Raw genomic sequence first — 64478 nt, 5'->3', positions numbered from 1 at the left:
TTATAATGAAATTCTTTGTTCATGAGACCTTTGAGAAACAGCGGAAAATGAAGCTAAGCTAAGAAAGAGAGGAATCATTAGGAAATATTCAATGAACCTCTGTTTAACCAGGTTTGGTTTAGGGTTGTCTTGACCACAGAAATCTTATTTCTGCAATGGCTTATTTATCCTGTAACCAGATGGCTGGATTCACCAAACAGTACTCATAATTACTGGTGCTCTGAAAGTTTCACTAGCTAATAATATTTCTGGTGAAAGGCATGGAAAGTGATTTTCTATAAATCTGCAGTTTTAGGAAAGCAAGTTTTCTAAATTGTTTTTCTGGTTGTTTCTGTAATTTTGCTGAGGCCCTTGCATGAGTTTCAGATCAGTTCCAGATCAAGCTGTCTCATTTTTGGAAAACTGTAGAAACTAATAAAGCCTCTCTTTTTTTGGTACAACAGAGAATTCTTCCTCTGAATCCTTACAACATGTGGTTCAGTGGCTGACTCAGAGAGTTGGCTCATGTTTAGCTTTTATCTAATTTGCTTTCCTTCTGTCATACCACAGGGAGTGCAAGAGATAGGGACATAGATGGGAAAGTGACAGTGCTCAGAATTTTATTTAAGATAAGTGGTTGGGTGTTTTTAGTTTGGAATTGTTGATATCATCCAACTAATTTAAAAGTTATGAGAGGACATTGACACAACCCACTTCCCACCTACAATCCTTACAGGCTACCAAAAATTCTCACATCAAACAGTCTGCAAGATGGGAAATTAAATTGTTCAAAATTGATGCCGTCGGAGAGAAGGAATCCTGATACTGCTTTCTCACTTTTACATCCATATGCACATGTGGGCCTCAGCAAGGAAATCTGCATCTCAATCTTGAACCAAAGCCATCTGCTCTTTCAGGGACCTGGTTCTTCCATATGAACTGCTCTGTAAGGGTCAGCTTGACCACTTTCTGGACTTCCACAACACTTCCACAGCACTTCAGATATTGATTTTTCAGGTCTGAAGGTGAATCTGCAGGATTGCAGAGGGTCCCTCACAGAACAGAAGAGATAGCGCTCAGTTGTGTGCATTTCATTATTGAATAAGAGTTGAACAAAGGGTGGTGTAAATGCACTGTACATGAGTGAGTGCCACAGACCCTACAGAGATTTGGAAGAACAGCAGTATTCCTAAATTAGACAGAAGTTGTGGTTTTCTGTTTCCTTTTTCAGTGCCATACTTAAATGCTAAAGTCAATCCTACCTGCAGTACACACAATCAATACAGCTGGCTACAGCTCCCATTGACATCCACACAGCAGGTGGGCATGCAAAATTTTGATGTAAATGTGATGTACTTGCCTAATGACTCACAGATTTACAAATGAGGACTAACAATTTTCATGGAAAATATTAACAGAGCTAGCAAGACTTAACAGTCTTAAAAGACTAAAAACCTGATGTGCCCATTTAGTACTGCCTGTACTGGCACATCTTCAAAGAAATATAGCTGGCAAGAACATCCACGTGATTGTGCATGTAATAGATATTGGCTAAGCTAGCAGTTCTCCCAAAGGCTCATGAGAAATTCTTCTTGCTTGAATTGTCAGTCATCAAGGAGCTCCAGATTTACTAAAAATAATGCATGCCAAGTGGGGTGGTAGTGCCTGGTTCTCTAACCAAGGAAGTCAAGGGCATTGGCCTTCTCCACAGTCTTGTGGAATTCCTTTAATGCACAGACCTGAGATCCCCAGATGCATTTCCTTCCTTGCAAGGCAGTTGCAAAAGTGATACTTCAGTAAACTGGAAGGCATTTTTAATTTTTTAATATATGATTTTATGTTAGCCAAGGGCAAATTGTGGTGATTTTCCTTCAGACTTTTTCTGATTTGGTGGTATTTATGGTTCTTATATCAATACGTGCATTTCAGACAAATCAAGACAGTTCACAATAACTTTATAACTTTGAAGTGCAATATGTTACTTTTCAAATATGACAGCTTGCTGCCTACAACATTCCCTATTGCTTCTCAAAAGCCTTAATTTTGCTGAATGTCAGGTCAGACTGTTCAGAAATACAAAACAAAAGCACTGCTTGGATAATCTCCATCTCCACTTAGGGATAATTGTGGGGGGTTTTAGGTCAGAAGTCCTGTGACTTCAGCTACAGTACTGCTCTCTCTAAACACTTCAGAAATGCATTTTTTCTCAAGTAGGGCGTTGACACCAAAAAACATCAGAGACAGATAACTAATGAAGGCACAGAGAGACCTGTCTGTGCCAAATGAAGGTCAAACATTGCAAAGTCAATGCAGTCTAATTTTACCCCTCATTGTGCATCCTGTATGCCCAATGTTCCAGTATGCTAGGGGTAGATGCTGCTTTTTTAGTTAACAAGGGAAGTCGTCAAATATCAAAATGCATATCCTTGAGATTTTAACCTACAGTTACCTGTAGGTGCTATGCTGGTGGAGGCTGAGGTGAGGCTAGTTATCCCTGTTAACAACAGGCCACAACACGTGGGCAGCCCACTCCATGTGCTGGCACCACATTTTCTCTCCCTTGGGTCAGTGTGTCTGGGGGCATTGGTATGTTGAAATGTGGCCAAAGGTTCCTTGTACTCTTCAGAGAGATTTTACTCTCCCACTTCTCTTCCCATGTTGCTCCTGAAAACGTGAAGTTTCTCAGTCTGCTGGAGTTATCTTGGCTCAGGGTGATATGTTTTCCTCTTGGTAGCATTTCAGTTTAAGCTAGAGCTGATTCAGGAAATCTACAGCTGGGCCAATGTGCTGCCTTTGGTTTTAAGGCAGAATTTCTGAACATCTGTAAAGCTTTCACTTTTTCTGGTAATTCATCATGTTCTTGCTATATTCCCCCTAGCTCCATCATGGAACTGAAATAACTGAGCAAATCAGCTCAACCCTCCTGTTCTCTTCCAACTCTTTAAGCTCCTTTCCAAAATCCATCTAAGTTTCCAACAAAGTCTTTGAACTTAAGTGCTTATTTGAGAAATCACTGGTCTGCCTTTTAAAATTTTTTTTTAATTGTTCTTATTTGCAGTTGCAGGGAAGTTACAAAAGCATAGCTTGGAACTATCCTCTCAGCTGAAATAATTTTTCCACCCTCAAAAAAATGCATTTAACCTATTAGACACCAAGTGATCTTGCACTGTTTTCCATAAGAAAATCTCACAGTTCTAATAAGAGGATAATTAAGGATTTTTAGAAATGTTTTTATTTCTTTTATCTAGTATTTACTAGTAAACAATAAAATTGGGGTTGTTCCTGGGTTTCATTTTGCAGAATTGGGCAGAGGGGAAGGGAAGAAATGAGGCAATATGAACAGTTTCCTGTTTATTTTCTTTCTTGCCATCCCTTTAACGTGTCTTAAGTAGCACACAGTTAACTGCTGCCTAAAACCTCACTGCTCCCAAAGCAGGGGAGCAATGACTGAGCAAGTTGTATTAGTAGCTGTGGATGAAGAGACTTGTAGCTTGGCAGCCCTGTGCAAAGCTAAAATCCTTGGCTTGTCTCCAGCAGCAGACGTTTACCCCTTCAAGCAATGCTGAAATGATTTTATTTTTTTATTTTCCTGAGAGAGAAAATGCCTTAGACAGGTACGGCTGACTCAGATTTTCCATGGAGTATTGCTAGTTTTCTTTCTTTAAAATCTGGAAATGGGGGATATAAGGGGATGATTATAGAGAAAATATTTTGCATTAAGCAAGTCTAGGTCTGTGTGAATAGGTTGGCTAGAGGTTGGGGTTTTTTTTTCCCACAGAACTGTGGAAAGGTCTGTGCTTGCTCACATAAAAGGCTTTATTATCTCTGACTGCAAAAATGCACACTATGGTTTTGTCTCCGCCACATGACCTGCCAGGGCTCTCCCAAACTCAACCACATTGGGAGAAGCATTTAGCAGCTCTGACCCAGCCTAGCCAGAAGCTAAAGCCCTCCAGCAGTGTCAGGGAGACCCAGGCCCCTTCAGTGGACTCTGATTCCTGCTCCTCCTAAGGAGGAGGGCAGAGCTGAGGCTGGAGAAGTGCCCTCCAGCTGTTGATGCTTAGGGGACACTGTGAAGGAGCTCCTGGCAGTTCAATAGCACCATCAAAGTGTTCTACCCATTCATTAGATGTCATTACCTGTTGTGAACCCCAGCTGAGGACTGGGTTCTGTGTACCTGGTGGTTGTGCAGAGGTGCTGGCAGAGAGGGCTATAGGGCAGCCTCTGTGGGGAGAGGTCAGGGCTGTCCTGTGTTGGACATGACCAGTTCCAGCCCATGCCAGAGGACTCCAACAGACCCACCACACAACACAGCTGAGCTCTGCAGCCAAGATGGTGGCACCTCTGGGGAATGCATTTGAGGAAAAGGAATACACATTGTGCAGCAGCTGTGAGAGGGAGGACTAAACAAGTGAGAGAAGCAGCCCCGCAGACATCCAGATCAATGCAGGAGAAGGGGCAGGAGGTGCTCCAGACTCTACAGCAGAGATTTCCCTGCAGCCCCTGGAGAAGCCCCTGGTGAGGCAGCTGTGCCCCTAGGGCAGCCCATGGAGGACTGGAGGTGGAGCAGAAGCCCATGCTGCCTAAGGACTCCATGCCAGAGCAAGTGGATGTGGCCGAGAAGAAGTTGCAGCTTGTGGAGAGCCTGCCCTGGAGCAGGGTCCTGGCAGGACCTGCAACCCCATGGAGAGAAGATGACACTGTCAGACATAAAGTTTAAGGAATTTAGAGGTTTTAGAGGAGCTAAGATTTTAATTAGAGATAAGCTTTATAGGGGTTAATTAAAATAAATGGGTAGGCCTTTGTGACGGTGTTCACAGGGGTTCTTGGAGTGGGGAAGAGGCGAACATCTGACTCCATGTTTCAGAAGGCTTGATTTATTATTTTATGATATACATTACATTAAAACTAGAAGAATAACTGGAATAATAAAAGAACAGAAGAAAAGGTTCTCATCAGAAGGCTAGCTAAGAATAGAAAGGAATGATAACAAAAGCTTGTCTCAGACAGAGTTTAAGCTAGTTGACTGTGATTGGCCATTAACTAGAAACAACTCTATGACACCAATCACAGATGCACCTGCTGCATTCTACAGCAGCAGATAACCATTGTTTACATTTTGTTCTTGAGGCCCCTCAGCTTCTCAGGAGGAAAAATTCTAAGGAAAGGATTTTTCATAAAAGTTGTCTGTGACAGGCCTTGATGAAGTTAAGAGTTAGTAGTTAACTAATAATTGATTGCTTGTCAGCACAATGTTTGGTTAGCTGGGTTTATAATGAAGAATATAGAAACTGATAAATAGCTTTTAGGAACATAAGACAATTGCAGGCTCCTCTGTTTTGAAACCAGCTGAAGACAAGGAATGGGAGTTCTACCAAGGGTTCATTTGTCATATTTGCATTGAAAAGGTACAAAGGTCAGAACGAGGAAGACTTCATTTACTTCCTCATTTTGGGACCCCTCTCCATAAAAGGGACCACTGACCCATTTCAAGGAATAAACTAGGCATGCTCAATAGCTTTTGAACTATTTACCATACAGGAATGGGACATACCAAAGCTATGAATATGTGTTTGTATTTTGGGTATTCAATACTTGTAGAGATAAAAGGGCTCTGTAATCACCTGTAAATTGCAGTGTGTATTTGGGAGCTATCCCACACGCTCCCCAGTGTCGCAATAAACATACACTTTCGAGCTTTAAACTGTTAGAGAGTTTTTGTCCATCACAGCTGGATATCAGTACTAAATCAATATCCATATGTTTTTTAATAAATCATCCTGTGCTGGACATGACCAGTTCCAGCCCATTCCAACAGACCCACCACACAACACAGCTGAGCCCTGCAGCCAAGATGGTGGCACCTCTGGGGAATGCATTTGAGAAAAAGGAAAACACATTAAAATAACAAGTGAGAGAAGCAGCCCCACAGATATTCAGATCAATGCAGGAAGAGGTGCTCCAGACTCTGGAGCAGAGATTTCCCTGCAGCGCCTGGAGGAGCCCCTGGTGAGGCAGCTGTGCCCCTAGGGCAGCCCATGGAGGACTGGAGGTGGAGCAGAAGCCCATGCTGCCTAAGGACTCCATGCCAGAGCAAGTGGATGTGGCCAAGAAGAAGTTGCAGCTTGTGGAGAGCCTGCCCTGGAGCAGGGTCCTGGCAGGACCTGCAACCCCATGGAGGAAAGACCACAGTGGAGCAGTCTGTTCCTGATGGATTGGATCCTGCAGGAAAGACCCATGCCAGAGCAGTTCCTGAAGCACTGTCAACTGTCATCATGCTGGAGCAGAGGAGGATCAGGAATAGGAAGGAGTGGCAGAGATGAAGCATTATAAACTGACCTCAACTCCTCTGGCCCTGTGTCTGCTCTCCTGCACTCAGAGAGAGGGGTAGAGGAGTTAGGAGTGAAATTGAGCCTGGGAGAAGGAAAGGGTTGGGGGGAAGCTGTTTTCAACTCGGTCTTTACTACTATCCTACTCTATTTTTAATTGCCAGTTAATGAAATTAACCTGCTACAGCACGACTTTCCCTTCACATGGTGCTGTTGGTCATGTTGGCTTCTGCCTACTCAGTACTCAGGAAGGTGCCCAAGTCACCTTTCTGCAGCCTGAACATCAGCTTAATGGAGAGAATTCTCTTGGAGGCACTCAGCAGCCTGAGCTTGCTGAAGCAAGTAAAGCTCAATTTGATCAACTGGCATGTGGAAAACAGAGACATGACTCCAGATGCAGTCACCAGTTTCTGGAACCAGAGGATAGGTTTTGCCACATCTGGTTCTCCTAGGGATCCCATGCTTTACTGTGCATGCACAAGACCATTAAAAATGATAATTTTTGCAATGATGTGCAGCTTTCACTGACACAAAAGCTAAATTCTTGCCTTACCAGAAATGTTGGGCCCCTTATTCTGGAGCAAGCAGTGAGAAGTTCAGAAGGGAGCAAGGTTTGAACCTGGCAGAAGGCAGCTGTCAAGCTAGAAGGAAAAGGATTATTCTTCACCAAGGAGCATCCACCATCTAGTAGAGGAAAGGTATAAAAGCTCTATGTCTGTGTTTCCATTCCATGGAAGGACTTCAAAGAGGAAGGAGACTTCTCCTGGGATTCATGGTGGAATGAGAGGGAGAGAAAGAAGTGTTCCCCAGCTGAAAGGGATAGAGGTTTGTGAGGCACGGATAGGAAATGGAAGACACAGGAAGTTTCTCAGCCAACAGCAGGAAGTTGTATCTGCATACAAAAAACCCTGACACCATGATAACTACACAGAAAATGTGTATCTTTCAAGATCCCATGGCTGCCTACTTGGGCTGAGTAATTTTGTAAAAATAATGTTCACACCCAAATGTCTGTTCTAAAGTAAACAAGAACTTGACAGAAGATTTATTTATTTATTTGTTAATTATGCATCAGATCAGGTCTAGTTCTACTTTGCAAAGAAATTCCTGGGATGTGCACAAGCTCTCCTCTCTGCACCGGAGAGTTTAAGTGCTCTGGCCTAGTCTTCCTTAGCTGTTGGGTTGACAATTTTTCCCAGGAAGAGCAGGCCATCAGTGGTTTTGTCAATAATCATCATCAGGAAGGGGCTGTTGAAGGTGATGTGAGGAGGAGGAGGAAATGGTAGACTCAGTGGTACTATTTCCATCATAGTCACTGCAGCAGCCTCTGTGCCATTCTCTCTGACATCCACCATGGCCTTGTGAATTGCCTGCAAGGAAACAGAGATTATAATCTCGGCACAGAAGACAGAGAAGCAGCTGGGGGAAAATTTGCTTGCTTTAACATTGTGAGAAGGTAATTCTTAAAACACAGAATGAATGTAGAACTTGTGTGAAAAAAATACTAGTGTCCAGCCTTTCCAAGACAAGCAAAGTTTCAGGAAAAGTTTTCTTCAACAGTCAGCGTCATACATGCCTGCTTGCAGAGACTGAGCAACATAGAGGATATTTATTATTCTGTTGTTTCTCTCAGAGTAAGATTTTGTCCTTAGTACTGAACACAAAAGAAGAAATTTTTCATTTTGCATCAATTTCTGTGTAAGCAAAATAGTTCTCTCTGCAAAAACAATAGTGTCAAGCTTTATAGTGTCCTTCTGCAACACAGCCCACGGATAAGATTTTTCAGGACTTTCTGTGGTAGGTGTAGCAAATTCATATTTAGGAATTCACATGCGCTATTTCACTGGTTTTGGATAGCCCTCTGTTTTCTTCCTTCATTGTCTGCAATGCATCTATAATTTTCTCTCATGAGTCTCTGCTTACCCTTCACCAATATACTTGGCTTTCCAGGCATCAATCTCATATCTACAATCCAGGTATTTCCACATGACATAGGGAGGAATGTGAGGAATCACAAATAATATATGATGGAAGGACCTCTAGAGGCTGTTGAATGCCACCAACCCTCCTGCACTGTGTGACTTCTGACACCAGATGAGGTTACTTAGGATTTAATCCAATCAGGATTTGAATATTTCAAAGGACAGAAATTTCATAAGTAACTCATACTAGTTTTTGATCACCCTCATGGTGAATTTTTTTACATAAAACCCAGTCAGAATATCCCATTTTCTATGTTTTGTGAGTTGTCCCTTGATGTATCACAGTTCATCTGCAGAAAGAGTCTGTGTCCATCTTGTCTCTCCCTTTCTAATAAATATCTGTAGGCAGTGCTAAGAACCCCTGTTCACCCTCCCTTCTGACTGGCAGCTCTGGCTCTCCCAGCATCTCCTCATCCATCCAGTGCTCCAGCCACACAGCCATCCTGCTCACCCTCCTCTGGACTCACTCTGCTCCAGGGTGTCCATGTGTCCCTTGGATTTGGAAGCCCCAAACTAGATGTGTTGAACTCCAGAGGTAGTCTCACAAGTGAAGGATGGAGGGAAGGCTCACCCCCCTCATGACACAAGGCATATACTCCTTGGGACTCTAGAGAAATCATTCTGTTTGTCTGTTTTCTCATTTCTTGCTTGTGAAATGGGGCTATCCCTGTCCCGCAAGTCCATTGTCCATATAAATTCTGAAGTGCTCAGACAATGTAATAATGAAAGGTTTATACATAGTATAAGAATGATTATTCCCAGACTCATGTCATAACTATGATTCTTGCCATGCATTACTTCTTTAGCACCGGCTTTTTGTGAAATTATTTCTACTGTGCTTTCTAGTTGTTTTCTTCTTCAGATACTATCAGCTAAGTTTGTAGGATCACTGTGCACTAAACAATTTAATATTAAACTGTATGAATAACAGCCATTTGAGGCCTAACCTTTGAGGCCTAACCTTTTCCTTCCTTTATTACCATCCTTAAACAAAGACTACACTCCAGAGGTAGGATCAGCCTATTTGTAGGATTAAACCTGCATACAAACAAAGCAGAAAAATCTCTTGATTACCTTCCCTGCTTGCATACTTACTTTGGAAACCTTCAGAAGATGATCTTTTGCCATTCCAGAGAGATCAGCCTGATCACTGAACACCTCTGTCACACCCATTTTCTTAAACAGGCTCTTAACATCATAGGAGCCGGAGATAGAAAATTTTGGAAGATCCAAGTAGATTTTTCTTTTCAAAAAAAAAAAAAAAAAAAAAGAGTTTGTTATTGCAAGATCCCTTGAAGCAGTATCTATTGCAGGTATATATCCATCCCAAATACCCATGGAGCTAAGGCTTGGCTTTCTAAGACAATGATAAATCTCATGTTAGAGAAGCAGAAACTGAGGTACCTGTCCCACCAGCCACAGGCTGATCCATGGTGCAGGGGTAGTGATGGTTTATGAAAGTGACTGACTGGAAAGTATCATCCAGACTGGAGAAAAATAAACAGTATTTTCTTTTTAACTGGATTCTTCCTACTGAAGGCAGGTTCCAGAGGGCAATCTACCCATGTGCAGGATCCTCACAGCTGGGAGCTGTGACTGGGGGAGCTGAGAGGGTTCCCCTTTGGTGTGAAATCACATGATAGCTTGTCTGAGTTAAAGAAGCTGAGTAGTGCTTGTTCCTCAGAGCTGTACTTAGCAACTCATCATGGTATCCTAAGCTTTACCTTTCCTGGATGGGTAGTTTTAGCCTATTCAATGTTTAAACAAAGCCACAATTAAAATATTACCTTTTTTCAAGTGCTCTCAACCAATTAGACACTGTTTCTTTTAGCAGAGCATCTTCCACCTGTTTCATTGTCTCTTTATCGGGGAGAACAAACAATGCAGTAACATTTCCTTTGTATGGGATTTCTACTACCCAGCAAGACAACTTCTCATCCCTGTGGACATTAAAGACCTTGTTTTGATGCATCATTTTGACCTTAACAGAATTCTTGGCATCCAAAAAGAAGTCATCATCTCTCGTGTTTAAACTGTTGAAAGGTCTTTCCCAGGAGCCTTTGAAAAAAGAATGAGTATAGAATTGAAAAAAAAGGGGACTAATAAAGGTATGTCACATTAATTGATGCTTAAAACAGTATGCTTGAACTGTAGAGACAGCAACAAGCCTATCTCAATTTAAGGATGCTTGTTGCCTGGCCATGGAAAGAAGCTTCACCTCTTTTCAACTGGTTTAATAAAAATCCCACAAGAAAAGTATAGGTTGAAGCTTGCAGTGGAAAAGAGATGCATCTTTGCCTGATCAGATAGTGGTAAATCTTTCATGGACTCCAACTATACAAGCTTCAGGCTTATTCCTTTCATGCTAGTGTCATCTGTGTTTGACCATGTCCTGCACAGCAAATACCTGTGCCTTTCAACAAAGGATGATAAGTTCTGAATATCTTCAGCTCTGAACCTGGTTTAAAATTTATATGACATTGATCAGTACTTCTGCTGGTTCTGTTGTTTTTTCATTTTTAAAAAATTTCTCATATAGAAAATGATTCTTCATGCCCGTCTTTCAAATATTTTCCTGTGTAATTTACAAACCGAAAGATGCATTTTAAATTAGATTGTAAGATGTGTTCACAATGTGAAAAAGTTTTGTTTCATAGAACTTCCAGAGCTTATTTGTATAGCTGCTACCCATGTCTGTGACTCACCTCTAAAGAAAATGTAGTTAATGAGAACCATCACGGTTTCTGAATCAAGACTCTTGACTAAATCAACAATTTTGTGATGTGTTTTTGCTTTCACATACATATTGATTTCCTTTATAGACTGTGGAAGATTCTGGAAGTTATTATAAACAGGTTCAACATAATAAAAATTTCTGACACGATCGAAAAAGGTTTGAAGCAATTCCACTCGTTTATCTATGAACAGGGCGTTGCCCATGTTCAATTGGTCTTCTCGGTGACGGTCGTTCAGCAGCTGGAGGATGCCCTGAAATGCCTCATGAATCTCCTGCTCCTCCATCTGTGTCAGGTTGAAGCTGAGGCCTTTCTGCAGCTCTCTGAGTGTGTTTGATCTGGCCCCCAGGGTGAGCATTGCAAAGGCAGTGGAGATACTCAAAGGAGAGAAGAAAATGTTCCCGTTGCCCGACTCATTTCTGATCTGCTTGTAAAGCTTAAATGCAAAGTCAGCATTGCTGGGGGCTAGCTTGACATGAGGCAAGTTTTCATAATCAGCCTGGGACTGGTCTTCTGGAACTGGTACTTTTTGTACCTGCTGTTGACCCTGGACTTGAAGTCCAAGAAGCAGCAAACACAAATACAGTGCAGACTTCATTGTCCTGAACAGTTCTGTTAAGAAAGAACAGAGCAACTTTTAGATCTAAAGAAGTTTTTCTTTATTGGATGAAAAAGATTTTGTATTCTAGATACTGATTTTTAGATGTCAGTCATTAGAACTACTATTCTTTTTGGAAATACTCTTGTACTTGGCCTACAGTTTATTTCTAGTCAGTTCTCAGTTTGTGACCAAGGAGCAAAGGAAATAAGACAATAATGTGGTATTACCAGGGAAGAATCAGCTTTCCTGAGTTATTATGTATGAAATAGTTCTTATTTCTGACCAGCATGGCCTCAGTGGATTCCTAAGTGCCTTGGGATACATGGCTGAGTTCATGTATTTGCACCCATCTATCTGGTGAGTACTTTGGCAGAGGGACCAACTTTTGCTGATGTGTTTCTGTGGTACCCATGGTCTTGTTATGACTTTGGTTTTCAAGCATTGAAGAGATAGTTATAGCAGTGCATAAAATCCACCTAAATGCTCAGCCCTTAAACTGTTTATATATTTCTGCCTCTTATATAACAGCTCTGACTCAAGACTTATATCATTTCAAGATTTTACCTTAAGTGTTTCAGCAAATTGAGGCTAAATTGAGAAAGTTTTTTGGCACTCTATATTGCACATAAGCTATCCATAAAGTTGCAAAGCTCAAGACTCAAGAGCTTAGGAAAAGCTACAGTGGAATCTGCCTTGTTTTACATTGTATATGTAATTTGACAAACTTTCCTTTTCCTTCAACTGACATAAGCAAATTCTTCATAAATCCCACAATCTCTCTTCTGTCCTTTTGGGGGAAGAATCCTGTGACATATTGGAGAAGAATGCTGTCCATATAGTGGCTCATCTAAATTATCTCAAATGACAGAAACTCAAACCCATGAAGCAAGCAGTGGCCCCCAGGGAAAGAGAGATGGTCTGAATACTGTTCATAGCAGCTGTGTACTTATCCTGGAGAATGAGATTCTGCCCAGAATCTGCCTCAGGCTCTATGTCTAATGCCAGGTTCAGGTCTTGCACCAGAATTATTACGGGGAATTGTTATTTCCAGGTTCCCCATTTTCTGGATGTCCATTATGGAAAAGTGGAGATATAAGTTGAAGTGCTGAGTGTGGGAGCTATGCTCAGCATGTCTAAAATGCTGGGCATAAACACTGACTCAGGAAAAAAAAAAAAAGCATTCTAGCTCTTGATAATTCATTTTGTTCTGGTAACAATTCATTTCATAATTCCCCAAATCTGCCTTTAAGAGAGACTGATTTCTCTTCCAGGCCTCCTGACTGCAAGTAGCCTGGTCTTTAAGCACATTAGACAGAAATGAAGCTACTCACATTAGCGTCTGGCTGGAATAGTTGGGACATTGAGATTTCAACTAAATTTATTCCTCTGGGGGCAGAGACAAGGTTTTGTTCTTTGTCTTGGTACTGATTGTTGGATATTAATTTTGGACTTCAAATCCCTGTCATTCTGTCACTATAGCTAGGAGCTGGATCACGGAATGAATTTTGTTTCAAACATTTAGAAAATGCTTCCAGAAGCTAAAGTAATTTCCAATTATTGTACAAAACAAATTAATCTCAGCAGTAAATAGCAGGGATCACACACAGCATAAATTCAAAAAATTCTAAGAAAGTATAGTATGGTACTTACTGTGCTGGACTTTTCTTTCACAGTGCTTCCTTCTTCCCTCATTCATTTGCTTTCTAGTATTAAGTTAATGTCCACTGGTAAAGATTAAATAGGGAAAATAAGAGTTATTTGCAAAGCAAAGATTAAGTAAACAACTTTTTTTTTGGATATCAAATATTTAAAGTCTTTTTCCCATCACACAGCCGGAATGATGCCAGCACTTAGTGCTCTAAAGGGACAGAAAGACCAGACTTTGCTACTCTTGGCTCAAGCTAAACTGTATGTAAAAAACTTTACCAGTAACTGTGGTAAATCAGTTCCTGGAAACAGAATATGAGAAGAACTGGAAAGCTAAGAAAATGCCAAGAACATGGATGCCCTGTCCCACTGAACTTTCTGCACAGGATACTCTGATGCAACAATGCCATCTAATTGAGTACCCAAGGCAGCAGCAAGTTTGTTCAGGTACAGCTCTGCCCTGCACTAAATGGCATTATTTGGTGGCCTCAGAACATTGGTTAGCTTTTTGAGGGACCATTGATGAGTATTTTAGAAACTACTAAAGTGAAAAGCAAAGCATAGCATAGCTTGAAAAATAACTGAAATAAGAAAACAAATGAAAGAATGAAATGGGCAAAGTTTTCCACAGCAAAATGTTAACTTAGGACAAGAGAGAAGACCTTAGCCCCTTGTGCACAGGATAAGCATGAATTACATACATATCATATTATTTTGCACTGGGATTCCTCTCAGAGGAAGCTGAAACAGGCACAATTTAGCTATTTAGAAGGTTATTTAAGGATGAGGTGCATGGCACTTATCCTAATTAGCAATGACTAATTATTTCCATTGAATGTACATGATTTTGCCCCAGGTAAACTTACAATTTATCTACACACAGGAATCAACCATCATTGTTATTGCTATGTAACTGCTCTCTCTTACAAGACAGAGGCAGGGCTGGTGAGAATATATTCCCACAGAAAGGGTTTTTTTCATGATATGTACAAGTACCCAGAAAGTTTATTGCAGTATTATGTAAAATGACCAAGTCTCAGGAGCAGTAAGTATGCTGTTGCTTAACTCTAGCAAAGACAAGATATTTCTCTCAAGCCTAGGCCTGCCTACATAGATAGCATTAATCTTTCAGCCCAGTCCTAATGCTTGGCTAACCATCTGAAGGATGCCACTGTTTCTTGAGAAGGATTTCTGGGAACAGCAAAGCTGCTGCAGTGATTCCTCTCCTTTCTCCCTGGAGATGCAGCAGCACTCAGCACGTTCGGGTGAGAGTGGAAAGTTGCTTCTGTCCCTGCTCACAACTCCCAACACCAGATCCTCTGACCCTGGCCCAAGTGTCTTCCTAGACAAGGTTAAGACCAGCAGTTACAGAAGACCCACAGATGACCATTTTCAAAGAATTGCTTCCCAGCAATTCCAGACAGATCAGCATGGTTAATGAATCCATCAGTCACGCCCAGTCCTTTGGAAATCTGCCTTGGATCGTAGGTGCCAGAAATAGAGACTCTCAGATAATATCTGTTGCTTCTGTTGAAGGCAATGGAAAATGAGGGTGAATTACCACACATGGGTATCACCTGCATGTCAGCCAGGAAAAACACAGGGAGAGGAAAGCATTTTGTTACTTCACTGCACATTCCTGTTGCTGAAAGTGGCTATGTCCCCAGAACATGGGAATATGCAAGGCCAAACCTTGCATATTTTGAGTAATTTTGAGTAGTTTTGTAATACTCATAATCTGAGTAATTTTGAGTAGTTTTGTAAAAGGAGAGCCATCCAGGGGAATTGCCCTGCAGAGAGTGTGTGAAGTTCCTGAATACTTTGAGCTAAGTGGTGGCTGGGACAGGGGGACTCTTTCTCTGGGAACCAGGGGAGTCGTAAAAAGGACTGACAAACATGCTTCTCCATTGGCCTGATAATGGTCTATATGGAAGGCATTAAGGAATAATTTCATTATCTCTCTCCCTGACTCTGCTCAGTTATGCAATGACTGTGTCTTGTTTCTCCTTATAGGAGCAGTTTCATCCCAAATCGTTAACTTATTTCTGTTGCTGTCTGGTCATCAGATTATCATATTTCAGTTGCTGCTGTTATCTGATATAATAATCAGATAATAATCATTTGATTACTATATGCTGGCTTTGCATGTTATATTTGAGGGCTTACCCAGGCAAAGGATTTCTGACTGTAGAAACAAAAGTTCAGCAAGATAAATAGGTACATTGCATGGTAAGTCCTCATGCAGCCATTTCTTGTTTCCCTATAAAGATGTATCATTCAAGGTATATCTACAAAAGTTCATCTAAATTGACTTCTTGACATGTGTAACTCCATTAAAATCCGGTGATTGGTGTCATTGCAAAACTGGTATAAGTAGAATAAAAATAACTCCTTTCAGTAATTTTATCTTTTTTCTGTAGAGGGCATCCCAAATGTACTCTCCATGTCTTACAAATGTTTCATCCTTTTCTCCTCAAATAATTAAAGTGCTTTAGGCTCCCATTTCAAAAACCAGTGTGACTGACAGAAAGAAAAAAAAGCTGAAGGCGAAGCAAAATCCTGTGACAGAACTGGGAAAGGAAACTAGACCTTTCCTACTTTGTTTTCAGCTTTTTTCACCAATGCAGTAGGAATCTTTGAATTGAATTTTCATATAAACTAATAGTCTGCTAGAAGAAAGCTGTATAAGCAGAACCAAATGCTCTGTTTTTTCCTTCTGTGCTATATCTCAGAAGAAAATAAAATCCCTTTATCAGGTGTGATTCCTTTACTCATAACAGACATTTTACCTCAGATGATTATTTCATCAGTGTTCAGAAAATAATATTTTATATTTTCTACTTTGTAGTTAATCTCCTAGCATTGGATGAAAAAATGTGTCCAAGAGCATACAAGAATTTAGGGCCTGATGTGAATTCCATTGAAGTCAATCAGCCAGCACTGTAATGCTCAATATGGGTAATCTGTCACTGACAGCTCATCTCAGATTTTCCTGATATATTTTCCATTAAGTTCCCAGATAGTAGAGCTGTAGACATACCTGACACTACCAAAGCTTTTCAAAACTAGTTGTTAGAAGTTTTATAAAAAACACTCAAATAAAACAGGAGTAAAAATAAGTAAGTAGAATTCAAGACCAAAATTTTGCTCTCAAAATGTATCATAGCTTGAATTTCTCTTTTCAAAAGATACATCAAATTCAAGTAGTTAGGGCTACAGACCAAAACCCTGAATTAATGGCAATGGTACAAGAACTAAGGGATGGCATGTATAACTCCCAGAATTAAAATAAATGACAGAAAATGAAAATTGTTGTGCCCTCCTGAGTGCCAGTGAGGTCAAAGATCATCCCTTCCATCCCCTGAGCCTGACTGGTGGCTCCAGGGACCAGGGAGAGCAGAGCAAAAGCAGTAGAGAGGCTGACCAGGGAAAAGGAACACTCTTTCCAGGCTCTTGGGCAGTCAGTTTCCTGTAAAACTGTAAGGAAGAGTGTGTGTTTCTGAGGAGTATCCATTGGCATCACCCAGAAGGATCTCCACTGTGGGCCTGCTGTTCCTGTGGAGCTTAGTTTTCTCACTCTGCTTGTGGCCACTGAGCTGTTGACAGTTAAGGACAGCAGGCTCACGTGCAGCAAAGGAGCATTTCATGCAGTTGTGCATAAAGTAAAATTGTAAATAGATTTCATATCTGGGTACCATGCCAAAACCAACTCCGAAATTCATTCTTCTACCCCTTTGAGAACTTCTATAGTTATTACTTTATCACGTTCTAGCCACATTCATCATTCTGATTTGTCAGTGAAATGACTTCTAAACGTTTTTAGCAATCAAAAAATACAAGTTTCCCTTTGGTCTGGCACTGTCTTTGAGAATGAATTGATCACCTAGGATTTGATTATATCTCTCTGGCTCAGCACTAATTTGGCAGTAGTGTTACTGCAGTCGTGCTCTGCTTTAACATCACTGCCAGCCCTGAGGATGGGGAGCTATGCTCTTTGTCACCTCCATCTCTGCCTGCTCTCTCTGCCTGCCCCTGCACCCTTGTTGGAAGGATAGCTGCGTGATGTTGGCCTTGAGTGCTGAGCCTTTCTCAACAAGGGGTCCACCTGCCAAGGGGGACTCTCCAATGGCCTTTTTCTGCCAGCTTGTTCCAGTTTGCAGCATCAGGCCACACTTAGCAAGCAGCTGGGTTCTTGAACTAGTGACAGACTTTCTAGATAACAACAAAAATCTTGGTTTCACTATTTTTAAGGAGGAAAGGGGATATACATGATGGACAATGCCTATGCTTCCACAGTAAATTGTATCACATTTTAAATTGCATTTGAGTTCATTTATGCTACAACATAAGAGAATTAAGCTTTCATATTTTATGCTTCATGGTAGTTTCTATGTGCTCAGATTTGAAGTGTTTCTGGTAACTGCATCATCAAAGCATTGCGGTATCATCTGAGGAACAGCACAAATCCTTAATGAGGAGCAGCCTTTTGAAAATAAGCACTCACATTTACTATGAAAATAAGCCTACACAATTACAGCAAATGCACAGGACTAATCAAGAGAGACCACCCAAATGCATCTGTGCTAAGTATGTGGGAGCCTCACAGTCTGTGACTTCTTGTAATTTTGAAGGGCATTTATTGAACTGCCAAATCTTATTCCACATCAGGGTCTCCAGTTCCCTCATTTCTGAGAAGTAGTTGTGAAGGCCTATCAGCATCACCTGGGACTTAGTGTTATTTAAAAAAATGCAAATTGCCAGCAGAGGGGGAGCTTGTAGGGCTGAGTGGTGAAGGGACACTTTCCCTCTCCTCTGCTGTTCACTCTGGCTCCATTTGTCACAGTACACAGAGCAGTTCTGGGGAACAGACCTGGCCTTCAGCCTGCAGACACATTCCTATACTTTTAGAACAGTTTCAGACGTGTGCCACCATATGATTCTTCCAAACAAGTGCTAAGCATGTTTGGAGTTAGCGCAGGCCAAGGGCCATTTCCAGTAAGTAGATGGGATGACTTGCAGGGTCAGAATTAAGCAATGTGGATACGACCTGTGATGAGCCAGCTGACCTCATGGTTAGAGAACAGATTGTAGAGTTCTTTATTTACCAGCATAGATGTAAACTCTGGAGATAGGATTAATCTCACTGTTTGTTTTTTCCCCTTCCAGGTGTTCATATCCTGTCCCTTTTGAACATCCACAAGGGATTTCTATTTACAAGAAACACAAGACTAAATCTATAATGCAATGCCGGTATATCTTTTGGATATCTATCCAACTAAAACATTTCCCAGCACTGCTTCCACATAGGATGTTTGTGTAGAGTTTGTTACATTAATGGCCAGCCCAAGGAAGCCAACACAATGTGGGTGGATGCCATCAGTGTGAATGTCCTAAAGGAGACTATGGAGTAAGACTTGACCTTCAAAGCAAGTGCCTAGGCCTGGTCTGAATTGACTGACTCTCCCAGTGTGTAATTTGAAGCTATGCCTTCCTTCCACTGGAAACCCTACCAATGTCAGAAGCCAGCCTGTAGTTTGCAGAGAATTCATTTGGATTTATCCACTAAAATTTTATTTACTTACAGTGTTTCAGCTGAGATTCTCAGCTGGGTATTACCTTGCTTTTCAAAGATGGCACTGATCACTAAAAGGCTGATTTATCAAATTCTTCACAATTCACTAATAAGTATATCTCACTGGTTATTTTCTATGGAAGGACGAAGCAAAAAGAATGTTTCTAAGAATGACTGCACTCTTTTCTGATTTCTTTGGAAAAAGAAATTTGTTAATAACTGTTTGGATATAATTTTAATCACAATGGACAATAACTCCATAAAATGCAATTCAAAACAATAAGACCAGCCACTGACCAGTCATTTTTCAGTTGGGTTTACAATTTTTCCCATGAAGAGGATGCTCTGAGTATAGTGATCAACAATCAACAACAAGAATGGATGATTGAATTTAACAATGGGAGGAGCAGAATGAGGAAGAAAATCTATGCTGCTGGCTGCTGCAGCCTCTGTGCCATTCTCATGGATCTTCAGCAGGGCCTTGTGAGTAGCCTACAATAAAATACAGCAAGAATTAATGTATATGGAAGGTGTGGTGGGAAATTATTCAAATTAATACAAAGTTAATTCAACTACTGCCTTTCACAAAAATTGCTGGTATGCCAGGAACCAGGAAGAAGGGCACTACAGCCCATTGTGTAGTTTTTAGCAATGTTGTCTCAATAAGCAAATATTTACACATTCAGTGTTCCTCACCACAAGTGCATCAATGCAGACCTTAGCAACTGCACACCTTGTGGAATTAATTGAAAGTAAAATAACAAAGCAAACTCACAGGGAATGTCAGTTTCAAAGGGAAAGGAAATAGGGTTCCAGAACTGCTCTGTAAGTATTCCTAACAGCACTTGCACACAGTTTAGCCAGGAATTCAACCTTGCTACCAAATCTTTTGTTATTGTTTGGCATTTTAAATTTTTTTCTTTTACTAGCCCCAAAATGCTAGAAAGTTGTAAGTGATGTTTTCAGAATGGCTGTAAAAATGCTAGTTTTTATCTTCACATTATTTTCAGTAAATGGGATGCTTTCCTCAAGTCTGGTCCATTTTATGTTTTTAGCACTCAACAGAGCCTTCAATAGTAACAGCAATTTCTAAATCCTTTAAAATTGTAGAATGCATGTTAGAAAAAGGCCACTTTTTCTGTTGATATGCTCATGCAAGACCTTCACAACCCCTATTTACCCATAGGCTCTTCTTTTACATGGAGAAAATATACCATGTTTAGTTTCCTGGATAAATGCTAAACCCACCCCTCCATCTACCCTCCACCTTTGCTTGTCAGATGAAAGAAAATATCCCTATCTCCAGATCTTGGAGAAGTTTGAGGGAGTTTAAAAGGACTTTATCAGCTAAATGTTCTATTTCAGAGTATCAGCCAGCCCTGGCAATAAGTAAAATTTCACAGGTGAACTTAGGGTAATTGGATGTTAAGGAAACCATAGACAGTTGTTCTGCTGATAAACTTACTTTTGAAACCTTCACATCAGGGTTTCCTGTGATTCCAGACAGATCAGCCCGATTAGAAAACACATCAGTTACACCCAGATTCATTAAGATCCTCTTTAAGTCATAGGTGCCTGAAATTGATAGTTTTGGAATATGCAGTTCCATCCTCCTGTCAATCCAGAAGTAAATTATAGTAGTTATTGCAGTCAGATCATGCCTTGGACTGAAGATTCCTAACTTGATAGTGGTTCTTCTGTGCTAGAATGACAGTCTTTTCAGCTATGAAACATGGCAAGAAAAAGAAGCTAGGAAGATGCTGGTCTGGAGGATAGAAAAGTATGGAAGGAGAAAGACCTCAGTTCATATTTCTTTTATGATTCTGCAACACAATCACTTTAGGAGACAGTAAAAAGTAGTGCTGCCAGCATTTTTGGGACAAAGTTTGATTTCTTTTTCTAACCTTGAAGGTTCTGCTTTTGGAATTCACGGCCCATTCTCTCTGAGGGATCTGACTGCTATGTCACACTATTACCTCTCAAAATATTTTGCCTGAGACAAGGGAAATGGTGATACTTAGCATCAACTGAAAAATGTACAGGAGAAAAAGAATTAAATTTCCCACCTCAGAGATCTCTCATCACAAAGCAATGCTGATTCTAATTTTTGCTGAAAATATCAAATCATTTGGTCTGATCCTTTGTACTTCTTCTTTTGTTTAAACCTCCCATCAAAAATAGAAGATAGTAACTGTAAAACCTGACCATAGCATTCAGACTTTGGGTTCAGACTACCTCGAATCATCAAATCAAAATTCTATATTTACCATCTTTGAAGAGATCTTTCCCATTTAGAAACAGTATTTTTTGTCAGGGCACGTTCCAACTGTTTCAATTTTCCTTTATTGGGCAGGATAAAGAATGCTGTAACATCTCCCTTGTAGGGAATCTGCACCACCTCGCAGGACAGCTTCCTGTCAGAGTATGCTTTATAAAATCCATCCCGAATCATCATGTCCACTTCCACTGAGGTCTTTGCATTCACATGGAAAAAGTCCTTGTGTGTCCCCTTAATATTGAAGGGATTTTCCCAGTAAGCTTAAAAACAAAAGAGAAAGAATGGAGTTGAATACTTATTTCAGTGAGGATATATTAATATTGTCCAGATTAATGTACAATAAATAAAACCATATCTGAATATTTACACTTGGAGGTAAAAAGTATTCAAAGTTTATTAAATATCTTATTCTCTGTAACAATTAAATACCACAGGTTAAATTTTGTATGGACTCGTACACAATCTTTCTAAGTCAGATAAATTAAATGAAGTAACTTCATCATATTACCTTATGTTTTATTTAAAGCAAATGAAAACTAACCAGAATCCAGGGATTTGCTGTTTTCAAATATTGCTTGTAAAGCAAGTTTCACAGCAGATGTCTAACTTTTGAAAGGCAGCATGTTATGCTCCTTACATAGTTTTTTGTATGTTTTTCATCTTGTAGCACTAAGGAAAAGCTCACATGCTAGAGAAACACAAACTTTTGGACCTGAGCATGACTGCAGTACGGTAGATGGAATAGGGCCTCAAGGTCTCTACTCTTCAAAACCTTTTGCTCTGTATGTTTATTCAGCTGAATTTTCTATGATATTTTATTGTGTAATAAAAATGTCATTCACTAAACAAATAGACTGGGACTAAAGCTTGCCATTCTCTATGTATTTTTTTTGGCTTTTTTTTTTTCTAAATGTTGAATAGAAATAGCCTAATTTAAAAAATAAATAATGGAATGTAAACTCCACAATATTCTGGTTACTTTATAAGTTTAAGCCTTCTCCCTTGCCCTCCAGGAAAAAGCTTTATTGTGATACGGTGCTCAGACTAGGAAACCTGAGATTAGGTCACCCAAATTTATAAAGTATATGAAATAAAATATTTTTTTATTTTGCTAAAAGTTCATAATTTCCAAATATTCCTTTCTGGGCGGGAAATTCCGTGTATGTCCTGTATGCTGCTACAAATGAACGCCCTAGAAGAAGTTAATAATTTCCAAAGCAATACATTCAAATACCTCTTGGGATGTGTGAAATATGATGACAAGGGGTAGAACATTTGGACTCCAACTCCAGAGGTACCTACCCAAGTAATAGTCATGGACTGTAAGTAAATTAAAGATTTTGGCAATTTTTTTAAAGCATCATCTTCAGATTTTAGTTTTCTACTTCACACATAAAATGTGAAAACATTTTGATTTTTAAAATAATAAGTAGATGAAGTCTGACAGGATAATTTAACAATGCACAAATCTGTTGTGCTCTGGCAATTCCCTGAACCTGAATATTGCAAGTAAATGAACTTTTATGCTTAGAAGTCTAAATATATGCTAGAAAAATTTAGCTGTGGAAGTGGTTTCAGAGTGGAAAACTTGCACTTTTTTTTATAATAGTCTCATCTAAACGCATTCATTTAAAAATTATCCGGAAATAACTTGGTGTATTTGTTTTACATCAGGTGAAACAGCACAAAACAGATGCAGTAAATAGCATCTATGTAACTTACCTTTGAAATAAATGTAGTTAACAATTACCATCAGAGTGTTTGGATCAAGGTCCTCAAGTATTTGGTTTATATTCCCACGGGTTTTATTCTTTACATAATCATTGATCTCTTTTTTAGCTTGAGTGGAATTCTGGAAGCTGCTGGAGACAGCTTTTCCTCTGTACAGTTTTTTGATGTCCCTCAGAAAGGTTTTCATTGGCTTGAGGTGTTTGTCCATGAACAGGGTGCTGCCCATGCTCAGCTGCACCTGGCTGCCAGGGCGGCTCAGCAGGCGGAGGAGCTGGCCAAAGCCGTGGTGTATCTCCTCCTTCTGGATGGTGGTGAGGTTAAAGGCCAGTCCCTCCAGCAGCTGAGCCTGGCTGCTGCCGCGGGAGCCCAGGGCCACAAGGGCAAGGGCAGCAGAGATGCTGACTGGGGAAAAGAAAATGTTCTTGTCAGGCTCTTGAGTGGTTGCTTGCCTGTAAAACTGGAAGGCAAATTCTGTATTGCTTGGGATTATCCTTTGGCAGGACTCAAGAGGATCTACCTCAAGAAAATACAGCTCCTGGGGGTCAGTTGCCTCAGGCTGGTCAGTGTGGTGATCAGTCTGGGTCAGACTGTGGGCACTGAGGTGAAGCATGGCCACCAGCAAGCACAGTGGGAGCATGGCCTTCATCATTCTTCACAGATACTGCGTGGACAAAGAACAAAAGGTCTTGGATGCTGGAGGTTGGCTGTATCAGCACCTCATCTTTTATTTCTGTCTGCTACTGCCTTCAAGTGGAAATCATTGTTATGTCCTGATCTCCTCCTTTGCTATGGAAGAGTTTTTTAAATCCTTGTGCTTTGAATTTACCCGTAATTCCTATTCATTTCTGCCTATTTCAGTTCTACTTTAGCTACAAAATTTCCTTGTTAGTGGGAAAGAAACATGTGAGTATTAAAGAAAAATAAGAGTCCAAGGGAGGAAGTGAAAAAAGGTGCCTTTTTTTTTTTTTTTTTTTTTATGACAAAGCAACATATTAGAAACCTTCTGATTAATTATTTTGTGCTTATTTCCAAAGACCTCCAAGGACTATTATGCTATTAGGGTTTGAATGAGTTTTATGTTAAAAAAAACAGTGCTACACTGCTATATCAAAGGAAAACAATATGAGATTGCAAAATTCAGAAATGCTATTTTTTCTCATTCCTGACTCATTTTACCATACAAAGTGGCTAATCATAAGAGCTGGTAAAATTTTTCTGCTTCAATACCTGATTAAATTAGAATATGTTTGTCTATTTTAAATGACCACTCATGTGTCACCTGTCTTCCAGATGGGTTCCTTCTTGTATGTATCCCACATCTGGCTATGGGAAGGTGAGACCATTAGTATGGACTTGGCTTCTCTGGTCTTTTCAAGCTTCAGATCAGCAGGAAAGTATCCTTTTGTAAGGTAAATATGCCTAAGGCCAGAGTAGTGCTCAGCAGCAAGACTGGATCAGGGCATCTTGGACATTTGTAGTGGTATTTAGCTTTTTGTGTGATCACTTTTTGTCTTTGTTTGTTTACTGCTTTCTCTTTTACCAGTTCAACCAAGAACATGCTGGGTTGATTTGTGGTGTCTAAGATGGTTAACCTGTCAGAAAACAAGGAAGAGCTATTCCCACTAAAAATATGGCACTAGTGACTAGAAAAGCTCCAAATAGCCTTCTCCTAATGCCATGCTTGAAACAGATCAGTTTCAGGTAGAAGATCACAAGCCACCTGCTTACACCCCAGCAGGGTAAGCTGCTGGTAAAGGCACTCAAAGACATGGGTTCAGCAGAACAGATGAGATGTTTACTGGGATTCTCCCCCAGCCCTGAGACAGCACACTGACCACCAAGGTTTGGGTGAAAAGGAGCCAGCTTGTCTTTCTGCAGCTTTGCTGTGTGTGATCTGGGTAAGTTGGAATTTACAGAGGACATTGGTATAGCAAAATCACTTTGTGAATTCTGAGTCATCTTAGTGTAAGCAAGACACTTACTCATTCACTTCAGTTTTGGTTATCTGATTGTAAGCTTTAGGGGGAATTAGTAATGATAAATAAAATTGACAGTTGAGAAGTCAGAATACTTCTGTTATCGAAGCATATTTTTTCTAGATGTTTTTGAGCTATTTGGCATAAATATTCAGAGCAGTTATACTCTGTGGAACTGCTATAATGAATCCCCAGAAATTGCTATTCAGTATTTCTTGAAATTAAGTTCAGCTGTCATTTGAGTACTTAGAAACTAGATTTCACCCTTGAAAGCAGATGTGCTTTATGACTCACTTAGCTAAATACCATACAGCTGGGTCAAAGTCATTAAGTAAAGATAGCTGGGTACTTACTTTACATTCAGAGGGCTCGTGCTCTCAATGGGCTGTGCTGGTTCTTGCTGCTTTACTTGTACTGCTGTTTTCCTCTGTTAAACATTACATGGCTTCAGATACATACTATCTGGAACCACAAAGCTGAATGCTGATGAAGCCAGTGTTCTTGGACCTTGTGTGCATATGTCCACATCTCTTCACTCCAAACAGAGCAAAGACCACTGGGCCCAGGCTGGTCAGTAGAGTACAGTGTTACATCCCAAAGGGTATGCAACTCCTAAGTAAATATTTGTTGGAAATTATATTTTGGTGTCAAGAGTACAGCACTCTGCCCTGTGTGCTACCTGAGATGAATATAACCATTCATCTGGAGATACAATTTTGTCCAGCACTAAGCTCTGAAGGCCAGGGTGAGGGAGCTACAAGGAGGACCACTTGTCCTCTCTCATGCTACCCAACTTACTGGAATCCACTTATGTGTCAACATCTCATTTTTTATTTCTACACAGAAGAAACCCCACTGGTTGCTACTCAGAAGCCAATGAATCCTGTTTGCCTTGTAAATAAAGAGGGCACCTCGTTCAGTCTTGTAATGGTCTCCTCACAATCAAATGATTCTTTCTGTATCTCTGTTAAGGACCTCCTAGCCTATCAAGATCTGAAAAGTACTTAATGTAGACTTCAGCACTTGAAAAAGCTGTATAAAATATGTACCATCACTGCAAGTGCCCAAAGACAATACTGGAAAAATACAACTGCTGTAATGTATATGAGCAGCAACCTAGTCTCAAATATACCAAACAATAGCAAATGATGGAAGAGAGTAACCCAGAAATATTAACCAGTAATAAATCAAGGCAGTATCAAACTGTGAGTCTCACCCTTCTTATGAAGATGTATTTCCCAGGAATCTTCCAAAGGACGATGAAGATAAGTGCTGTGAAGCAGGTTTACCACCATTCACCAATGGATGAGCTGTTCAGATGCATGGTTTGATCAGCCAGCCAGGAGAATGCCTGCTTAGTCCCTCTAAGCCTCTGCTACACTTTGCAGGACTTGTTCAGCAAGGAGCAGCACAATCCCCTTGATACAGTAGAACCAAGGAGCTCTTGGTTCTACTGTGTAAGCACAGCAGTTCCCAGCTGTGCTGCTTTCAGAGGTTGTTCTTTACCTGCTGGGACCCATGGCCTTGGTCATGCAGATAGGTTCCCTGCATGGTATTTACAGACTCAACCCTTTTTTTCATTTTCCCTTTTTTTTTTTTTTTAATTTCAGAATATAGCTTAATTCTGCATGTTTGCCTTAGATACAGCCAGTTTGCTGTTAAGTATTTTGATTTTTGAATTTGTATTTTTTCTTATTAGAGTACCACTTACTGCTGTCCCTTAGAGCACTTGTGAAGGTCAGGTGAGGCTTGATGGAATAGCCTGTTGTCTGTTTTTTGTCAGCCACAAACACTCTGCATTTAAATTGAATGAATGTATAAGCCAGAATGCCTGATGGCACAAGTGCAACCTTTCAGGGAAAACAATAGAGGAGCTCATGGTGCTCCAAGAAAGGCTGTTGGTGGTTCTGGGAACTTCTTTAGTCATAGAGGTGAGCAGTGTTGAATATTTACAGTTCTGTTAAACATTGCATGGACAAAAAAACTCCAACTGTCTGAGGACACAGATAAATGCTGATGTAGCCATGCAGAGAAGGTAGAAGTCAGTGCTCGCTGGGCCAGCTGGCTTCCATGTTTGCTGTCTCCAAACATGCATAATAGCCATCTGCAAACTCTGAAGAGGAGAGGTCCATGTCCAGGAGCAGCTGAACTACCAGATACACCTCCCTAGCTTATTGCCAGCTAGTGACACGAGTGCTAAGGCATCTCCTGAAGTGGGTTATGGCCTGCACTGGGGCTTTAGATTTTTGATCATGCAGCTTGGGTCCCTGCTTCAACATGATACTAAGAAAAGGAGATCAGAAGAGGTAATCAACACGTAACTTGGGGTTTTTTTCCCCCACAAATGAACGTGGCAGCAGTTCAGAAACTGTCCTACATTCAGAGGCTTTATTTGAGCCTTGGTTTGGTCACAACAGAAGAAGAACCCTGGGCAGTGGACTCCACTGTGCAGCTGCAGGGCCAGCTGAAGCAGAAGGTAGCAGGAAAGAGACAGTGCTATAAAGAATTATATTGCAAGCATTGGGGCTGATTCTGGATTCCCTCTATGACCCTGAGGTGAACCAAAACATGCCTCAATGCAGTGAGAAAACTGTGTCAGAGACACAAACACAAATTTTTGCTGTTCAGACATTCATCTGTATTGTTGTATATGTTGACATTCATCCCTCTTGTTGAAAGTCAGCATGGATTGATTTTTGAAACTCTTTCAAAATCTGCTTCTCTTTGCTTCAGCTATCCTTGTTGTCATGAGGTGGCTGGAAGAAGAGGTTCATCATTCTACTGGGAAGGTCAGAAGAGGTTCTCCAAGCCAGCAGCTGTTCCACCCCAGGGCCTGCTTCTGGAGACAGTAATGCATAAAGCATGCCTACACTGCTGCTTTGTTTTACACCTTAGTTCCTTGAAAATGTGTCTCTATTCCTATTATTTTATTCAAAATACTTCTTTTAAACTCTACCTAGCTCCTTTCATCAGCAAATACTCAGCATGTTGTCTGCAGCCCCAACCATGCCCTGCTGAATGCAATGCAGACCATGACTCTATAGAAACATTTTCTCAGGCTGTTAGAAAACTCTCCTGTAATTCTGGGCACTCTGAAGGAAAAGTAATGGCACTGTCTCAAAGCAGCAAAATGTGAACCTTGGCTGAGGAAGGACCTGGACAAAGTATCTGCAGAGCAGCCACAGCCACCCCACTCCAGATCTGTAACATCCACCTGACAGAATACACATCTGGTGTAGATGTGAAACTTTCTCTGTTGGCTGGCCCAAGTCTGTCTTCATGTACTGTCCACTAAGACAGCACTTGCAATACCAAAATTCGCCATTGCTTACCCTGGTACCAGATTCCAGCTGAGAGGATGCAGTGCCTGAGGGGTGGTGGCTCTGGGGCAGTAGTCAGTGTTAGGTTGAAGAACTAACCTAAAGTATGTCTTGAAGGCATACATGGCTGCAGTCAGATTTTCCCATTAATTGCTATTCTTGCAACAAGACTGAAAGGTCTGCCCAACCCTGGTCTTCCAGTCAGCAGGGAAGGAAGAGGGATGCATGGAAGGTAAGCCACACTGTTTTGTCATGGTTCACAGAACAACCTTTCCTGCATTTGTTTTCCCACAAATATTTTTCTGAGCTCTGTTATCCCATTTAACAGAACCCATGTGCTCATTTATACTGTAGATGGAGATTAATGTTAGGAACTTCTTGCTTTAATGAGTCTTTATTAATTTGCATAATTTGAGATGTAAACATATCCATTTCAAATGATGATAATATAAGCTACAGATGATGAATGGTGTTGTCGAATTGTCCAGGAGGAGCACAGATCTATGATTCACTGTCAGTCAAACATAATATAGCAGGAGTTCAGTTTCTGACTGACATTAAAATCATTATTTCAGGATAACGAATTTTGTATTTAATAATTTTTAAATGTGTTCAAGATTTTCTCTTCATTCATTAAACTCTTAAAAGTTTCCCTTCTATGTATTGCATTTATTGAATCTGAGAAGAACCAGAATTTATGTGTCAAATACACAGTTTTCTGTGTTGTGTGGAAAGGGAACTTCTTAAATATGGAAACAGATTTCTTAAATCCATGTTTATGGACCAAACAAAAAATGCCCTAATAATCAGTCTGTACTTCATGGATACATTTGGCAGATGCTCGAAATAAATGTTAAGGTGTTTGATATTTGCTGGTCAAGTCATGTTTTTATCCAAGAGCCATGTTGTTACTAAAAGAGTGTAATTTTAAAACTCTAACTTTGGAAATTCTATTTTGCTAGGAAAGTTTGTCCATGAGAGAGTTACTGGTCCTTAGTAGTTATGTATTTTTTAGTAGTAGTAGTAACAATTAGCTTACAAGAGACTTTACAAACAGTGTAAGACATGCAAACACAGGCTCTGGATGGACTGAAATGTCTCTCTGCTTCATTTTTCTTGTTAGCACACTTGTGAAAGAAACATAATTTTGCTCTTAGTTCTAATACAAACACAGGTTGTGTGCAGTGTCATTCTGATCTGATGTATTGTGTTTATCCTTTCAAGAGAGACAACCATGTTGATTTTTGTAATTGGTACTAAAGAAAACTCTCCCCTCATGTTTTCACTTGGCTTGGGCTGCTAGCCCTGCTGAATTTCTGTAAGCAGTTACACAGTGGCTGTTCAATGAGCCGTGCCTAACAAAGTAATAAGGTTTAATTAGCCCAACTTAATCTGACAGTGTGCTGCTGGCACACTATCTGTTTCTACAGCTGGCTAGTGATGCATGTATGCATATGAAATAAAGATCACTCCTTGAAATTCTTCTTTGCTTCTAGTATTGTGTAATGGAATTTGAAGTTGTCTTCTCCTACATTCTCTGCTTCTCTCTGTACAATGCAAAACAGGTCTCAGTTAAGCAAATTGACATTTTCTTTAGTTTGAATTTGATAGAGGATATTTTCTAGCTACACTTTTCGTATTCTTGTTGTTTAACCACAGCAAAATTTGGATCACACAAGAAACCAAAATCTGTGCAGCCAAGCCCCTAATCCTTAGTATCTCCAACATGTAAAATTGTTTCAGGGTGCAAAAGCTCTGAGTACAGCATACAGGCTGCTTAAGGCAGCACTAGGTCTGCACAGAGGATGAGAATGGATTAGAGTTTACAGCATCTTCCTTTATACTTTAAAAATATGATCTATACTTTTTTTTTCCTTGATGATGTTGATGTTCATCATGCCTTACATGGATTTACAAACTCAAAGCTCTGAGCCAAGGTTTCATCAGTGATTTTTGCTACAGACAGTTTAACCTACAGCTGTAATCAATAACAACTGCTGAGTAGTGAGAAGACAAGATTCAGCAGCCCTGGCTAGAGCAGCCTCAGTGTGCTTCCCGGCAAAATTTAGGAGGTTTTGTGAGCATGCTGCAAAGAAAGCAGGGAAATTTCATAGGAACAGAGGTTGGACAGTAAAAGTGTAAAGGGAGCTTGCTGATGCAGTGGCTCCCTGGAATTATTTCATCTGAGGAATCCCAGCCCAGGGACTGGAAACAGACCTACCTTGTGGAGAGCAGGGAACTGGAAATGCCAGAAAGAGGCTGAAGTGAAAAAGTAAGGGAGATGTTCTGTGCTTCTCTAACAAAACACATGTATGCACTTAGTAATAAAACCTTGTTCAACTTCTATCCAACTGTGTTGTCCAATGGTTTCTTGCAGCAAACTTATAATCAATATAGCAGAGAAACATTAAAACTCAGGGATTATAATCAGATGTTAAAACATATTTCTAAAACTGTCTCTCTATATCAAGTATTTTACTTTTTGGGAAAACATTGTCATCAAGTGTCCCAGTGTGTTTTCCCCACAGGTTTTGTGCCTGTGTAGCAGAATCTTAGAATCAAAATCTAGGCTGGAAGAGACCTCCAGAGGCCATCTAGTCCAGCCCTTTGCACAAACCATCAGGTTTCTTAGGTACACGTCTCCAAGCACGGGAATTTTGCCACCTCTCTGGACCACATCTTCCAGACTTAACCACTGCATGGTAATACTGTGTTCCTTATTAGAATTTTTTACATTCAAACAGTTCTATTCTCTGATCTTCAGTGTCTTCCAGCTCCAGCATCATATATCTTTGTCATGATCCAGGGACTTCTGAGCTGTCATTTACAGAGAAACTATTGCATTTTCTCAGCTGAACTTTGCTTAGCATTGATTGAGAGAAGCTTCCATGGATCTTCTGTTCTTCCATCTATCTCAGAAGGGGATGGGGAGGTCTTTGTGAAGCATAATCCACATGGATGCTTTATCCCCCCCCCCCCCCCAAGACGGGCCTCAGAAAAAAGACTCAAAGGAGAAAATTAAATGTTCTTGTCACCTGCTATTGCCTAGATCTGCTTGTAAAGATCTGGTGCTTACCTTCAGTGGAGTCAGGTTTTGACTGCACTGCTGCTTTCCAGGAGATAATTTACAGCTCTTGAGAGGTACTATTCAGTGGAGTGATCAGTTAGTTTATGGGATTGAAACCCAATCACATGGACTTTTTATTTGCTGGCTGTCATTTACAAGATAATGAGGAAGGGAATTAATGTCTGAGTGAGAAAGCATAATGAAAATTTCCCACCTCTGCACAGCAAGCCATCAATATTTTTTACAGAGGTTAATTTTATCCTAGTTTGGACTATGAACTCAAAGACCAGAGTTAAAAAAAGAGGTTTTAATTAATGTCTTTGAAGTAGTTTCTAAAGAAAGATTGCAACACCCAAAAAATCCACAGAGTGCCAAAAATAATTCCTCATTTTTCCCACAGAAATGAGTTACGAGACTTAGAGCTCAGTGGCCCTTTCAGTGCTGCCAGGCCCCATGAATACTGAAGTATTTAGAGAGGCTATTTTCCCCTTAAACTTCTCTTGACCTTTCATCATCTTCCCCAACCCGAACTCCACCTCCATCCAAGGCAGACATGTCACATCCAACTGGAGGGCCTTAGAAAGAAAAGGGAGCTGGGCTTCTTGGGGGACCAAGGGAAGAACATTTGGAGAATCAATGCCAGTAAAAAAAGCTAGATAAACATAGATTTTGCTTTTAAATATAGAAATAGAAGATATGTCTGGCTGTTCTTACTGGCTCTGAACTAGCTTGCTCTTTTAATTTTGCTCTGTTGAATTAAATTAAGATATATATCTGTGGTGCCTTCATCTGCACAGCAATACAAGTATAGAATAAAATACGCCTTTTAGAGAAATAAGAATTAAAACTGTGTGTTTACCCCAGCTGTGGTTTTTGACTCCTCTTTATCTTAATTTCTTTCTAGTAAAGAAACTGAAGTATTTCTTTAAGGAACCCCCATGTTATACTGGCCAAAAAGTGAGTAATTTCAGATGGGAATAGGTCTGAGTTTCACTTATGATTCATAGCAGTGTATTGAATGAGTTGGAGGCTGAACTAAAGACTGGGTTTAACCCTGCTATACCAGATGTACAAAATAAAAAAGAGAAAGGGAGCCATCACCTCACTAAGCCTGGCAGGGAGCAGTCTTTGAGCAGATAATGGTGTAGAAATTGCTGGCAGTTAGAACAGATATAAATGTCTCAGGAAAGAAACTGCTGCAGTGCTCTGCAAATGCTACATGCCTTGGTGCAGGGAGAGCACCAAGTAACACAGGAGTGGAGAGTTAACACAAGGGCAGAATGATTATTCTGAGTGTTTCCAAGTTTTAAAGACTTAAAGTTTTTGAAGGTGGCCAGCATATGACATCCAGCCAAACTCTGATCTCCCAGCACGGGAGAAGCAGCAGTGCAGTTCCACTTGCATGGGTCTGAGCCTGTGCCCTGTGACTAAACATCTAACTGATAGAGGTGAAAACTTTAGTGTTAAATCTTCCCTCCCACAATAATTTCCTCTTTTCTCTTTCCATTGGTACCACTTTCTGGCTTATTTATGCCAAAAACTTTAATATCTGCTAATTAAGTTAAAGCCTTAGAAGAACTCGAAGTCTACATTGCATGGTGCTCTGCCCAGGCAGAGGAGTTAATTGGCCCAAGTGTACTGTCAGGCTGTCCTTGCTTTCCTCCTTTCCTGTGTCATGGCAGCTGCAAGAGGCCCCTCAGCTTAAGTTCCTGCTTTTCACAGCAAAATGTGGCTGTCTTGGTAATTCCCCTCTTGCTCACACATACTCCCCATGGAGCTCTGGTGTTTATGTCAGAAAGGCCTCTTCAAGACATAACATGTTTCTCCACAGAAGCCCCAAGAATATTTCTGTTTTCTCACCATTTCACAAGAGCAGCTATTTTCACAGTCCTTCCTTTGCAGAGAGGTGATGTCCTTTAGCACACTCCAAACCCACCCTTAGGAAGCTGTACCTTGAGTAACAGGTAACGTGAGCTCTCATATGAGTCTCATCTCATGTTCACACCACTTGCAAGATGCTTCCTTAGCCAAGGTGTCCTTGCTGCCCTTTCTTTTATTGCTTGCACTTCACACAATATAAGACAACTGAATGAGAATGTAAAAACAATCCTGGAGGCTGTAATAAAATAATCTTCTGAGGAAGATTTACTTCCTTTTTATATTTTTTCAATGCAGGCAGCTAGTGGTTTAGGTCCTTTAAAGGTATTGTGATAAAAGTCCAAGATGTGTTTTTCAGTTAAGACAAAACAGACACTTGTAGGTGCATTTAAACTGCAGAAATCTCATAAGCAATGTCAAAATCAGCTATTCAGAGGTAATGAGAGATCTGAAGACTGGGTTGGAAAGCCAACAGCCTCAGCTAGATCATGCTTTGCTTAGAGAGCCATCCATTTTTGATTGATTTGTAAACCTATTTCTTTCCCGGCCCTTTTTCCTGGATGAAATAACAAAAATGACCAAACCATGTTATATTGAAGAAGAGAAATACAACTCTTTTCCAGGCCTTTGCAGGAGTCAAATAACCACAGATATTTTTTGTCTCCTCAAATGACAGAGCACAAGTCAGGATGCTAATATATAGAACTATTGAGTTAATATTATGTCTTTCCATTAAGAAAGCTTGGAAATGTTTGAGTGAAATGCATTTGTTTGTTTTGTTTTGACTTTCACATTTTGCAGTCTCCTAGTAGCCAGTGCTACAATTAAATCCACCCCATTCCAGAAGCCAGGTTGTCTAGCTCTGTTTCAGCCCCTCTAATATTTCAAGCCTATTAACTGTGTCTTGGAATTCATCTACATGCTACAACAGGTCATCATCAGCCTGTACACGGTTTGTGCAGGTCCCTTTTCTCCAGGGGAAGCATCTGGGCATCCAATGCAAGCTACCACCTGCACTGACATTACCACCTGCTCCTTCCTTACCAGTCCCATCTGGGTGGAGGCTCCAGGATTCTCAGGGCTGTCTCAGTAGGCACACCGGTTTTGGCTCTGAGGTAAGAGCCCACCTTTACAGCAGAGACCAAGAGCACTCAGCACTTACCTGAGCTGAGGGCCTTCCAGCACGCCCTGCCCACGCCAAGTGCTGCACCACATCCAGTGTGACACACCTGGTCACACACTCCCAGAGCCATTTACATGGCCCTGGCAATGTCCCCTCCTCACCAGGTTGGCTCACAGGAGCTTATGCGTCCTGAGGGGCCCTGCGTTGCTGCTCAGGTGTCCCTGAGCATAGGTGATTCTGCTGCTGGTAACTCATTCTGATATGCCAGGAGTGTGCAGGGGGTATTTGAGTTTACCAGTGCTCTTTGAAGGTTGTGGGAGAGCACTGCTTTGAGGCATATATCTATCACATGGATTTTGTGAGCCTAGAGGTTATTGTGATTAGCAGGTGATGGATGCTGGCTGTGAGGATCTTTGCCATGGCACCTTCCTAGTTGCCAAGTTCCTGGTGGCTATACAAGCCATATTTTCATCTCCAATTAATCACCAAGTTCTTTAAAAATTGAGAAATTCACAAAGTATTTCCCAGGAATATCTGTTAATTACTAATTGTGTGACAATTACTAGACTATCAGAAAACAAAATTAAATACATGACACCATAGAATTGTTTGGGTTTGGGTTAGAAGGGACCTTGAAGATCATCTAGTTCCCAACCCATGCCATGGGCAAGGACACTTTCCACTACACCAGGTTTTCTCAGGGCCCCATCCAGCCAGGCCATTGACACTACCAGGGCATCCACAACTTCTCAGGGCAAACCAATTCAGTGCCTTACCACCATCACAGTAAAAAATTCCATCTTAATATCTAATCTAACCTACTTTTTTTCCATTTGAAGCCATTCCCCCTTGTGGTGTCACTCCAGACCCTTGTAAAAAGTCCCTCTCCATCTTTCCTTCAGGGTCTCTTCAGGTACTGCAAGGCTGCAATTAGGTAACCCCAAAGCCTTCTTTTCTCCGGGCCGAACAATTCAAATTCTCTCAGCATTTCTTCAGAGGAGAAGTGTTCCATCCCTATTTGTGCATTTAACAGTGTATTAGTTGGTCTTTCCAGCAGATTATGTAATTTGTTTTCAGCCCACGACATTTAAGGCTGTTGCTTCTGTTATGTGCTTTTAGATTCTCTCAAGTGGGTGCTGTACAACACTGGGAGCAATGACAGACCTGTGCACTGGCACTAACCACTGGCTGTTGGAAATATGTAATTTTCTTTTATACCTCAAGCATACTATTTCTCTCTTTGCTCCCACAACAATATACAGTTTCCTGATTTCGCTTGTTCCTTCTTTTATGATCTTTAACACTACTCAAAATTGCCTCTGTTTTTCTTCCAATGTCTGTTGAAATTCACGTAATTTGTAGATAACAGTTAAATCTATCTTCACCATGGGTTAGCCTGGGTTTCTGACTTCCTCATTTACATTTTTTAGCCTTTGTTTCCTATCTGGTTCCTAAATATGACAACAAATACAGTTTACTGCTATTTCCACACTGCTTGTTTTTCTTTTCTCCTTATTTCAATGTGTGCTGTTCCAAAGTTTCTGCCATGTTGGCAATTCTTTTTCTGTGGCTGTTAACCTACAAGAGAAGACTGCTTTCAGCCTTTACAAAGACTGCTTTGATCCATCCCATCCCTGATTTCCCTCAGGGTCTGCACAGGCAGTGCTGAGGCTGAGGTTGCAAGCACTCCCGCATCACATCTGTGTGTAGACACCAGTGCAGGCTGCATTGGAAGGTGTCCTTTGCACTTTGTCCCTCATGTGGCTCATCACACCAGCTCCAGCCTCCAGCAGTGTCCCTGCACTGAAGTGGCTTATCACAGTTCTTGCCTGCAACAGCAGCAGCAGCTCTTGACTAGCTAGGATGAAAGTCCTTCCCTGGTTACTCTGAGGTTTCTTGGTCACAACACTCACAGCTAGAGAACCAACCAAGAAACAAAAACCCATGGAAGAAGAAGCAAAAAAGAAGCAGACTGGAAGAAGAAACACTGTCCTGAGCAAACCATGACTGCAGTGGGTTTGTGACAACCTTAATGCTGACATTTTTGTGGGGGGTTGTGCAATCCTTCTGAGCTCATTATTTACTACACAAATTTGCTGCACATTTGCAGTGAAAGGCATGCCCTGGTTTTTGCTAAAATGGAAAGAAAACCAAGGCAAGACATGTACGGTTCCTACACCTGTCTGAAGATGGTTCCTTACCAAGATGTTTTCTGGTCATCCAGTTCTTAAACCAGCTTCATTTTTGTCTATCCACTTTCAAATGAGTTAAGAGGCAAGGTTACTTCTCAAAGTGAAATGTGGTTGGCAAAATAGCACTCAGATATTTTTTCCTACTAACAAACAGAGATTATTGATCTGAGGTCCATGATGAACAACAAACATGGTCTCTTGATGTTTGACTACAGAGTTATTTGTCATTGCAAAGCTGGACTTTGACAATTCATCCTGAGTTAGCCCTGAGATTTGGCAAGAAGTTTGAAATGATCTTTTGTAGAATAAATTTATCTGTATTTCACCTAGACCAAGTCCTTATACGTTTAGAGGCATGAAGACAACTACTTGTTACTAAATATGGAACATACTAAATACAGTTATGAGTAAGAAACTTTTGTCATTGATTTATGTGATTTTGAGGAGGACTTTAAAAGTGAATATCAAGTATTACTTGTCTGCAGATAGACATGGAATGTTTTTTCTATTCCTTATTGGTATTCTTGCACTACAATTTACTCATATTGATGACACTGGTTTAATGTGAAAGAAAATAAAGATCCCCAAACCAAAAAAAAGAATTATGTTTTAGAAATATTCACCACAGTTTTTATGTTATATTTTTCACAGATATCTTAAGAAATTAAGGTCAAAAACATTGTCATTTTTTTATTTTTTCTACCAGTTTGAGATATTCTGTAACAAAAGATTTAATCAATCTATAATTTACATGCTTTCTTTGGCTTTCTGTATTTTAATGAGATGCACTAAAGATGTTGATTTAAAAACTAAAGCAATAGATAATAAAATAATTTAAATATTTACTTCTTTGTGAGTGAAGTTATGTTTCATAATCATGCAATTATCTAGTTCAGCTGGATTCAAGGAACCTTAAGGTTAGAAAAGGTACAAATGTCAATTCCCAGACTGCTTTTACTCTATAACAGTAATCTACTCCTAACATTTAGAAAAGTGACTTCTGAAATATTTTCTGTATTTTTTATATGTGTTTATGATAGCTTAAACCAAGTCCCTAGGAAAGCATTGCAGTTCCTACTGAGGAAGTGCAAACTTTCTGGAGTTATAATTTGCATTCCTCCTTTTTTCTACCACAATCTGTCAAGTCTAGCTGGAAAGTGAATACTGAAGGCGGCATCAGTAGAAACAAGAAATGACAGTGACAACAAATCTATGAAAAGGAAACTGGTGCTATGTCATAGACTACTCCATCAGGCTTTTATCTCAGGGAGTTAGCAACAATTGTTATATTAGTAGGATAAAACAAAAGTCTTTTTTCTGCTATGCATTCCTTCCTTAGTGGAATTTAAATTATCTGTACAGCAAAGCAGCCTTCTTGTCTCCATGCTGAGGGCTTCTGCTGAGGAGGAGACAGAGGAAGGCAAGCTAAAACAGCAGCTGTACTCATCAGCCCTTTCCACTGGTGGTGTCCTCCAACATCTCAGCCACTGATCCTGGAGTTTCATGCCATGCTTGTTTACAAAATGTAAAGAAATTAATGAAAATTCACTCCAATATTAAAGAAATCTGCATCTAAGTGTATTGTCAAGGGTTAATGGATTACACATAGAGGACTTACAACTTGCACCTCATTTTTCCTGTTTGTCCTTTCACATGCACACCTGTGACTGTACAGCAATACCTACATCAGTTGGAGACTTTGAACCAGCTGAATACCCCACAGAAGCACATCAGAAAGGGCTTCTTACAAAACTGGTGAAAAGTGACTTGTATTTCATTAACACTACATGCTATATTCAGGCCTAGGCTGTGGGAAATCCTAGCGACTTTTGGACAAGGAAAAATAGTTTTAGTGTTGTAAGGGATTAATAAGGTTTCTAAGGATAATGGTTGAAAGATGAGCACTAGCACAGGGTGATATGCATACATAAGTTTTTCACTGGATCACAGGAATTTAGATAGTGATGTGCATAAGTTTCATCAATCAGTCATTTTTCTGAGGGTTTACAATTTTCCCAATGAAGAGGACAGTGTGGGTGAACTTATCCAGAATCAGCAGGAGGAATGGTCTGTTGAATCTGACCCGAGGTGGGCGAGGAAAATCCCCAGATCTCCAGGTAATCTCCTTCACCGTGGCCCCGGCCGCCTCAGTGCCGTTCTCATGAACATTCAGCACGGCTCTGTGGATCACCTGCAAGGAACAAAGCAAACAGCCTCCAGCAGACAATCCAGCAAGAGGAGAGCAGCCTGCCACCCTCTTCACTTTGGCCAGGCAAAGGGAGCCCTGCCTGGAGCAAGACTGAGCAGCAGCAGCTTCTGGGAAGGTCATCCCCAGTTGCTCCCGTTCCCACCACAGCACCAACAGCCATCACACCACTCAAGCCATCCTCCTTCACTGCTTGTGCAGAGAGTAACCCTCAAACTGCAGGCAGCCAAAGAGCACTCAAGATGACTGATGACAAGAAACTCTGGAAGCAAAGAAACCTCATAATTTAGCCGAGACTCAATTTTGTCTTTGGCAGCTTTATGTATTATTGTGAATTTACCCTGTCATCTAGCTGGAAAAAATAACTTTTTGAGAACACTAGAAGGGCAGGAATAACAGCCCTTTGCCTTGTGTAGAAAGAATTAGAGGAAATTTTACCAAAACTAATGCTCTCCATTTAGATAATTTTGTTTAGTAGCCAAAAGAGCATTTAATTATATGTATGTTTTCATCCTCATCCTCCAACCATGCCTTTCTAACCCCTTGTAAGCATGTTTGGCTTCAGGTTTATGACAGACAGGGCTTTCTTTGCTTCCAGACTGGCAGCTATTGGTGAATGAGTGATGCTTCAGAGAGGCTGGGATAAGCTTTTCATGGAATATTATTGTCAGGTTCCTGGGAACAGGCAAATCCTGTGGTTGCTTTCATATGCTGACTTACTTTTGAAACCGTCAGTCCAGGCTCCTCAGTAATCCCTGAGAGATCAGCTTGTTCAGTAAACAGATTGACCATACCCATTTGTTTGACTATATTTTTCACATCATAGGTACCAGAAATAGAAAATTTTGGAATGTGCAGATGTATTTTTCTGTAACAAACAACACAAATAGGGACATCATCTAGGCAACGGTCCTTAATGACTTCAGTATATTGACACTTCCCATTTGTTTTTCTAAGTATTTACAGCTTTCTGTCAGGGTTCAGATAGCACTTCTGATCAGGTTAGCTACTTAGTGTGGAGGGTTGGAACAGAATAAGCCTGTGCTAGCTCCTGCCTCTGCAGTGGGGTTTGAGGAGTGGGGTGGAGACACAGCCTTACCAACTCAGTGGCAAACAGAGCTACTACTGCCAGGTAGGAGGGCTTTGTCAAAAGATTGTAGCTAGCAGACCTAAGGCTGTTCAAATACACAGCAGGGCCTTGGCCACCACAGAAATAGCTGCAGTAATGGTGAATTAATCCACTTTTACACAGAATGCCCTCAGCATGACACCTAACAGCTACTCCATTGTAGTTTCCCAGTGAAAGGTCTGTTGACCTCATCATGGTGCTAAGAAATTTTTGGTTGAATCAGAAACAGAACCCAAGATGAATCCCAAGCTCAATGACCTATTTGTTCACTAGACATAGCTCTTTTTCATTTTCATTTTCCAGCTAAGAAAAGAAAAGTCTATCATAGAGTCAAGTCTATAGATTAAGTGTATAGAGTTCAGTCAAATAACCTGTCCTTTATGTTTTGTCTTGGTGAGATAAACACAACTAATCTGTAATATGGTCACCTCTCACCTTAGCAAAAAGTCTTACCTGTCTTGGAGGGACTTTTCCCATTTAGTTACAGTTCTTTTCAAGAGGGCATCTTCTACCTGCTTCATCTTCCCTTCATCAGGCAAAACAAATAATGCTGCAACATCTCCATTGTAAGGAATCTGAACCAGCCAACAGGACAGCTCTTCATCAAAGTAATTTCTGTAGTAACCCTTTCGATACATCATGTCAACTTTTACAGATGTTTTCTGATCCACAAAAAAGTCCTCCTGTTTTGTCAGTGCTGTACTGAAGGGTTTCTCCCAATGGGCTTATGACAAAAAGAAAATGTATTCAGTGGAATACAAAGAGGAATGGTCACAGTGAATAAAACAGGACCTAGTTCCACAGCCTTCCTTTCATTAGAGTAAATATCCTTTTCATGTTACTGCATCATCAGGTGTTACAGCATTGCATATGTAATTTTTTTAGGTGCTTAAAGACAATTACAGACAGATAATACTGAAAACACCATCTTTCACTACAGCATGAGTCTATGATCACATGACAAAATTAACCAAATTCAATAAAGAAAATTTGATTTAAAATTTCATTAAAGCAGGTGAGGACATATTTTTACCGGCAACAAATATACATGGGTTTATAGCTATACTGTCCAGATATTGAACATGATTTCCTTTATTTAAAATATTTAATTTTTTTCTCTTTTCATTCTCTGTAATAAGCATTATCTTTGCACCCTTTGATATATCTTACCTTTAAAGAAGACATAGTTAACGAGAACCATTGCAGTCAGGGGATCAAGATTTTCCACTAGTTTAACTATTTTCCCATTTGTCTTTTCCTCAATATAACTGTTGATCTGAGTCTCAGCACCAACAGAGTTGTTAAAGTCAGTAGAAAAGACTTCAGACTCATAAAAGCTTTTGACATCATCAAAGAACTTCTGTAGTGGTTTTAGTGTCTCTTCTATAAAAAGGACATTGCCCAGGTTCAGCTGGAACTCACTATCTGAACGGTTCAGCATGTGGAGGAGTTGGCAAAAACCTTCATGTATTTCCCGTTCCTGAGTCTTTTTCAGGTTAAAGGCAAGCCCTTCCAAAATCTGTGTCAGTGTTACAGCCTTGGCACCAAGTGCCAGCATTGCAAAGGAAGCAGAGATGCTTATGGGTGAAAAGAAAATATTTTTGTCCATTGCTTCAGATGCAACCAGCTTGTAAAAGGAAAATGCAAAGTCAGCATTGCTGAAAACTAGTTTGACAAAGGTTTTGTTCTTAAGTGGAGAAGCTTCTTCCCACTGAGAATTATGTCCTGGATAATACGTCCCTTTAGCATCATCCTGCTTATTACGGTAGCGAGGATGCTGATGACGCAGGGCAACAGTATGCAAACCAACTAGCAATAAACACAAGCAGAAAGTGGTCTTCATTTTTCTTTCAGCTGTTTCTGCAAAAGAAATAGACATGCAAAACACATCATGGAAACTAATTTGTTCATACTATGTCCTCCAGTAAAGTAAAATGATGCTCTCAGAGCACACCTGTTCTCCAATGTCCCCCACACTTATAATTCGCATTTCAGATGCATGTCAGTGTTCCCTGGAAAGAATAAAACTCCACTATTTATATTTTTAGTCTAGTTCTCTTTCAAAAGAGGTAACTGTCAAAAGTTTATTAACTTTAATATTAGCATATTCTTTTAAAATTTTAAATAATTGGAAGCTTACGATCTTTTCCCAAGAGTAACTGACATGGGTTGGTTTTGTACTCAGTACTGCACAAAGGTTACTGCAGCTCTGTTAGTCTTCCTCAATTCATCAAATAATTGGAGAATTTAATCTGTGTTAAATAAAAATGTGATATATGCATAGATCATACTATCCACAAACAAAATTACAAAATACTCTTAGGGTTTCTTCAAAGGTGAAAGACTAGATCACTAGCCTTTGTGGTATAAAGGTCTATAGTAATTTCTATTGTTTCCAAATGCAATTTTTACTTTATTATGGGAAGTATCTTTAGTATCGGTTCTTTCTGGCTTTTGAAATGTATTGATTTTTTTCATAAGAGGTATATTCCCTATTTACATGTACAAAGGCACCACTCCCAGGCAATGACCCCCTCAAAATGAAGTGTAAGAGATCCAAAGGAAAACTAAAAGGGTACTTACATTGCTACAGCCTGGTCTTGTCTGCCCATTCTTCTCTTCAATACCATTAAACAGAGTTAATCAGAGCATTCTGTTAATCATTAATTAGTTCAAATAAAAGTTGCCAGTGAGGATACCAGTGAGGATGCATGACATTGGCTATTTTGGGTAATTTTTCTAACCCAGACAAACGCTGGGTGATGGGGCTGCAGACGAGAAGGAATGGAGCAGAGACTGTATCTCTGTTGCTTCCCTGCTTGCGGATTGACAGGAGGGACCTGCTGCCGTGGGTGTTTGGCAAGAGAGCCACAGCCATACCTCCATGGCTGGAGTTGAGAGCTGTGACTTGGTGTGAGGGCCACCCCTTGCTTGGGTCTGTCTGAGCCATCACCACTCACAAAGGATCACAGCGTCCCTGCCAGAACGCCTCTTTGATTCGTCCTGGGGGCACTGCCCGAGCCACAACCTCTCCGGCAGGATTTCAAAACTGAGTTTGGATTTAGAAAGTCCTTCTGCCTTACTATATACCTCAGTCACAACTTTCAACACCATGTTTGATGGTTTTGGGGATTTTCTTATGCAGAGCAGACTGTGTGTGATTGGTTCACATAACACGTGACCTTATCACTCTAGCGGGACATTTGCAATCAATAAAGTTGTTTACTCATTGCTGTTGGCCATCACCTGTGACTGAGTGTTTGGGGAACTGGGGAACAGTTTTCACCTGGTTTGGTAGAAAACGTACAACAAAACCACTACTGCTAAGAAGCAGCACTGACTGCAAAGAGAAACATGTGGTCAGAAACAGACATTTTGTTTCCTTGGGTTAATCTGCACCATATGCAGCTGAAATGGACACAGGAGGACACAGAACAGGCTGCCAATTCACCTTTCATCCAATACTAAAGAAGACATGCTGGAATCACTGGATGATATTCAGGGTTGAATATAATATATGAGCAAATCACTGAAGGAGAAACTAAGGCAGAAAATGAACTTTTTTAAACAGATCTAGTTGTCAACGTGTCCCTATCTGCAAGTTTCCAGGCATTTGATTTCTGAGCAGGAGCCCCAGACTACATGAGATATTGAAATGCCCCACATGAGGTGTACAACAGCTCTGGATGAGAGCACACTGGTGGGGAGCTGTGCTTAGGAAGCTGAAGGCAATGCTGGAAAAGGAACTGGATTTTCTTCCCCTCAATCTCAAATCAAGGCTCTTGTCCTGTGGTTGTTTTATATGGCTGCATAGTCAAGCAGCAAAACAGGACAGGGCATACCCTTTTCTTTTTGAATTCAGCAGTGTTAATCTTTTTGCACTCTTACCTAGGGGCTAGAACACCTGATCACTTGATCTGGTTACAAGACCCTCAAACCATTCTACTTGAGACCATCAGACCCAAGTCACCCGCTTGGCTCATATGTGGGCTGCAAGAGGTTGATGAGGAAGTGAGGGGAAAGGAAATTCACAGCTTTCCTTCTGAGGGTCTTCTGCTTAAAGATCAAATGAAATATAAAACTACTTCTGGGACGTGTGTAGATAATTTTGCATTAATTACTGCACGTGTTTTCCCCTATCTGTGAAAGACATGTATGTGAATGCACACACCTCTAAGTATTCATAGGAGTGGAAAAAGATCAGCCACTAAGTCTGATGTATTAATGTAATAATGCATGCACAAGTCTGGCAGACAGAAAACTTGGGTTGCCCTCTGAGAACAATTCAAATAGAAGAAGAAACAAAGGCCCTAGGAATTGTTTCTGAATGTGATAACTGATTCATGAAGATGTGGAATTATTACTAATTCTAATCATAGCAGTGTGTGAGTAGTTCTGCTAAAGAGAATCATTACCTTTGTTAAATCTGAACAGAACCTGTGGCTAATAATATGTGGCATATTTAACACATCATGATTTGAACTGAAAAAAAATAAACACTATCTCAAATTGCTTGTGATATTTTGCTAACATATAAATAACATGCTTTGATATATGATAATATATAAATAATATGATAATATATAAATAATAACCTCAAAACATTTTAAAGAACTTTGAAGAATTACACATTTGGTAGATTTTATATGCAATTGTTTTAATTTTTTTTTAAAGCTAGTAAAAATTAGGGTGCTCTTTTCCATCCTGGTATGAAGTAATGTAAAGGGGCATTTTCTTTTCTGATGACAGATTGTCTGAGAGAGTTAATGTCTCTCAGCCTGATTATTTACAGCCTAATCAACTTATTTAATTGTCTTACTTTTATTAATTTTATGATTTCATTTACATCTGAAAGTGATTCTCAGGTTTAAAATATTTTTACATCACTTAGAATGGGAAAAAATTCAAATTGCACTTGTTCCTCATGCATGGAGAACACTTTCTGGGGAGAGTGCTAATGTAGTGGAAGGACACAACACATTGCTTTCTGGAGCCCTTAATAGGGAGTCTGTCCATCTAACCAGGGTAAACACAGGTATTTTCCAACCTTTCCTATTATATTAGCTCAATTTTCCCTCAAGAAGAAAAGCCTAAGTGCAAGAGATGGTTGAGAGGTTGTTCTGTCTCTTTGGGTTGGTCCTAAACATTCTCCACAAAAAGTGCTCTCAGCCCATGCCTGTCATTCAGGAGAGCACCAGGAGGACATGCATGAGGAACAAATAAAAGTTGCTTCACCCTTCATCATCCTCACAGCATTTTAAATGCAAAACTTAATCCCTTCTTCCTTGTGTCAAAAAAAGCCTTTACAATGGAAGATAAGCTTATTGTGAAGGAACCTCCATACTCTCTCCTGTAAGTTCCTATTCCCAACTCTTCCCCATTCCCCATCTGCCTCCAACAAGGGCCCTACATGTGCACCTTGGTCCTGCTTTTCCTCGGTCCACCAGCAGTCTGGGCTCCCTGGAAAAGGGGTTGACAGCAGGGGTTACTCCTGTGAAATATATAACAGACACAACATGAAATGGAAAAGCACTGTATGAAATATCTACCCAGGAAGTTTACAGTTTGTAGGCTGCATTATGTATAGAGTTAGGAAAAAAACCCCATACTGATCATTGGGAATTTGTGTCAGGAACACATGAGGAGCAAGCAGTGTGCTGGTGCACCTTTGGAATTGCAGCATCACCCTGCAATGTGCCACTCCACATACACTGCCTGTGTGTGCAGATCCATCTCTTTTTACTGGCATAGAACTTGGTTCCAACGTGCATGGTGGGATGGTCTGTGGCTCTGGCATCAGATGTGATAATGGAACACAGTCTCTCTTTGCCCAGTCCCTGCCATAAATAAGTTTTGCCTTTTTTATACCTGCTAAGTTGTCTCTTTTCAAGGCTGAAAATCTTTCACCTCCAACAGGAGCTGTTCCACACCTTAGATTAACCTTACAATTTTTTTCTGAAGATTTAATAGTTCTCAGTTATTATAGGACCATGTGTGGATGGCCCAGAGATTTAGATAACTTGCAATGTGATTTGCTCTTTTTTTCTTTCCCAGTAATTTCTAATATTTAATTTGCCTTCTTTTCCACTACTGAGCTGATCTGTGTATGTATTACCACCAGAACACAAAACTATCAATCCTGTGTGACAGCAGTCAGTTCAAGTGCAGTGTTTTGCCATACCTGCAGCTAAAATTTAGCAAGAAAATCAAAGTCCCTATCAACACAACAACAAGCCAGCAAGATACTGTTGTTTCTGGTTTGAAAATGAGTCAGAATTTGTCATGTCCATTCCTTTACTTTACCAGGAGATGGTGGCACAGGGCTCCTTTTCCTATAATCCCCAGAACTCGAGGCTCCATGCATAACAGTTCTACTTGCAGATAACAGTGTAGAAGAATCACACTGAAAGGTTGGCTTCTTGCAAGAATCTCACTCATAGCTGGTGTACTGGAATAATTGCATTTTACCAGTGGAATTTGCCCTATGGACCGTTTTCTCTTGGTCTTAAAGAGCCCTTCTTATGCAAATAACTTTTAGAATAACAAGTTCACCAGAATATAAAAGTTCTTATTTTAAAATGAAATTGTCTACCCAGAGAAACCTCTTGGTCTTAAATTGATATCTTACCTTCTATATTTTTGTGATGCAAACATGGCCTTAATCAAGCACTAGGAAAATCCCTTATGTAGATATTTTGGAATTATCCTTAAAATTTATTGCTTCCAAAGCCAGATAGAAAGTATTAGGGCTAAACTTTGCAAAATGCTACCATTTGTTATTGTACAACAGATTAATATTGTTGGCCTCAGTGAAGAAGCAGAAGTAAGATCCACTAGCTGAATAAATATATTAAAAGAAATCAAATTTATTGTATGATTCTATTGTTCATTTCCCTTTTCTTAAACAAGTCTGACACTCTAAGATTTTAGGATTTTGAGGATTTTGACAGATCAGAGATGGTGTAGCAACTCTCTTCTCAGCTTCAATGGAGGCAAAATACAAGACTATGTGGTTGCCCTTAGCCTCTGCGGATCACAGCCTGGCAGGTCAGCACAATTCCATTTCCATCAATGACTTACATTATCATGGCTCCACAGGACACTTTGGGATCTAGGATGTACCTGCATGGGCTTTCTGCCATGGTTCTGCACCACCTTTCCCAGCCTGCCAATCCAAGAGCGTACAGAGGTGCTGGAGTGGATCTGCTCCTGTGGGATGCCTCTTCTCAGTCACCTTTGGTACCACTGTGAACATGTCAGGGCTATGACACACAGCACAATCACAGGCATGGGCATGAGGGGTAATCTTTGGCTGGGCCACTGACACACAAAATGTCTTCAAATTTTACCTATATGATTTACCAAGAGACACAGCTCTCACTTGAAAGATAGAGGAACAGAAAATAAATTCTAGCGATCATCCCGTGAATATGTAAGTTATAGTATGGCTTTTTTGATGGCTAGAGAGTCTGAATCTGCAAGAGCAGCAAACTTAACAGCATTCATACATATTTTAGAACCTATTACATCTTTCATCTCTGGGCACAGATGTTTTCTCATGCTATGAGGTTCTGTCCTGGCTGCAACCATTTTATGGTGACTATAACATGTAGGTTGGACTCAATAATCCTAAGAGGTCTTTCCCAGCCTTAATGATTCTGTGATCTTATTTTGTACTGATTTTTTATTTCAAACCTCTTCCTTCATCAGAGCATCTTCCATGTGGTCTGTTTTTCCTACATGAAACATAGTAAACTTTTAAATATAGTAACTTTTCCTTAATTAGACATTTGCTCAAGTCACACAGTCTTCTTCAGACCTTCCATATGAGAATCACGTTGCTGTTAACAGTTTTCAAATGATGAAGGATACATTCTTGCTTAGTAAAGTAATAAATCATAAGAATTCTTTTCCAGATGGTTTATGGAAAAGAAATTGAACGCAACAAAAAATAGAGAAATAAAAACTGTATAAGTAAAGTTTATTCACTTGTGCTATTAATTTCCAGCATTAGACCTGAACTATACTTTCAACACTGAAATTCTTTTTTGCAAGAAACCACCAAAACAATTTGCAGTAACATCAGAGGATTTTGTGTAACCAGGGTCTTAGTCATATCAAGGACATTTACGTGAAATAGATGAATTATAGTTTCCTTTAAAATTGTTAGTCTGGGGAAAGTGCAATTACCAAAATTTTTAAAATGGATTTACTGTTATGCCTGGGACTGGGAACTTAATGAAGGATATTTCCAGATCAGTCTTTGGTGGCTAACAGTTTGAAGGGAATGAATGATATCATATATATGCTGTGTTTACATCTAATGGAAGCAGTCCCATGTGGGTAAGAGCAGATGTGCAGTACCCAGCCAGGAATGGGTAAGATTTGAAGGGTGTGTTACAGGACTCAGAGATACATAGCCCATGGTGGTCTTCATGCTTTTTTGCTCTTGATAATTTGCACTTGTTCGAACTCCCACTGCAGTGAATGTTTAGAGTTTACAAGTGAAACACACATTTAAGAATGTTTGTGTTTCTCTTGCTCTTTTTCTGTGGTTGGAAATCCTAGTGCCTCTGTTCTTTGGAGACATGATTTGAATGCTGGATTAGGAATTATCTCTGTTTGAGGTTTTTTCCTGTGTTCCAAACTACCAAGACTCATGTCAAAGATGAGTAGCTGCGTTCTCAGAATCCCCATTCAAAACCTACCCTGCCTGGGAACTATCACAATCTGGTTTTAAGAGCTTAGTGATTCTCTGCTTGGAATTAGTACAAGGAAAATGCTTGCAGCTTTTGTTGCACTGAATTGACTGAAACATTCAGAATGGGGCTGGCTTGCAACCTGTCTAAATTCTCATTCCCTTGCAATAATAGCAGTGATCACAGGCTGTGCAGATGACTTGACTGTGGGGAGAGGGTGGATGTGCTTGTTCAAAGCATTCCAGATACCAGGGCTGAGACTCAAATTGTATAGCTGGGAACAAGAAAATCCAAATTACTGGTAGCACCTGAAAAGCAGAGTTTATGTGAGCAACTGGTGCTTCTGTACCCATCCAAATGCTCTGTGTCTTTTGGCATTTGTCAGCACCTTTCCTTGCTGCTGAAAGGAACACACACAGCAGTGGCCCTGCAATTCCACTGCTTCAAAGTGTTGTAACAACATTCTACATGGACTCTGCCATGTGGCAGATTAAACAGTGTTACTGACAGAAGATATCCTGTCATCAAGCAGAGTCCCACTGGACCATAAACAAGGTCAGACAGAACAAACTTACAGTCTCCCACATGGCTCATAGGCTGCCAGGAGAAGTTTGGCACTCGGGGGTGCTGGGGCACAGCTAGGCTGCCTTCCAGGGACCAGCCCTGTGGGTCTATCTTCCCTCACAGGGGCTCTTAGCTGAGCTAAACTCTCTCTAGGTAAGTCCTCATGACTCCCATAAGTGTGTCAGATCATGGCTCACAGACCCACAGCAGGCCATTTATGTTGGATGCTTATGATAGGTGGACACATGCTTCACTGCAAGCTGTATTATCCCCTCCTGCTAAACTCTTATTGCAGGAAGTCAGGTGGATTAGGTTATAAAGGTTACAACCTTTAGCTTATAAAAAAAGTCTAGTTTTCTTTCAGGGCTTAGTTTGGATCCAACTGCTCCATAGGCTGAGAGAATTGCATGAGTGGGAATTGCAGAGGAATAAAAACATCTCCAGATGAATGAGAGGCACCATAAAACACGTGTTTACCATAGATTAAATACACAGTCCCTAAATGAAAATTTTAGTTATTTATGTCTATCAGAATCCTTCCTTTTTTGTCTACCTTTAATAACACTAATAAAATGAAGAGGGTTCCCTATCACATATTAAGACAAAAGAAAACTGCAAAGACAAATGATGCAAAGTAGACCAAGACAGATTTTCTTGGAATTAGGAAAAAATACTCCATCTCCCTTCACAAGCTTTCCAGAATTGTTCAGTTCCTAAAGAATATTATCAGAACTGTGCTGGGAGTAACATCAGCAAGGTATGTTCAGTGCCCAGGCTCTATAGACCTTCATACTGTGAACTGTAGGCATTTTTCTGCTTTTGGTGTATGTTTGGCACAAGATTTATTAGTTTCCTGTCCCCTACACATCCCCTTCTTCCAGAGGGATTTTGGGATGATCCCTCTTCCTACCCTCAGTCTGTGCCATAATTCAGGTCAACCTGATGGTCTGGGCCATGAAGTAACTCATCTGGAGGAAAACTATAGAGATGCCCCACAGCTTGGTAGGTAGGTCCCAAACCAGCATTCAGAGGTATCTATCCCATTTTATACTTTTGCTAGTAGCAGCCATTTTTCACAGACCATAAGGGAAACTACCAATGCAACTGTTGTCCTGCCATCTCAAACCCAAAGGCCTGGGAGATAGATGGGGAAGGAGGTTGCTCTGTGTGTGATTTCCCAAAGCTTTTGCTCTGTCCTAGCAACTATTGGATTTTTCCTAACTTCTTTCCCTTTAGCAACAGGCCAACAACCTGTTTTTCTGCCACCGCACTCTGATAAAAATCTTGTGGCTTTGATAAAAATCTCAGCATCCTACCTTCTAATCAGTCTTGATGCACAGATTTATCTGGATGGGATCTCACAGGAACTGCTCCCAGCTCCTGCTGAGTTTGTGTGGGCACTGCAGAGCAGGCTGCCTCACACCACAGTAAGTTCTCATTGATCTTATTCTGTAAAAGCTGCTCTTTGCACAGAGGTGTGGTCTCTGCCAGTCCCCTGAGTGATGCCATCTTACCTCATGAGGAGCAATAGCTCAGGGCTTCCACTGAGTTCTTGCCACTTGCAGCAAAGGGACTCACACAAGGCAGCAATCTCCAAGTCCCCCTGACTCAGAATCACAGAATACACCAACCCAATCCTACAAACATCAGTAGGGTCACTGCATCTGCAAAGCACCTCTGTGTAAGGTGGGCCAAGTTTGGGAGAACAGGTCAGAAGACCAGAGAGATGTCAGGAATGGGGAACTTGTTTGTTGATTTGGGGCTTGCACTACCTTTGAGGTGCTCAAAAGAGACTGCCAGGATCACTGTAGAAATGAGCAGTGTACATTCAGAAGCCTCATCTTCCTAGGGATGGGGATTCAACCTCACCTGCAAAAAAAGTATCCAGGATCAATGTGCAATGGCATGAGAGCAGTGCAGTGGGATAGAAGCTGTCAAAGTCAGCCTCTCCTTGAGGCAGCAGCTGTGCAATGTGCCTCTTTGCTATAGAGTTTAGCCCCAGTGCTCCACTGCAAGAGTGGGTGATCTACAGACCCACAACAGCAAGAAAGTGTTTAGGTATTTCTTGAGAACAGATTTTATCCAAATAGGCGTGTAAAGAGAGAATATGAAGAATCACAATTTCCATATGAGAGAAGCTGCACTCATTTAACAGCTTTAAGATATATTTTACTGATATCTGCTATGTTAGTAAGAATGACTTAAGATGTTTGTTGTCTTTAAGAGATTTATAGAATGGTAAAAGAGATTGGAGTAATTCCTTAAGTGACATATTTCAATTACATTGTATATTTTATTGATTATCCACAGTTGATCAATTATTCATGAATGACATTTTTTCACAGACAATTCTTTTACAATTTATGCTATGCCTAATGTCACTATCTCTTAGAGTTTTTTGCTGACCTTGCAGAGTGCAGAGGCACTTGCAATAAGAGCTACATCAGAATAAGTCTATTGTTTCAGGGATTATTCTCTTTCTTTTTTGTCAATGATTTCTTAAGATGTCCTAGGCAAAGAGTTGGAACATGTGAGAAAGAACAGGTTGATTGAGGATAAGCATCAGCCTAGGCAGCAAAGAGTGATGTAAGGAGGAAAGGACTCTGCAGGGACCAGTTCAGGTGAATACTGGAGAAGACATAGTAGAATGACAAGAGTTGTTACTTATTGTGATAAAACTTTTGGTGCGTAATCCAGAACTGAAAGCAGGACAAAACTCCTTAGCAGAGATAATGAATTTTTAAATATAAACATACTTAATAAAAAGTTATCTTCCATGGAAAATTTGGAATATGCATTAATAAGTTGAATTGTTGTGGTGGTTTGATCCTGGATGAAAAATGCCCACTAAAGTAATTCCATTACTCCTTTCCTCAACTGGGAAATACAGAGAAAATAAAATGAAAGGTTCATGAGTCGAGATAAGGATAGGGAGAGATCACAAACTGATTACTGTGACAGGAAAAATAGACTTGGAGAAATTAACTGAATTTATTACCAATCAAAACCAGAGCAGGATAATGAGAAGTAAAATAAATCTTAAAAACACCTTTGTCCCAGCTCAGGGAGAAGGGCAATAAGGCTCATGGCCAGTTCATCACATGGTTCTGCTGCTGCTTTCTCCTCAGGGAGAGGAGTCTTTTCCCTGCTCCACTGTGGGGTCCCTCACACAGCAGACAGTCCTCCACAAACTCCTCCAGTGTGAGTCCTTCCATGGACTACAGCTTTTATGAACTGCTCCAGTGTGGTCCCTTCCACAGGATGCAGTCCTTCAGGCCCAGGCTGCTCCATTGTGGTCCCTTCCACAGGATGCAGTCCTTCAGGCCCAGGCTGCTCCATTGTGGTCCCTTCCACAGGATGCAGTCCTTCAGGCCCAGGCTGCTCCAGTGTGGTCCCTTCCACAGGATGCAGTCCTTCAGGCCTAGAAGGCTCCTTCAGGCTCTGTGGTGGGCTCCTGTCTCCATGGGACTGCAGGTCCTGCCAGGAGCTTCCATGGGGTCACAGCTTTCTTTTTGGACATCCACCTACTCCTGAGTGGGCCTCTCCAAGGGCTGTAGGTGAATCTCAGCTCTCCCCTGGACCTCCGTGGGCTGCATGGTGACAGCCTGCTCACCATGGGCTGCACCACAGCCTGCAGGTGGATCTTTGCTTTGGCACCTGAAGCATCTCCTCCCCTAGTTCTGCACTGACCTTGGTGTCTGGAGGATGATTTCTGTCATTTATTCTCAGTCCGAACTCCTCTGCCCTCAATTACTTCTGCAAAATAACTTTATTCCCTTCTCAAATATGTTACCACAGAGGTGTTACTATCATTCCTGATTGGCTCAGCCTTCGGCAGCAGCAGATCCACCTTGGAGTTAACTGGCAGTGGCTCTGTCTGATATAGGGGAAACTTCTGGCAGCTGCTGAGTGAAGTCACCCCTATAGGCCCCCCACAGGCCTCCCACAGGCCCCCACTACCAGAACCTTGCCATGCAAACCCAATACAATTATTCAGCTGGGGAAAATGTTACATTTTAAAAGTGTCAGTTGATGGTGATTTTTTTACAATGTTTCTTTCTTATTAATTTGATAAGAAAATTTCTCATTTACTTCTGAATATCCCTCAATCAGAGACTAGTTAGCAGCACTACCTATTCCAAAACTGCAAACGCTGCAGCCATTATAACCCATATCCAATATCAGTGTGCCAAATAACCCAGCTATTACTCCTTAGTAGGATCAACAATTTTCCCCATGAAAAGTGTGGTGCCAGTTTGTTTGTCAGAGATCAAAATAAGGAAGGGCCTGTTGAATTTGATGGTACGAGAAGTAAACGAAACTCTGGTAAAGATGATGGCAGTGGCTCCTGCAGCTTCAGTTCCAGCTTCATCAACTTCCAGCAAGGCCTTGTGAATTGCCTGCACAGAATAGGAGAAAACACTGTGGTTTATATATGGGACAGGAAGCAGGAATAAAATAAATTCTCTTCTTATGGAACATTTAGGAGAAGAAAGGAGTAATAAACCAGTAGATTAAATTTTATTGTATGATAAATCTCAAACAGTTTGAAACAGGAGTATTTTATACACCAGGACTGAGCAAGGAGGGCCCAAAATTAGCATAGACACACTGAAATGCATTCTCAACAGTGCTGAGTAGAAAGGGATAAAAATACCCCATATAAAAGCTAGTTTAATTTCTTAGATGGTTTGGACTTCTACAGCAGCACTTTCTCTTATTTCAAGGTTAACTAAAAACTGATATTTAAATGCTAATATGGGGCAGTATTTGGCATTTTTAGCATTAAATCACAGCTCAAACTGTCACAGTCAAATTCTGCTACTGCAAACTGAGATTTCCTGAAAACTTTGGGAATATTAAAAATTGAGATATTAATCAACACAAATATCATAATGAATTCCTCATTTGTAGTTTACAAATGACACAACTTCATGTAAACTATTGTATTCCAGTGCAAAGAAGTTATTTAAAGTGTTGCCCAATATGTCTATGTATTTAATATCCAGCTTTTTAATAACAGCATTAAAGTAATACAAAAGTGAGCTGGCAGATTCTTTCTGTAAAAAAGCACAATTACTGAGCTAGCCCCTACATGTCATTGTGAGTTTTACTTACAGCTTTAATAATATAAAGAGGGAAATAAAGTCTTTAAAAATCCCAGACATAACTGATCAAATCAGCCAAACACCATCCCATCACCAGCTCTGTCTACTTACTTGTGAAACCTGGAGATCGTGGTTGCCACTAATTCCAGACAGATCAGCATTACCTGAGAACACTTCAGTAATGCCCATTTGCTCAAGCAGGGTTTTAACATCATAAGACCCACTAATAGAAAACTTTGGCAACTGCAGATTTAATCTCCTGTTGATCAAAGAAAAGAAAAGAGCAGTGAGCCCTTGCAGCCTCTTTACAGCCAGCTGGGTGTATGCAACTCGGCAACACTTGAAAGCATTCTTTTGATTGCGAGTTTGTTTGATGGTAGTCTTTGTATTCCTTGAGCAATTTTGGCTTCCTGAGAGATGCACCATCTTGTATTTTCACTGTCTATGTGATTTTGGGAAAATAACCAAATTTGTTCATTGTCACTCTTTCATCCCAGTGCCACATGAGCAGCTAGTAGAGATTTTTTTGGATAAAGGGTTAGAGAGAAAGCAGACAGTGGAAAGCCTAAAGTAAGGGAAAAGGAGGATGAAATCTAAGACATGGTGAAGGAAATTAATTGTGTTAACACCATGAAAGAAGAGGTAAGGAGTCAAAAAGTAGCCAAGCAAGTTTTGAGGCAGCTGTTACAATGCTGTGTCCCCTTCTGTCAGGTCACAGAGCCTGCAGTTTCTTAGTGATTGTGCTCTGCTCTGACTCTTTTGAGGAATTGCTTAAAACATCCCTTTATGAAATCATCATCCAGTAGGAGATGATCTGAAATTGGCATTTTCCCTTGAAAAGAGTGATGTGTGCTGAAATATAGCAATCCATATACTAAGAGTTACCTGGTCGCAAGTTTGCTATCCCATTTACAAACCGTTTCCTTGGAGAGAGCATCTTCCACTTGCTTCATCTTTCCATCATCAGGCAGAATAAGCAATGCTCGTGCAGTGCCCTGGTAAGGCAGCTCTACCACCACACAGGAGAGATCCCGGTCATAGTAAACATTTGAGATACCATCATGCTGCATCATGTTGACTCTAACAGATGCATTTGGGTTCACAAAAAAATCATCCTCCTGTGTGCGCAAAGGATCGAAAGATGTTTCCCAGGCAGCTGATGGGGAAAAAGAGATGTTGTTATACTCCAATGTGAAGATCATGAAGAACAGCTCATCTAAATTAGAACAGCTCGAATGTAGGACACTGGAGGTATATTGATGAGAGAAGAGGCTCCCTTAATCACTTCAACCTCCTCCATAATACCCAATAATGCATTCTAGCTGTGCAGTAAGCTCATCATATTTTGTGTGCACACGTCATGTCTTGCTGAAAAGACAACCAAAGGCTGATGACCAGTTGAGAGTCCTTCTTTGACCGTAAGCCTGTTTAATGCCTTTCATGCCATTTAAAAACAATCAAGCATTCAGTCACAGGCCCTTCTTATGCCTTTTCTTTTAGGCTGTACCCTATGCAAGCTGACTGCACTCGGCCTGGTGTAGAATTCATCAGCAGTTAAAGAGTCCTAACATTTGAGCAAGGCTCCAGAAGCACAGGCCCTCAAGATATTATGTCCCAGTTTTTCATGCAGAGGACCTAGTAGATCTACCATAAAACTGGGGTCCCTGTGCAAGGATGTCAGTCCACCAAGTCTGACTGGCATGTACAGTCAGACTTGGACACATCTTTAGTCATTATGGCCTCAAACAGTGAGACCATGTGGATCCTTGTCTATGAGGCATCCACTAGGGTGGAACTTTTCTGTCCATAGCTTTCAAGCAAATTGAATCAAAACAAAGAAATCAGTATTTCTCAACAATCAGATACTCTGCTTTTGGCCAGATCTAATCTTTACTTGAAAGGTCCTGCATAGTTTAGTTCTTTTCTAAATTGTCACTCTGGTAATAAATCATCATAAGTTCCCTAAAATTTTTTTTTGTATCAAAACTATCTATTGAAATATATGTTAATCATCTTACCTTTAAAGTAAATGTAGTTAACAAGAACCAGTACAGTACTTGGATCAAGATGACCAACTAATTCAGGAATTTTCCCCTTGGTTTTCTCTTCTACATATTTATTGATTTGCTGTGTAGCTTCTTCTGGATTATGAAAATCACTGGAGAAAACATCTGCATCATAAAATTTTTTGGTATTTTGTAAAAACAACTCCTGTGGTTCATACCCAGTAGCTGTAAAAAGGGCATTCCCTATATTTAATGTGATATTAACATCAGCACAGTTCAGTACTGACAAAACTTTGTGAAAACTTTCGTGTACATCATTTATGCGAGTTTCAGTCAGGTCATCAAAGCCCAGTCCTTCAAAAATCTGAGAGAGAGTCATTGATTTAGCACCAACAGCCAGCATGGCAAAGGCAGTGGAGATACTCATAGGAGAAAAGAACACATTTTTATCAACTTCTTTTGAAGAAACCTGCTTGTAAAATCTAAATACAAAATCTGCATGGTTAGAGCCTTTCTTGTCACAGCTATATGTTAATAAATTTTCTCTTCCATCTTGCAGATTAGTATTGTTGACTTCATGGCAAATGTCTTCAGGGCAGCAATGGGTTACAGCACAAAGAGCAGCAAGGAGTAAACACAGGCAATGGAGAAACTTCATCTTCTTTTCAAATTATTCTGTCACAAAATAAACAGTCATTAAATGAGCAGATGCTAATGATGTGCTTGGTAGTAAGAAATAATGAATAGCTTGTTAGCACAAATGTTGCATAGTTCAACTGTAAATATCTATGTACATAGCAAGCTTCAAGTTCTCATGGGCACAATGTCAAATTTATGTAACAAATTCTAATAAATTATAGACTAAAATGTCAGGCATAAGAAATTCATAATACTCCATTGTAACTGCTCTGAAAAAGCAGTACTTTTTTCCATTGGCAAAGAAAATATAAAGCTACAGTCTGTAATAATTTTTGTTCACAATGACATTATCTCCCCAAAACACTGTCTTCTATAGGGTACATCCAGACATACAAGTTATTACAAGGTAAGGCAGGGTGTGGGTTTCAAAGACATCAAATATTCCACAGCATCTGCCCAAAAGCAATTTGATATATGTAAGGAAATGTGAGGCAGCTCACTACTTACTGGGACTGAGGAAATTCCCTCACTTTCCTCAGGGCAGCAGCACATGGACAGAGAGCTATCATGGACTATCCTGTGCTTGTTAAATTCACATCCCTCTTTACTTCATGGCTACTTACTCACACAGCCAGTTACTGGCCAAAACTGATAAGTGATGGAAGAAGGTGAACTACATGAACTCCAAAGCAAAAGCCTGGAGCATCCTGTGCCATGACAGCAGTGCACAGAGAGGTGGGCACAATCTCATGAGCAAGCAGCAGGTTTGGTGCATGTTTGGAATGAAGGAATCTTCCTTTTGGGGGAGTTGCAACAAGTGTTTGTAACTTCTTAAATGGTGGTGTGCCCCTCACCATGGGTTAACCTGCATGGAATGTGGGAAGGACCTGGGTCAAAGAGGGAGAGAAGCACTCATCTCATTTGGACACCAAAGCACACAGATTAATTCCCTTGGAGATTACAAGCTTCTTCATTATGCTTGTTCTCCTAAAGCTGACATGATATACTTCACATGAACCACCTGCTCTCCACATGAGCTGGAACAAATCTCTTGTTTACTGAATGCAGTTCCCTGCAGTTCTGGGGAGGCATCTCATATAAACCCTCTTCAGAACTATAATAAGCTATCAATGAAAATAAGCTTTTTGTTCTCATATATTCAGCATGAAAGCATTTCTAGAACTTTTCTACTGTCATGGGTCGTCTTCTGGTTTCCAGCAAATACAGCCTATTTATATATTTTTCTTTCAGGAATGTATTTTCCCATGTCTGTGGTAAAGTTCTGTTGGTCCTACATTCATTCCTAGATGTGAAAGATGACTGTATATACTATCTAAAGATTTAGAGTTTCTGATGGCAGCCCAAGTTCAAGGACTCTTAGTGATTAACCAGTTATTTTATTTTTGTATTGATAGTCTTTCTTTTTTTTCATAGCAAACATAAAGATAGCTGTGTGTTCTCATATTTGCTAGGATCTGAGTGTACTGAGTCTGCCCGAGATCAGCCAGGGCCCACTGCAGTGACCCACAGTAACAAGTGGGAACGCTAAATTTGAATTTCCTTAAAACATGGAGTATGGCCCTAGATGGGAATGTGATAAAACTATTTGCAGATAACTTTTAAGCAGAACTCTGCCTCTTTTTCATAGTTAAAAAAAAAAAAAGGCAAAACCCAAACAACCCTTATGTACTGTGGAAAAAAGAAATAATATAGTACGAAATGTGTTTCAAATGTATTTAATGTTAAACATGTCATAGTCTGTTTTTCTCTAGTTATTTGAGATATTGGACACTTAAGTGAGAAAGAAAAAAATAATTTTACTTTCTGTGTCCATGTTGAGCTTAGCCTAAATTTTAAAGAATTTCTGAAGCAGACAGTATAGTTTGGGGGTTTTTTTCTGCAGCAAACTTATATTAGGCATGCTTTTAACTTCTGCTGTAACAGATCGGTTAAAAACTTCTCCTGATAAACTTTCTACAGAAATCTAGAAGAAGTATTTCTATCAAAAGCTGGAAAGCACTGAATATTTTCATCAAGTTTTCCTCACATACTTTTCCTTTCAGAAATGAAAAACGTTAATTTCAACATTTTGAGATTAGAAAATTTCTGACACCAATATTTTTGTTAACATTTCAAAGCTGAAAAAATTGTCAAGGCTTTGTTAAAGCCGGAAATACTTTTTATGCAAATTAGAAAAGAATTCTCTTCCAGACCACATATTAGTTTGTCTATGGGAGGAAAAGGGGCAATTAAATTTAAATTGTGGCCTTCCACCTACCCCCTACAATCACCCCAGTCTTAATTAGAGAGCCTGGCCTTAGCAATTCAATTGTTGCTTTATAAATTAAGTCACCAGAAGAGTTTTTAAATTGGACCTGGTTGTTCAGTCACTAGTGGGATTATACTAATTTTGAGTCACTGTGAAGGCTGTTTCCAGCCTGAAAGGTGATTACATCAGTATTCTCTTTTAACAAGTACTTAATAAGTCACCATGACTTCAAAGGGATTTTTTAGTTTGATTTCAGTCTAAGGATATTTCCCCAGAACAGCAGGTCCCACTGGTCCCTTGCACATCTGCTTGGTTAATATTTCATTGCAACATCCACACAGAACCAAATCACAAACAGAGAAATGAAATTAACCTAATATTAAAATTCCACTGACTACAGAAAGCATCATCTCCAACTCTCTAAAAACAAAAATGTGTGTGTAGTACTTACAAAATCAGAAGCCCCGTTGCATTCAGCTGACCATGCTGTTCCCCACACTGTTACTTATACTGCTTTGTCACCTTCTGCTTAATTAGAGATGTTAAACATTACACAGACCTGATAAAAATGAGAGCCAACCAAAAGAAAGGAGGAAACAAAGCAAATATTGATGGAACAGGGTTCACAAGGACCATCTCTGTTGTTCAGCCAAAGAAGCTGACAATCTTCAGCTGTTTCGATAGCAGCAGTGACATCCTCTCTGCTACCTCTGACCATGTGGAAAAGCCTAAGTGCAAATGTGTGATCAGGACCCTACTGGAAAGCAAGAGATTGTGCCTGGAATCACTAGAAACAGGCGCTCTCTCTCGGTGCCAGAAGTCAGACCTTCTGTGTTGCGATGAAGCACACGTGGAGCTGGCAGCCACGTATCACATCAGGTTGGTGCTCTTCCAAAATCTACCCTGAGACAAATCTTCTGCATGATCCTCAGCCTGTATATGGATGACAAAGTAATTGCCTGTACCTTCTCACTCTGTAGCTTAACACCACTGAGGGGGTATGTGGTAGACAGGTTTCCATGATAGATGTCCCACCCTGGCTGATGTGGTCCCTTCATCTTTCTCAGTTCTGTGTGCATCTCAGTTCCTGCCTTGGGCGGGAGTACAAGAGGTGAGAATACAAGGAGCAGGCTGTTTACTCCCACATGTTGGAGTACTGCGTGTGCTCACCCACTTCTCATTCTCCTTGCCCTCTCACACACTTTTGAATTGTTCAAATGAAAACAAGTGCTGTTTGTTTCTATTACCTTTTCCCAATAGGACTGAAATGCTGATGGATTAGGATGACTGAATTTTTCCAATTAACAATAAAGACCATGATTGAGTGGTGACATAAAATACATTTCCTCACTTGTGATGACTCTTTTCTTTGTACTTGTTTACTCACATGTGTAATTTTGTTGTTACAAACATAGATAAACATGGAGACAGAACATAGATAAACGTTGTCTGGACACTCCCCTTCTTTGTTTTCCTCTATATTTCTTCCACTCTCCCCCTCCCCCTTCTCTTTTTACTTGCTCCTTCTAACTCTGGCTGTGAAGATCACAAACACAGAGATTATTTTACTCATTAAAGCCCAAGTGAATAACAGGTCATGGTGGTCAAGGACGAACTGTGTTACAAAATGGTTATAAGCCTCTTGTTTTCTCTTTCATTTGTGATGCCTTGTAATTACTGTTTTGTTTTTAATAATGTTAAGCTAAACTTTAACAAGGCATTTCCTTACCATTTCATTATAGCAGCAGAAATAAGGTACTAGAGCAGCTTGAAACTAAAATGATGAGCACACAGACGCACGCATGCCAGGTGTAGCACGCACTGCCGTGAGCCATCACAGTCCCACCTCCCTGCTGACCACAGTTTCAACTCTGTCATGAAACCATGTTAACCAGCTTCATACTGATCATTTATCTAATGAACTAGATCTTTTGCTCTACTATTTATTTTTTTTTTATAGGAATAAAAGTACAGAACATGGAAATAACAAAATAGATGTTTTTTATTCCTTCTGATAATTAAAATCATGACGAAGTCTACATTGCCTGAGTCCATGTTACTGCTCTATAGTTCATGTAGGTCAGTTTCTACACCACGCCCCAGCTCACATTTTGATGTCTTTAGGAGAAATAGAGCCATATATTCATTTCATGCATTTGCTAATACCTTGAAACATCTTCCAGACAGTTTGTTTCGTTTTGAATAGAACATTCCAAAGCAGGTTTTAAAAGTTCTTAATTAACCATTAACTGGTATATTCAATGACAAGAGAACCACTCAACTTGTCCAGTGTTCTTGTTTTGCTTCTATACCTTAGGTAAGGAAATTAGAGTTTTGTGTCAATTTAGCAACAATAAAACTCTTCTGGGATTATGGCTTACAAATACACAACTTACTTCAAATATCAAAAAATTTTATATCTCTAAATCTGTTATATTGTAACTTAAACAAAGACTTTTAGTGTAAAGAATACAGACCACAAGCATATTGACGAAACAGCAATATAAAGGAAATCGAGTATGTAATTAGGAAGGAACTGGACACTGCCTTCCCCTCCATTTCCTTGCTGATAGCCTTGAATTATGGTATAATCTTTGGGAAGGATCAGGCACCCAGAGTGTAGGAAAATGGCTAAGATTGGAGATGTATGCATGTCTGGTGAACTATGTTTTTTCTAGTCTGGATGAGGTATATAATGAAGAGTAAATGCCCAATCCGCTCATAGTGGTCATGCCATGTTTTCAATACTTCCTTGGAGAATCTCCTATACTGTCTTGTCAGAAAGAAAAAATTCAGTAGTTTAGAAAGGGACTGGGAAATTGTATGAAATATAGTCTATATATAGTGAAGAAAATTTGCACAAGGAGGGGTAAGTTCTGCTCACAGAACTTTTTTTCATTTGAATTAGCATCATTCATATGAACTAAGTAGAGAAGAGGAACGAGAATTTAAAAAAAATTACCAATGGCAAAGACCATTAATGAACACTCATCATAATTTTTCAGTTGGAAAACCAATTTCAGTTGCAAATTATACACTAAAATATAGCAGGTGTGTTACATGTATGGTGCACCAATAACAACTGAACACCTGAATCCCTTATTGCTGCTTGAGTGTGTGCAGGGTGGTGGGTATGACACAGCAACCATAATCTCCTATAAAAGGAACAGGAGTGTAGGCAAATTGCTCTAACATTAGAAACCTTTATTTAGGCCCCAGAATCTTTCAAAAGAAGACTGATTTTTCCTACCAAGATTTTAATATCTGGGTGATTTCCATGTGGGATATTGTGAAAGAATAGCATGCATTCTGTTTTCTGTTCCTTCTAACCACCAAAATAGATGACAAAATAATCTTATTGACCATAAAGATCTCCAGTAATGTCTTTCATTGGCCAAGTACTGTTCAGGATACTGGAATGATTTCAGATGGGGATGGACCGCCTGATGAGAGAACCACTGGACTGAAAATCCAGGATAGATGGCTATCTCTGTTGAGCAGCTCAGTTTTGGCCTTGGGAACATCACTAACACTAATACGCTTCATTTTTCTCACTTTTAAGATAAAAATGACACATCTAACCTACTCACTGAGATTAGATGATGTGAAAATAAAAAATTACTTTCAAAGTTCTTGAGCATTACTTTAGTTCTTTATTGAGTTTAATGAAGACAGGATCATTTTTATCAGTTTTATTCCATGACACATTCCTTGGTAACAGTGATACACAATTTGAAAAATCTATGGTCTGCAAGATACAACTTTATACAGCTTCAAAGTGAAACTTGAAAACTTCCTCAATTGCAAGCTTCCATGAAAAGTCCTCTGGGCTTTACAGAAAGTGTCTTCTTTCCTGCTAAGCTTAGCACTTGTATTCAAGGGGTGGTAGTTCTGAGGTACATTACAGCATGGGGATGGGTGATTAAGGACACCCAAGTATTGCAAGTAATGCCCCTGTATGCACCCCATGACACAGCACAAACCAATCCTTTTACCAGGTATTTTTCTTTCATGTCTAGAAAATGCAAATATCTGTTGCCAGCACCTACATCATAAGAGTCATATACAGGAAAATAGAGAAGGATAAGACCTTTGCACTCACTGACTTTTTTTTTTTTTTTTGTCTTTCAGTTTGAACCAAGCATCATGCCAGCATTGATTATTTCACCTGAACCTCTTCATCTATTGCCCATCCAGTATTGTGGTTTTAAAATCATATTATTTACCTGCGGTATGGCAGCTAACTCCTGTTTTGACTATGTAAGCTAGGAGAGGAAGGATGATCAGTACATATACTCAGAGGAAGGATGGTCACTATATCTTAGTGGGTAGCTATGAGCAGCCAAGAAGCTGTTTCTGTAACGTGAACCTGTGACTGAGCTGGGAAGGGAAGCAGAAACTCCCAAGTCCCAGCCCAATGCTTTGTAACTACTGGTCTGTCCTTCTTTCCTAATAATGTTCTTGCGTTAAAGAAAGAAAGGAATTAATCAATTAATTATGGGTTTCCAACAGCAATAGAGTACTTAAAATTTTAATAAATGTGTGTCTATACAACATGAAAATATACTTAACAAGAATCATCCCAATGAGTAATTCAAGACTTAAGCAACTAACATTATTCTGAAAGCCTTCATTAAAAAGTTCTTCTTCACCTTCCCATTTGGTCCATTGACCCTGCTATCTGGGACCATCTCATCTGAACTGCTTTCTTTACCTCCTGTGTACTCCTGAGTGATACTGAATCAAATGTCTACCTTTAATCACACATCTGATCAAGTAAAGTTGGTCAAAGTGGATTGAAATAAACAGTAATGACATTATTCTGTGGCTCAGAAGCTCAGCTGTCCAAGCACACCATATGGATTTTGGCTAATTCTCAAAGAAAGGACACAGAAAGTGATCTTGCAAGCCTGAGTAAATTTACCTTTTTTATTACACCTTGTCAGAACAGCTCTGTTGAAAATGAACATACAAACACAGGAATGCACCAGGGAACAAGTGCAGAAGGGAGGCAGGTTTCAATTTTGTTTTGAATGGATATAGAGTAGATTAAATTTTGCTGTGGCCACTGCTTTTAACCATGCTGGGAGAAGATTTAGACCAATACCATATAGCTTTTAAAAATCCTGCTCTAGATCAATATGCAGACAAATTAAAAAAAGCCATTTTTCTATGTAACAACTATTACACAAGCATCTCAAATCTTACTTTTAACAGCAAAACTGTTGAAACTGTGACAGAAGTTCCCTAATCCAAACTTGACAATACCCTGTCTAGTGTTGTCTCCTACATGCTGATATCTCCTCTGACATTCTTTTCTTGCCTTTCCTCACATCACACACAGTCACTAGCAGACCATCATCTTGGCACACCATTCCTCTACCCCTGCTTCCTCCATTTTCTTGGAGAGCAGTGGCAAATAGAGCCTGTTGAAGATAAAAGAAGGCA

At 40.1% G+C, this 64478-nt stretch overlaps 4 protein-coding genes across 4 annotated transcripts; all 4 read right to left on the bottom strand.

The window, feature by feature from the left end:
• Positions 1-7468: 7468 nt before the first annotated feature.
• LOC139590671 (alpha-1-antiproteinase-like) lies at positions 7469-11398 on the bottom strand. Its single transcript, XM_071428409.1, has 4 exons — positions 10996-11398; positions 10078-10348; positions 9386-9533; positions 7469-7678 (listed from the first exon to the last, which is right to left on the bottom strand). Exons 1-4 carry the CDS (start codon positions 11381-11383, stop codon positions 7469-7471), a joined length of 1017 nt encoding a protein of 338 aa, XP_071284510.1. The 5' UTR covers positions 11384-11398.
• Positions 11399-19145: 7747 nt separating this feature from the next.
• Positions 19146-23503, bottom strand: LOC139590670 (alpha-1-antitrypsin-like). The gene is made up of 4 exons (XM_071428408.1): positions 22846-23503; positions 21113-21383; positions 20311-20458; positions 19146-19337 (listed from the first exon to the last, which is right to left on the bottom strand). Exons 1-4 carry the CDS (start codon positions 23501-23503, stop codon positions 19146-19148), a joined length of 1269 nt encoding a protein of 422 aa, XP_071284509.1.
• A 14891-nt stretch (positions 23504-38394) lies between these two features.
• LOC139590669 (alpha-1-antitrypsin-like) lies at positions 38395-42375 on the bottom strand. The gene is made up of 6 exons (XM_071428407.1): positions 42329-42375; positions 42260-42261; positions 40916-41599; positions 40199-40469; positions 39337-39484; positions 38395-38601 (listed from the first exon to the last, which is right to left on the bottom strand). Exons 1-6 carry the CDS (start codon positions 42373-42375, stop codon positions 38395-38397), a joined length of 1359 nt encoding a protein of 452 aa, XP_071284508.1.
• Positions 42376-53213: 10838 nt separating this feature from the next.
• Positions 53214-56780, bottom strand: LOC139590668 (serine protease inhibitor A3M-like). Its single transcript, XM_071428406.1, has 4 exons — positions 56135-56780; positions 55002-55272; positions 54228-54375; positions 53214-53408 (listed from the first exon to the last, which is right to left on the bottom strand). Exons 1-4 carry the CDS (start codon positions 56778-56780, stop codon positions 53214-53216), a joined length of 1260 nt encoding a protein of 419 aa, XP_071284507.1.
• Between the last annotated feature and the right edge of the window lie 7698 nt (positions 56781-64478).

The sequence above is a fragment of the Agelaius tricolor genome, unplaced genomic scaffold (genome assembly GCF_023055355.1).
Source record: "Agelaius tricolor isolate 1412-34295 unplaced genomic scaffold, bAgeTri1.0.p SCAF_5, whole genome shotgun sequence".
NCBI classification, from domain to species: Eukaryota; Metazoa; Chordata; class Aves; order Passeriformes; family Icteridae; genus Agelaius; species Agelaius tricolor.
The sequence above is the reverse complement of the archived record's forward strand: the minus strand, read 5'-3'. Positions and strand labels throughout refer to the sequence as shown.

Bases quoted from the DNA above. Each gene is read 5' to 3' on its own strand.
- LOC139590671 (XM_071428409.1), bottom strand. From the start codon at position 11,383: ATGCTCACCCTGGGGGCCAGATCAAACACACTCAGAGAGCTGCAGAAA. The intron at 10,349-10,995 runs GTGAGTCACAGA...CTTTTTTCAAAG, and splicing joins TAACTACATTTTCTTTAGAG to GCTCCTGGGAAAGACCTTTC. The intron at 7,679-9,385 runs GTAAGTATGCAA...GTTTCCTTGCAG, and splicing joins ATCTTCTGAAGGTTTCCAAA to GCAATTCACAAGGCCATGGT.
- LOC139590670 (XM_071428408.1), bottom strand. From the start codon at position 23,503: ATGATGAAGGCCATGCTCCCACTGTGCTTGCTGGTGGCCATGCTTCAC. The intron at 21,384-22,845 runs GTAAGTTACATA...TTTGTTTTTAAG, and splicing joins TAACTACATTTATTTCAAAG to CTTACTGGGAAAATCCCTTC. The intron at 20,459-21,112 runs GTAAATATAGAA...CTGGATTGACAG, and splicing joins GAAAGATCTCTTCAAAGATG to GAGGATGGAACTGCATATTC.
- LOC139590669 (XM_071428407.1), bottom strand. From the start codon at position 42,375: ATGGTATTGAAGAGAAGAATGGGCAGACAAGACCAGGCTGTAGCAAT. The intron at 39,485-40,198 runs GTAAGACTTTTT...TGTTTGTTACAG, and splicing joins GAAAAGTCCCTCCAAGACAG to AAAAATACATCTGCACATTC. The intron at 38,602-39,336 runs GTAAGTCAGCAT...TGTTCCTTGCAG, and splicing joins CTGGACTGACGGTTTCAAAA to GTGATCCACAGAGCCGTGCT.
- LOC139590668 (XM_071428406.1), bottom strand. From the start codon at position 56,780: ATGAAGTTTCTCCATTGCCTGTGTTTACTCCTTGCTGCTCTTTGTGCT. The intron at 55,273-56,134 runs GTAAGATGATTA...TTTCCCCATCAG, and splicing joins TAACTACATTTACTTTAAAG to CTGCCTGGGAAACATCTTTC. The intron at 54,376-55,001 runs GTAACTCTTAGT...TTTGATCAACAG, and splicing joins GATAGCAAACTTGCGACCAG to GAGATTAAATCTGCAGTTGC.